This window comes from Pinus tabuliformis, chromosome 4_1 (genome assembly GCF_031772625.1).
Source record: "Pinus tabuliformis cultivar Carrire ecotype Pingquan chromosome 4_1, CPIR1, whole genome shotgun sequence".
NCBI lineage: Eukaryota > Viridiplantae > Streptophyta > Pinopsida > Pinales > Pinaceae > Pinus > Pinus tabuliformis.
In genome coordinates, this window is record NC_142303.1 from 305,857,171 (window position 1) to 305,929,259 (window position 72,089).

Genomic DNA, 72,089 nt, shown 5'->3' on the forward strand with positions numbered 1-72,089 from the left:
GGAATTGTGATGATGTATGATCCTCTTGCTTTGGAGTTTGAATTTTTCTCCTGCATTCCCTTACTTTATGTCCAAACTTGTTACATGCATAACATCTTACATGTTTCATATTCCTCCTATAGCAGTCAATGGCTTTGTGACCAAACATATTGCAAGCAAAACAATATCCCTTGAAGTACCTGGAGCGTGATGATCTTTCTATGTGATGGTCTTGACCCATTTTTCTTCTGCATCTAGCTGCAATATGTCCAAAGTTATGACATACATAACATTCAACATTATTCATTTGAGGAAATAACCGACTATCACTTCCATAGTTAGGAGGAAAAGATCTTCTTTGAAGAATTTCTTTCCTTGGTTGTTGCTGGGGTTGACCACTTATCTCTTCGTTGATCATTTCAGATTTTGCATTAGAATTCCTTTCCTCACCCTGTGAGCTAGATTCACCTTCGACAGTTTCATAAAAACCAAGACCAGTTTTGATAGCAGGGGATCTTTGACTACTAAGAATATCATCCAAAATCTTAGTACTGTCTTGAAATCGTAACAGTTTATCCTTTTCTTCTAATTTACCTTTTAAGATATTTACCTCAACCTGATGTTGTTCTTCCTTTTCCAGATATTGCTTCCTTATGTTTTCTTCAGCTTTTCTTCCTTCTTCCACTTGTTGCCTTAATTCAAACACTTCATGTTCTTGTTCTTCAAGAGCTTCTTTATTTTGCTTCTTTGATTCTTTAAGGCCTTCTTTTAGAGAGAGGATCTTATATTCAAGTCTCTGAATTGTTATGCTCCGATCTTTTACTACATCCTGCAGCTTCTCCCTTACTCTGGTTACTGTCTCCAGTTGTTCTTTTAATATGGTAACTTCTTTTGTTTCTACGTCCTTATTTTCATATGCCATGAGAAGTGTAATGTCTTCATCACTATTGGATGAGTCATTACTTTTATCATAAGTATAATAACTTCTATTACCTTCTTCAGACATTTTTCCTTTGTTATGAGGGCATCTAGCAACGTAGTGACCAACTCTACCACAAGAAAAGCATTTGAAAGGTACCTTACCTTTGAACCTTCCAGATCCCCGTTCAAGATTATTGACAAAATTTACCTCATATTCTTCTTCTGAAATGTATCTTGATTCACTGAATTTTTCTTTTCCATTTGCTGATACTTCGAATGTGGCTTCTCTCATATTTGATGGTCCTCCTTTTCTCATCTCAAAAGCTGTTAAGATTCCGTGAAGTTATGTCATAGTGATTTTCTGTAGATCCTCCTTTTATTCTATGGCAGACACTTTGGATTCAAAATTAGTAGACAAGGATCTCAAAACTTTCTCAACTAAGACAACTTCCTTAATTTCTTCACCCATATTCCTCATACCATTGACAATCTCAACTATACGCAGGAAGTAATTAGCTATGCTTTCATTACTATGCATCTTAAGAGTTTCATACCGTATTCTGAGAGTTTGAAGCTTAGCACGTTTTACCTGATCATCTCCTTCGTAGCTTAGAATGATTTTATCCCATATTTCTTTAGCTGATTTGAACTGCATGACCTTGACAAATTCTGATTGTGACAAACTTCCCAATAAGATAGTAACAGATTTGGCATTGAGTTCATATTTCTTTCTGCCTGCCGTATCTGTAGGAGTTGCTGATGGATATGTATAACATCCTTCCACGATTCCGCAAACATTTGTTCCAAGCGATTGTAGATATGTTGTGGTTCTTATCTTCTAGTAGACAAAATTGCTCCCATCGAAGATTGGTGGTCTGATGGATCCCTCTCTTCCTTGATTACTCATCCTGATGGATCTTCCTTCAAGCGATCAAGCTTCTTCTGAAGAACTTGGCTCCGATACCAATTGTTGGAAACAATACTAGGGGGGGGGGGTGAATCAGTATTAGAAAATCACTAACTTTTTCATTTTCATACTTAGATACATATACACTACTTCAATTATGGGAACCCGCATGTACACGCAACTGTGTCTAGAGAAACTAGCATATATCCACTAAACTTATGATTCAGTTAATCCATTAAATGTTGATCTTTAATCAGTGCATCAGAACTTCATTAACCATATGAACAGTAAACAAGTGCAGTAAAATAGAACAGATCATCACACATAAGAAGCACACATGAACACCATGATGTAAGGTGGAAACCCAATGTGGGTGAAAACCATCTACTACAATTTGTCTCTATCTTCATTTTAATAAGAAACTTCTTTTTACAATATTTCTATACTGCTGCAGTCTTATACCAGTATGCAGGCTTCTACCTGTAGAAGGCTACAACCTTCTCTCGTCCTCCAGCTTCTCCTGGAAGGGAAATACAACCCCCTTATCTCTTGTACTAGCTGATGTACTAGTACGTAGGTGCTGACCTAAATAAGGCTACAACCTTCTCTTTTCTTCCAGGGACCACGTTTCATAAATTTTCAGACTGGATCCATAACTACAAAAACAATCACCACTGTAATACAATCATTAACTTTGAATCACCCAACAACTGAATCGCTGAAACCCTGTCATCAAAACACAGTCACCAGAACACAGACCAGAGCCTAGAACTTTGCAACAACCACTAGAACCAACAACAACCTGAAATATCAAATCTCATAATGTATATGCTACTTGACTGTGTCGAACCAGCGTGTATACGCCCTTTCACCAGAGAGAACCCACATACAGATCTAAAAATAATTACTTATACCTTCGCTACAATTTCAACTTCAGATATACCCAGAACATAAGATATAAAGGATAAGACATGCGTCAGTATTCAGATCTATTCATGATCATACCATATAATGATAATGCATTTTAGTCTTCATGATCCCAGTCCATCAACCTTTGTCAACCGCATAGGTGCCTCCTTGGTTCAGATCGAGCAAAGCATCACAAACCCATAACCAGCATACTAGATCTCACACTTCATTAGATATTCATCACTTACCCACTTGCTTCCTTCTTGGCCTAATGATCTTCTCCTTATATAGGTTTAGGCCTCTCTCAATACCATGGTCCAAAACCACGTAGAAGTAATACCTTGGACCCAATACCTGGGGTCAACACTTCAGAACAAATACCATGGACCAATACCCAAATACCATGGACCAAATACCACGGACCAAAACTTAGATTCCCAATATGTACGCACCTTTCCTTCTGTAAACATGCGTGTGTACGTATACGCAACTTAGTATATGGTGTACCCACGTGTATACACTTCTTTGTCACAGCACACCTGTGTATACCTCTTTGATCATTAATTCTTTGTTATTTACTAACTGTACTATGATCTATCATCTGAGTGAGTTGCCATCAAGGACAACACCTATATCATACCTGTATCATAATGCCAACAACATTAGCATTTGAACTGGTTGGTTCCAATTCAAATAAACACATACAAATGAATCATTCCAGCATATTCTACTTATGAGCTACTTGTCAGAGCCAGTTGAACTGCATCAAATGCACTTCTTATTACAAATCGATATTAGAGTTGATATCACCAAGTGTGGTAATTCATGGATCAAGAATATGGTGCGCAAAAATTTCTCCAACCATAACTTGTCAAACGCTCACCGATGCAACCTGTACTAGAGAAGACATATCTCTAAAAAAAATGCACACTGAGATAACTAATATCGTTCCCTTTTATAGCTTCTCTCCTTGTCATTACCATAGGAAAAATCGATGGCATTCATTTGAATGTTTCAATCTCATCAAATGAACCTTGGGTGCATGATTGCCATGTTAATTTTAATTAATTTTCCAAATCATCTTTAAATAAAATAATATTTAACACCTTGTTTAAGGACCATAACCATATATGGTCATTAAATAATTCATTTAATATATTCTAGCAATAATAATTTATCAAAAATTGTTGGACCATACTTAAATGGTTATTCAACCAATGTATGCAATATTTTGTGACCAACACATTCCTTTATGGACCAACTTGTCTTCAAGCCTTCCCTAACACTCCACTTGGACCAGTACAAGTCCCAACAATCTCTATATCAAAGCATCATGAATGCCAATCACCATGATCTAGGTTGACATCAATGCCAACACATGATGCCATAATGCCAACAATATCCTCCTTTGGACTTAATGCCGACCTCGTGCAAAACACCAAGTCCTTCTCTCTTTGCCTTTAAAATCAAGAGAAAAGGTCAGAACCAAAAGAATTACTCCCCCTGTCATGCTCAACATTATAAGTCTAATCTGCTAAAGTGAGGTAAGAAGCTCAATTTCATGAAATGATCATGACATATCATACTAACCATGCTCGCCGTGAGCATATATTGGACCTTCTAGTGATGTACAAAGTACAAATATTTAAGATGAAAATACATAGGCACATTACATCAATCTCCCAAAGCAAGAGGGCTATATACATGACATGACCATTGGCCCACACATGATTAAATTTTTACAATTTTTACACCATGTATCTCTTCATGACTAGTGGAACACAAGATGATGATACATGTGCAGGATTAATAAATGGCATCCATCAACAAATAAAATTACAATATATGGCTATTCGCAATATTCAAGCATCAACATATGTGAAGCTCTCATCATAGAAAGAAATACCTTTTTCGGCATCTCAAGACATTATCAAGTCATTAGAAATCAACGAACATCAACAATCAAATCTTTGAATCAAGATCATGACATAGTGTCGACAACATATATATAGATGTAATCACAATGCATATCCTTGGAAGCATTTGAAATCTTCATAACCATGTAGTATAGCATCAACGTATCAACATACCAACCAACAAAAACTAAGATAGAAACAATCAAAATATCATGACATATTGATAGTAGCATATATATATATATATATATATATATATATATATATATATATATCTATATATATATATATATATATATATATATATATGTATGTATATATATATATAGATATATATATATCCTTCTTATCAAGGAAGGTACCAATTAATAGCAATAAATTCAAGGAGAATTATCAAAAACATATATATCAACCAACAACAACCATGACGTAGTAAAAAAAACATATATCTTCTAATATTAAGCAATGTATCAAAGAACCAGTGTAAGAAGATTGATTAAAGAAACAATAATCATAGATAATATAAGATAAATAGTGACCATGTTAATAATAAATCATAATGTCAACCATTGGAAACATAGGAGATTATCCCTTTGAACCTGTTCCAATCCTTCAAAACCAATCCTGATCACAATAGATGCATAGCTTATAAAGACATCATAGATCAACACACCCAAACATCAGATCAACGACCTACAATAAACCATTGTTAGAACCATAATGCCAACAATGACCTATTGGAAGCATATGAGAATCTCCCCTTGAACATGTTATATATTTTCTTGACCAAAATAACCTAAGTGGATGCAACATTAGTGGCATCAATTATCACCAAAAGAATAATTTATCATATGAATTCATCTTCAAGGTTGAATTGGTGAAATAACACATATGCATAGCTACCCCTGAGATCATGCCCCATTGATCCTATGGACCGAATTGTCATCAAGCTATTACCTTCTCCACATAAGAATTACATATAATATACTACAAACCTTTCCCTACTCTAGATCTAAAGAGGAGGATATTGGCCTCTTATTCCTACCTAGATTTTTGTTTAGAACATATAATCTCTTTTCATTTTTTAATCCTTTTACTATAAGTTTTCCAGTTTCTTCTTCTATAATTTTTCATCCGGATGATGTAAATATAATTACATTCTCTTTACCAACTACTTTTCCTACACTTAGAATTTTCTCCTTTATCCCCTCAACCAATAATACATTAGATTCTTTTTTATTCTTAATATCAAGATCAACACTACTTTTTTCTAGCACTTTGGAAGGTGAACTATCTCCAAGAATAACCTTACCACTTTGGTTTTTGAGAGAGATAAAATTTCTCTTATTTCCATACATGTGATGAGAGAATTTTCTATCTATGTACCATTGATCCTCTTCATCAAAAGAAAATAGAGTAAGGCCATGCCTCAATTTTTCCTCTTCCTTCATCTTAATATGAGGAGTGCTGGTGGATCCATATTTTTTAGGTCGTTTGATAACAATATTCTTGTCTGATTGCATACTTTGGAGGGAATCTACTTGTTTTTTGTATGAATTCATTCTCTTGTTCCTACATTCTTTTTCTACATGTCCAAACTTATTACATGTATAACACCTTACATGATCAGAGAAGGGGGAAATAGAATCATAATATTTATTCTTCATATTTCTCTTATTGTAATCAATAGATTTGTGATCAAATACACAACATGTAAAAAATATACCCCTTAAAAGAACTTGAGTACTTAGGAACAAATTCTCTTCCTATGGAGATACTATTTTCTTAACCTCTGAACAATCTAATTCTACAATCGGCTACAATGTGTCCAAAGTTATGACAAATAAAACATTTAATATCATTAACCAGAGGAGAGAACATATTATTGGGGACATATGATTTCCTTTGAAAATTCACATTTCTAGGTTGCTGGTTTGGCTAATTTCTTAATTCTTTACCATGATTTTTAGAGTTTGCTTTGTTAGCCTCAAAATTTCTTGCACAAGCTTGTGAGCTATATTCTCTCTTAACAGATTCATGAAATCCAATTCCCAATTTGATGGAGGGGGATCTTTGAATGCCAATAAGATTGTCCAATATATCGGTATTATCATTAAATTTCAAATGTTTGTCTTATTCTGCTAATATACTGTTTAGAATGATTACCTCAACCTCCAATCTTTGACACTGATCTTCCTTTTCCATATATCACTTCCTCATTCATTCTTCAATTTTTCTTCCTTCTTCCAGTTGTGTTCTTAACTTGATAATATCCTCTTTAAGCCCATTCTCTTGTTCTTCAAATACTTGGAGTATCTCCTCATTTCATTTTTTTTGACTTTTACATAACTGATCTTAGATAGATGATCTTGGCTTCAAGCCCTTCAAAATATTATTTCCTTTTGTTAACTTGTTCGGTTACTACTGCAATATTTACTAATTCATCATGGTACCTATTTTCATTTTCCAACAACTTATTCTCAAGATTGTTAATCCTTTTCAAAGTAGATAGAAATTTTCTTCTAAGTTTAAATACTTTCTCTAACTTGTCTTCTTCTGAATCAGTAACTTCATCTGATATAGTAAAGGTTGTTTCATGGTCACTCTCATCTTCTAATGGACTACAATTTCCTTTAGATTCATTTAATTATCTAGAAACAAGATTACTTACTAGTTTACCTAATGAACAAACATCCTTTGTTACCTTTTTTCCTTCTCCTTCATGGATGGCCTGCAGAGTCTCCCATACCTCCTTGTCGGTTTCATAATGCATAAATTTCTTTAATACCGAATCAGGTATGTTACAAAAGATTTCATTTATTTTCTGACTATTCTTCCAGTGTTCTTGTCTTGATGGTGGAGTTTTAGTATAACCATTATAGACTAAATGCCAAACATCAAATCTAAGGGATATTATCCTATACTTCATCTTTTCTTTCCAATCTTGATAGTTAACATTATCATGTATGAGCATACATTTATTATCCATACTTTCTAACTTGTCTTTTTCTACTACCTGATTGTCCTTGAACCAAGATTGTTGATATTTCCACGACATCAAATACATTGTTTTCATAGCCTTCTTAACTTGAAATATTCCTTTATGTTGCCTTCTTCGTATTCTTCTTTCCCATTTTCACTCATATACTCTCTATTTTTTAAGCTTTAATGGAGAAACCTAGCTATGATACCAATTGTTAGAAAAACTGGGGGGGGGGGGGGGGGTGTGAATTGGTATTTCATTCCCAATTCAAAGTTACTTAATATATGCTTTCATTTCCAAACTTATCTTGGATCATTACTTCATTATCAGAACATTGTGTTATAAATCATAGATTATTCAGTAAACCATGAGCAAAATTAAGTATAAAAGCATGTAAACCATAAGAATGCAAAACACATCAACACATCAACACATAGGGACATCTGATTTTTAGGTGGAAACCCAATGTGGGAGAAAACCACAATTTTTGTTGTCTTTGTATTCTTTTTTTATTATAAAGAAAATATCTTAGATCTTAGACTAATATATACTCTTACCAGTACGTAGGCTCCTACCTACAAGAGGATATAACCTCCAAAAATTATCAAGATATGACTAGGAGGAAACCGCTACTCTGTGATCAAGTTTACTGGATCCTACTGGAAGGAAGCTCCTACTCCCTCACTGACGGCTCCAACCCTTAGCACCTATGTGGACTATATTTCATAATATTTCACACTGGATCCACCTATCTCAACCAACCATCAAAACCTATGGGCCACCTTTTTTCTTATTTTCAAACTAGACCCACACCCAATAATATGCCCAATCCCCTTAAATGTTAATCCAAAACTTTGCATTATAAAAAAAATCTCATGCTCATCAAACCCTAATTGATTAATATTTTGAAATAGCAAGTGATATACTTAGTTCAAAAAGAAAACACATCATTAATCATTCATCACATTCATTGTACTGATGAAACCTATCATAAACCCTATTAGCATCATCCTCTCAATAACTTGAAGCCTTCTTTGCAAAAAATAATGTCTTTGAATGTGTAACAAGATCCAACTACCAACTCAATTTAAACATTCTTCAATACATCTCAATATTTTAGTAAGACATGTAGTATCACTATTGAGGCCTCCTTCAATAGCTGCATCATCAATAGTCATTCATGAAGACAAACAACACTTACAAGATAAGAAACAACATAAGTCTTTGTACTCTCTGTCTCGCATACAAAGTCACAGATCTCTACACATACTTTCAAAAAAAATTCATAGATATTTTAGGATCTTAACCATCTCTGAATACATACCAATATTTGCACATAACTATGGAACTAATCACAATACTATTCACATAGAAAGTTACACAAATCTGTCACAAGAATATCAATGTTGTCATAAGAATTATGCTACTATCACAGGAATTTCTATGTAGACTATCAAGCCATTCATAAACACAACACCATGATGTTGTAGCAGCTACAAACAACTTCCAAAATATTTCCTTAGCTTCATTTTGGAGTCTCCCTTCCAAACTTCACAACAACATGTCTTGCTTTATCAAGTACATAAGCTTTAGTGTTTTTCTTACACAAAGGCAGCTTGTTGATCACAGCTCAATTCATTCCCCTCATAGGCTGATCACCCAGACCTGGTCCAGCTGCAGGCTGAGCAACTACCCCAAGAAATTGCACAATTCTTAAGGGAAACCAGTTGGCGAGTCTGTCCAACCTTGGCCCAGACTCTGCCTCACCAAGACAACATTGCGCAATCCTAAGAGTGAAGGCTCTGCCTTCCTCTCCATAAATGTGAATTTCTGCCCAGCAGTTGTTCCCCAGGCCTTCTTTGCACAATCCTAAGGGACAGTGACTGCTAGCCCAAAAAATTGTGCAATTCAGTCACTGAGCCTGCAGTCATTGCTAACTGAAATTGTGCATTGCGCAATTCCAACAGTCAGCAGTCAGGATGGACTGTGCATTGTGTAGTTCTAGTAGCCAGTCAACCTCCTGACAACCCAGACTGTGCCTTGCGTAATCTTGGAAGTAAATCTCCCGACCTCTTGGCTGAAATTTCACAACCTTCATGATGAGTCACACAGGTATGTTACAAGTCAGTTATCAATTTCATTTTGGTTTTCGACCGACAAATTGCTTTCCAAGAATGTTATCATGTCTCCAAGTATCACAGGTGTTCATTTGCCTCTCAACAATACATGTATAATGGTTTTAAGAGAGCAAAGTCAGAGACACCATTCATAGCACACTTGGGGATGCAGTCGATCAAGTATCTATGAACTTGCCTACCCACGAAGACATCAAGTTGTTCGTAGATGAGAACATCAAGATATGACGACAAAAACATCACAGGGAGAAACATATGAACAATAGCAGAAGGTAGCATGCCAAATGCAACGAATGCAAGAGGAAGGTTGTTGATAACACAAAGGCGGAACAAAGTTGTGAGCTCAAGAAGATCCACTGACGATGAAAGAAACTTTGGAGACTCGGGATATGAGGTGACGGCACGACATAAAGATCGCACGAAGGCAAAGAATGGAACAAAGAAAGAGTTGCATGTGCTGAAGCAGCAACTCAAGGAAGAACGTGAAGTTCCACAGACAGATGAATGAGTTGCATCTGGAACAAGAATAGCAGTGGGCGAAACATGCAGTCACAGATGAAATTGTGCACGTACAAGTTAAAGATCCATCCCAGCAGTTGGCATGGAGCAGACATGGTGAGCAGTGTTGTTGATTACATGCAATAGATCTAGCAGCATGCATATCATTTTGCGCACACATGCGATCCAACCCATTCAGCACATTCACCAAGGCAAAGACAAGAAGAAAGTCCAACCAGATCTGAACATGTACTTCGGCAAGTTGATGCGCATGACCACCAACACACTCTTGAAGACCAGCACATACATTATGCATTAGTGTGTTGTCGGTTCAGCTGCACCCAAGAAGACCATGCGTATGTCAGCAGACAAGTTGGATGAAGGATCCAACCCAATCCACTGATTGCAAAGGAGGCAAGAGTTCGTTTTAGCAATATGTCACCATGGGGTGCATGCAAACCATCATGGACGATCAAGCTTGGCATCAAATCACCACCTTCGCAATCACAAGCATGTCAAAGAGTTGGTCTCATCACAATGGACTGAGTGTCAGTGATTTCTTGCATGGCTTGCTCAAGCCATGTTGTCTCACATTAGTACATGTGCATTGTAATGTAACGTCATGTCAAGGGTAAGTCAAGTGTCACTAGTCAGATGTAACAGTCATAGAGTAGGTGAAGAGTCATGAGGGTAGTTGAATTTTCACAAAGGGGAATGTCAAGGGTCACCCCACCCTTTGCTATAAATAGAACCTCATAACTCATTGTAAGGGCTTTTGGTCAGCCAAGCTTCCGCTAAGACTATCTTGGAGGGAGCTTGGACAGTATTGTAACGCGCCTTGGCTTCTCCACTGCATGGAGCTAGTACATCTCTTTGGAGGAGCAGGTAGATGTGGTTTTAATGTTCCACTATTGGAGCTAGTGGTTGGACATGGATGTATTGTATGACTAGAACTTACACTTCTTTATACAATAAGAGGCAACACATTTCATGCATATGTTGTAATGTATTCTAGCTATCTTGTTTACTCTAAATGGAATATGTATTTTCTTTCTTACACATGCATGTATGGATTGTTCTGTATGAGTATGTCTGAATCTTTATAGAATGTGTTGTTGGTTTAACCATCACTTTGAATTGCGAGCTAACTTGTTTTCCATCTTGTGATGCATCTTCGTTCATGTGTTCCCTTCCCATCAGAGTACTATTACAGGTTGCCAAGGGGTGCACTCATCTCAACCATGTGTTATAACCTCTCATGCACCTTCCTTCCTTGCTACCAACAAAGGCATATTACTTGCCTCTGTCCAAAATTGTAGCCAAGGCATTACCATACGACCCACTGCTGGGACTCCTACACCAAATGGTCTAAGATCTAATTTTGACTTCTTATTGGGGATATCCCCTTACATGTTGGCGGGGCCAACACAGTCAAGATTTTGGTGCTAGAAGGAGGGCCAGATGGCAAGATGAGTCCTCACATCTATTTTGAATCTCTACATATCTATCATGACTAACTATCGAGTTTCTCTTCCGGAGTGTTTGTCTTATGGAAACAATTTCATCATCTCGAAAAAGCTCTCGGATAACTTGTCTCATAAAAATTTTGATGGTGGAGGCTACATAGCCTTGGTTAGGCACATGGTCGACGTTGTAGGCTCATGTGAAAGACATGGATTCTTTGAAGAATACATGAGTTGCGTGTTGTTCGTCTACACGCTTCGAGGGCACCCAATGCACTGGTGTGCCATGCTGCCCAAAAAATCTATTCATTCTCTTGCTCACCTGGTCATAGAGATAGACTATACTTTCATTCACTGTAACTATCAAGCACTCAACAAAGAAATTATGAAATTATGAAAAGCACTCGATGAATCCATTGAATAGTTTTACACACACTTTTGTAATCTTGCATACCAATTCTCTGAAGATGATATTGATTGGGAATTTCTCGATGGGAGATTTGAGTATCTTCTTTACATATATGAAAATCCAGAATTCTTGAAATCACTCGAATCCCGCTCATACTCCAGTGATGGAACTGCGCAATCAAAATTAGGCACAATCGCTGTCACAAGTGACTATCCCCCTTCACCTCATCAAACAGCTCCACCACCGTGGCGTGATGTGGGAGATCATGAACATACCTCTGTTGAACTGTCACATCCTCCCATGCCACCTGCTCTTTAGATCTATGCAGATTTGGCTTGCAAGCCTATTGGTTGTCACGTGTATTCATTCCCTTGACCTCCGTCCTTGCGTTCTATTGATCCTCCGTATTGTATTGTCTTATTTTATTCCATTCCAAACTCCTCACCTGCTGTGAATGAGGATCAAGTTTTTGATGGAGTTGGTGTTATGCTACCAACCTACGCCAACATTCATGATGACTATGTGCGAGAATCTAAAGAAGAACTTGCAGTGAAGGATGACTCCCTTTCAGCCATGCCTCATCCACCTCATCCAGACATCCTTTGTGATTCTGTGATTGCTGATATTCCCTATGCAAAACCATTTCTAGATGTTTCTACTTCCAATCATTCACAGGACACGTCGGATGTCAGTCTATCATTACAGTGTGGAGAGGACACATGTTCCTTAGAAAATCCATCCAATCTGTCATCTATATTTCCTGAAAACACAGAGGGTGAACATATTTTCTTCCCATATACCCCTCTGCCCAATTCATCAAATCATGAGGATGCTGACGAACATCTCAAATTTTCTAATCTTGGTTGTCATGATCTATTCACTTCCTCATCTGATCACGATGTTGATTCAATCGTTGTTAATCTGTCCAAGACACTGGTCTACGATGATCTATCTATCAACGAAGTCAAAACCACCCATACTGTCGAGGAACTTCAGCCTGAGCTGATGTTTATGTCAAGCCCTTGCTCTCCTGAGGTTGGTTTCACTTCCAGTCAAGAAATTGTTGAAACAGTCAAGGCTTGTCATCACTCTCTACTTTGCATATAATATCAACCAAACATTCGGATTTCACTTCCTCCACTCGAACTACACGATCCCATATCTCATATATTGGAGGAATCCTACACAACAAGCACACATGCACAACACAAGTGGTCTACCTTTCACACGTTTTCTTGCACATCACAGTCAAGAAAATGCATACACTCAACATCTACATGCAATGTAGCACAATATCATGGAAGCTCCACAGAATGCATGTCATGCACTTTCACGCATCTTTGTTCTGTGGTCGCTTGTAAGCTCAGAGTGTGTTATCTTTACTGTTACATCTTTCTTGTTTGTTGGTTCACACAGCTGGCTTGTTCGCAAACCATGCCTTCACCAACTTGGGTCAACCAATGCATCAGTGGCTGCATTGGAAGTATCACTTCACGTGAGATGACCCATGCACCGTTAGCTTAGGAGTAGGAGTAGTGTTTGCTTGCATGCTTGTTTGCTTACTTGCTTTATTTGCTTGTTTTTTGGCTTCCTTGTTTTCCTACTCGCTTTTCTTTCACTTTTGCTTTTGCTTGTTTTTCTTTGTTGTTTGTTAGTTCACTTATTTCATTCATAGGATAGTTTTGCATGAAACCATGTATGACTCTTGAAACAAGTTGGGAAAAGTACAAGAGGCATTGTGCTACTATCACTACTTGGTTATCTGTCATCCTGCCTCTGTATGAATAACTTGTTACCTTTAGTCCATGATACACTGATGGAAAATATGTACTCTTTGAAGTGAAACTTGGTGAAAACACAACGCTTGCGCACTAACTAGTATCACCTACTCTAGTCAGTTGTTTTTGGGTTAGCCCTTGTCAACTCAGTCAAGTAGAGTAAGGTGAGGGGGAAAACCTTAGTAGGCACGCCAGGGGTATAATAAACTACTTCCCTCTAGGAACAACCTCTTCTGCTCTCAATAAGTGGGGATCCCTCTTCCACCTCTGAAATGAATGAGTGCTATGCACAGTTAAAAAATGAAAAAAGTAAAAAAAAACAAATTGAAAAATGAATAAGGCGAAAGAAGAGAAAGGCTTCCTGCATAGAGAAGTGATGCAATTAACTCCGCTTTGGTACTGACCAGGCTTGCTGGTAGCAGATCCATGCTTGTGTTCCTATGTGACTCTGTCGGGGTACTGTCAAGGCCTACTGGAAGTGGAGCAACACCAGAGATGAATCTAAGACTTTGACGACTATAATGTTTGTGCATCAATATACCCCTCCACCCCAATCGAAACAACTCTATTGCCTTGGCTTGGAATGCGTGTCAATCGACCAAGATATTGGCTGATGCTACATGTTACCATCAGGCTAGTGTGGAAACCAAGAGGAGCTGAGAACTGAACAACACTTCCTAAGATGTTAGACTTGCTTTTCACGAACAAATTCCATTCAAAGAGCTAGAGTTCTACCAGTGTGTCACCAACTGTTGTAGCGCCACAACCACCCTCCAAAATTTTTCCTTATCTTCGATTTGGATCCCCCCTTCCAAACTTCACAGCAACATGTCTTGCTTCGTCAAGTACACAAGCTTTAGTGTTTTTCTTGCACAAAGGCATCCTGTCGATCACAGCTCGATGCATTCCCCTCACAGGCTAATCACCCAGACTTGATCCAACTATAGGCTGAGCAGCTCCCCCAAGAAATTGTGCAATTCTGGAGGGCAACTAGCCTTCCCTCTAGAAATTGCACAATCCTGACTGGCAGCCTATTGGGCTCTAGAATTGCGTAATTTTGGCAGCCAACACTCACAGTGAAAATTGCACAGTTTTCCCCAGTAGGGCTGCTCAGCCTAGAATTTGCGCAAATCTAGGTAGTTGTCAGCTGCTCTGCCTAGAAATTGTGTAAATCTCCTGGGCAGCCAGCCTAGCTCCTAGCAAAAAATTTGCATTTTCTCCTAGTAATCGAGCAGTCTCTTGCATGTGTAGCTAAGTCGACTGGTTCCCTCTGGGACCGAGAAAAACTAACTTTCATGCATGGGCTACTTCTCCCAAGGCAGCATGCAGAGGAATCCCTTGTTTCAAGGATCTATTTTTAGAATTTGGAGGTTACAAGCAAGGATCATTTCAGAAACCCCCCACCAAGTGTCGCTTTCCCTAGATTTGTGCAATGTGCATCACAACCTTGATGTTATCAAAACTCATCAGCCAGACGCCACATAGCTCATTCCTCAAATCAACCTTACATCTCTGATATCCCACATCACATCTAGGGGTTGTCAGCACATTCAGCTCAACTGTTTTGGGGTAAGCCAGCTTTCCATGACTTGTGTTGCATTTCTAGTGATTTTTGTGTTTTGCTTCGTATGAATGTTGTTTTCTTGATTTCAGTGAGCGCTTGCTGTCATTTTGATACATACTAGCTTGTACCAGCGTGGTTTCAGTTTTTGTTTCTATCTCACTGTTGTCACATGCATGAAACTATTTTGTATGAACGGTCTTCACCCACATAAATGTTGATCTGTTTATTGAATCTTTCATTCAGTGTTTGCATGTATGATCAATCACTTCTATTTTCACTTAGTGTTACCATGCATTCTCTTCCATATTTTCTTTAAGTTGCCCGTCGGCGAGTCTGTCCAACCTTGGCTCGAACTCTGCCCCACCAAGAGCCTCACCAAGATAGCATTGCGCAATCCTGAGAGGGAAGGCTCTGCCTTCCTCTCCAGAAATATGCATTTCTACCCAACAGATATTCCTCAGGACTTGTTTGCACAATCCTGAAGGACGGTGATTGTTGGCCCAGAAAATTGTGCAATGCAATCATTGCCAGCTGAAATTGCACATAGCACAATTCCAGCAGTTAGTAGTCAGGCTGGACTATGCATTGCACAATTCTAGTAGCCAGTTAGCCTCTTGACAGCCCATACTATGCCTTGCATAGTCTTGGCAGTCAGTCTCCCGACCTCCTTGGCAAAATTGTGCAACCTTCATGATTAGTCACACAGGTATGTTGCAAGTCAATTCCCAAGTTCTTTTTGGTTTTTGACTGATTGATTGCTTTCCATGAAGGTTACCATGTCTCCAGGTATTGCAGGTGTTCATCTACCTCTTAACAGTACATGTATAATGGTTTTAAGAGAGCAGAGTCAAAGACACAATTCAGAGCACACTTGGGGATGCAGTCGATCAAGTGTCTATGAAGTTGCCTACCCACGAAGACATCAAGTTTTTCATAGATGAGGACATCAATATATGACGGCAACAACATCATAGGGAGCAGCATCATGAACAACAGCAGAAGGCAGCATGCCAAATGCAACAAATGCAAGAGGAAGGTTGTTGACAACACAGAGGCGGAACAAAGTTGCGAGCTCAAGCAGATCCACTGATGATGAAAAAAACTTTGGAGACTTGGGCTATGAGGTAACGGCACAACATGAATATCGCATGAAGACAGACAATGGAACAAAGAAGGAGTTTCATGTGCTGAAGCAAAAACTCAAGGAAGAACATTGTTATCGGGAAAACTAGTGTCTATTCAGAGCTGCTAGTCCCACTAAGACGGGTAGCTATCTTAGAAACAAACAAACTAAAGTCACTTGTGTTTTCCTTTACAGGAGATAGATGAGAAAGAAGCAAAGAGTACCATCTTCAGTCTTTCGCTTGGCTCCTTGCTTGTTTCCTTTCCCCTTTGACAGAATCTTGCCACTCCTTCCTTACTTTTCCTGCTTCAAAGAGCACCTATAGAGTCAAAGCGACATAATACCATCAAAGCATAGAGATATATCACCATAAAAAATATAGGATCAGATATATATTGACCATACAAATGCATATATCAACACAAAATTTAGAGATATACAAGAATATGGAGGAAAACTCAAATAGATTTATTGATAGAAGTAGTAGAAGAGAGGATTACAACCACTTGGTCTGACCCAGCGCCATCCTCCCAGCATGAAAGCCCTCTTCACCTCATATAAAGAAAGATCACCCAACAATGTCTTCAAAGAGAAACCAACAACACTTCCTTGCAAATTACAAAATTCCAGCCTTCGGATCTCTGGGATGAGGGATCCATATATAGATGTTTGTAGGGGGGTGATTCAGCTTCTGGGATTTTGATTAGTGTAATCTCTCTGATAGTTCTTGGTTCCACTTGGAGATTTCATGAGCAGCTTCTAGAAGATTCTCAAGGTCTTCACCTAGCATACTGCTTGTGCCATTTGTTTGCTCTCGCTCATGGCACCCTACAGAATGGATTTCCAGTATGCATCGCACTTTTTTCATGTGGTAGGTGAGATGCATCATACCCTTAGCACTGGGCAGTTTGTATGGTCCTGCTTTGACTAGTTCTGAGTAGTTTTTCATGGAGAACTTCTGGGAGATGATGTAATCAGCTGGCCTTGCTCCTTTAGGGTATCAAACAACATTTTTAGGGACTTAGAAGCCCTTGGTTTATGGACATATGTGATTATGGTTGTAGTGCCCAAATATGTCTATAACAATTGCCCCCTAAAGCATGAGGTCGTAAATCTTTTTGATGTCGGGTGAAATGCTTTATCATGAGGATCCGAGGTTTTTTGAACTAGAAGGTGACCTGTAATAAGATACAATACAATACATTATCTTCATAATATTTTCATGATCTAGCTGAGGCGGGAATTCCCATGCTCAGCTTTATAAATTCATTTTCATGTATATAGGATAGACAACCCTCTGTGTAGCAGACCGATGATTCTGGTAGAGCCATCATCCTTTGGTTTGGATGATTATCTATGTAGCAATGATGTACATTTGTTGTCTTTATTTTCCTGAATATATCACAGCTCGAATGGATGAAACTAGATCCGGGGTCTTCAAAACTCATTCAATCTTCGCTCGAAGTACAAGTCGGTCCATGTGAAAAGATGTTTTGATGTCGAACATGGAAAGACATTGCCTGATTACCAGCCAATGATGTAAGATGTTAACAGGCGCGAGAGGAATCACCGATGATGATGATGACCCTCAAGGTATTGCAGTACAATTCACGTGGTGTGAATACATGAGTCGATGTCGAACACCGCGAAAAATCTTTCGGTCACAGGCCATTAATGTAAACCTGTTGCCAAAAGTGAGAAACTTGCCATTGAGGCATGCAAGTTTCAGAGTACTGAAAGGGTTGTTCCTAGGTCGACTTCTTGGATAATGAGCTGATGTCGACAAGAAGTGACCCGTCGTAGGAGGGAATTAATGAATCCCACATCTACGACACGGAACGAAGCAAATGATTTTGTGGAGATGAAAATGATCTGATGATACAAGGTTCAGGGTGGTAGTCATGAAAGAATGAAGCGCGAAGGTATTGCAGCGGATGAGACACAAGTTGGGTAGGTGAATTCTCTAAGCGACTTCTCTTGAACACATCAGTGACACTGAAATGGATTGGTAGCATTAACCCCAAAAGTGGATGGTACGGTGGGCCAATGGTGATATGACCGGTGAATGGAATAACCCAACCTGACTCAATCATGGTGATGGAGTGAAAGTGTCATGTTCAACAGCGACCTGCTACCAATAAAGTTTCTTCAAGTTTTCTTCCCAATTTTCCCCAGTCATTTCTGACCAGTACCTCTTTATTTTTGTCAAGCTTGAGGAGGATAACATATGCTTGTTCTATAATTTTCCCTTCGGGCAAACCCCTCGCTATGTTTTAACGAGCCTAGCGACAGTAAGACTCGTTCTTGTCTGAATGGACAAGTTTGTCGCTATTGTTTTAACAAGTTTAACGACAAGGATAACTCAGTTCTTTTCAATTTTAGAGAGTCTTAAAATAGACGGAAAGGAAAATCCAATATTCATTTTTCGTAATATAATCCCTTAAGTCCGAAAAAACATAAAACAATGCAAAAGGGATGACTTCTCGATAGTTTTAACGAGCCGAACAAGACAAACGCTCGATATTTTTGTGTAATAATCCCTCAGGTCCAAAAAGATTAAAATCTAGAGGAGGGATGGCACATGCAATCACTTTAGTGAGCTGGAGAGGCCAATTACTCAACAATCTTTTCATATTTTACGAGTCAGATGAAAAGAGCTTAAAAGAGACTCGTTTTTTGAGGAACGAGTGATGTTTTTGGATAGCAGCTGGTTCTAGGTAATGTTTGCTACTTTTCAATCACGGCAGTATAAAGAAGGTGTCTAATAGGATCACTTGTCTCAGTTGTTCCTCAAAAGGGGTAAACAATCAAATGGAGGCGTATGATCGGCTAAAAAAGAGTGGAGGTGGTGGTAAGAACACGACCAAGGCTCAAAAGTCGATAATAATGCAATCGCAATGGTTATTTACCGAAGGTGGGTTCATTTTTTAATGAGCTTAAACTCTAGTGGAACATATGCTCATTGCTAGGTTTATTTTTTAACAAGCTTGAACTTCACGTAAAACTGCTCATGCCAGTCGTATAATAAGGATGTCTCATCAATAGGTTCATTTTTTAGGGAGCTTGCCCCATTCGAAATTTTGCTCTGACTCCTTTTATTATGTAAGATAGGAATGACCAATCCTACGAGTTTAAAGGGTTAAGAACCTACAAACTAAGAAAATAAATGATCGCTTTTCACTTTCATGCAAAAAGGTTTGCATGCCCCTAGGTATAGCAAAGTAGAGTTTCTAGGTTACCCTTCAATTTGCAGACAAAACATTTGTTTTGTCGAGAAAGGCATACCTTCTGATGGAGGTATCTTATTCCAGTCTAATTCCATTTTCCTAAACGGACGGGTGTGTCAGACTAGTCATATATCCTCCGCAGAAACCCACCCTATACCTGAAGTTTTCTTGCTAAAGCAAACCAGGGTACATTCCCCCTGGGTTTCAGTCACAACCACCAAATCACTCGCACTCATCAGGTGGACAGACTGGAGATTTATGAGACATTCCTTGCGCAAAACGACCTGTTAGGGATGGCATTTGAGCTATGTGTGAACTGGGGAATGAAAGTTGGTCTACGAGCTGGACCACTCTGCCTTCATGCAGAAAACACATCACTCGAAAGAGTGAGGAAAAAAAAGCTCCCATGCTATAAATGTAGTCGCGCCCAAGGAGTAGATTGTAATCTAAAGGTCCTTGGACTACCATTACCTTCAGATAAATGGTTTTCCTTCTCAAAGTTATAGGAAAATTTGGCAGGATCCCTAATGGTCGACTGGTTCCTTTATCGAAGCCTATTAGATTTCGCATCTTAGGCAAAAGCGATGCCGAACCAAGCGCTTTCCAAGCAGTTGAGGAAAGGATACTCATAGAAGCCCCTTCATCTATGATGGTACCAACCATGACCATTCTGTAAGTTTGCACTATGATTCGGAATGGTAAATTGGATGGTAGACGAGGTCTGCCTAGTAGATTCCAATCGAAGGAGACGACTAGGTTGCTTGGAGGTGGGACCGAATAAACAGTCGGAGACATCTCTAACAAACTTCCTTTCTGCGGTAAAGGAACGGATATATTGCCCCCATGTTCATCGGAGTCTGTGTTTACGAAAAGAATTTGAATGGTGTCGTTCTCATTCTCTTTGGTGACTGTATCATCTGAAGGTAAATCCTTTGAAGACAAGATGGGGTCGACTGCCATCTCGACCTGTTGACTTTGGTCCAATGTGGACTCAGAGGGTTTATCTTCAATGATAGGTGCTTCGACCGACAACAAAGGTGTGTCAGTCGGATTTTCAACTAGCAATGGACTCGGCAAGAGTTTCTTGTATCCAGGAGGAAGTCATTGCGGGGATGTATTTGGTTCCTATACCAATAGGTTTCATTTTTCATGATTGACCTGGGAAGTGCCAAATATGTTCATCTTTTCATGTTGCAAAGGTTCCATATTTTGTATACAGATAAGGAAAATTAAAAAATGTAAAGAGGGTATGCCCTAAAAGAATAATCAAAGGGCAAAAAGAGTAAATTGGTCAGAAAAAATGATGGAAATGAACCCCAAACCAAAAGACCAGGAAAGTGGCCAGTCAAAATGCCACTGCTGTCTTGTTTGCAAGTTTACAATGTGCAAATACTGTTGCTTATCACATTTGATGGATGGCCCAACAGTTCAAACTGGACCACTCCATATTTAAATTTGCTGTTGTAGAATAGAGAATGATTATCTGTCCAAACAGTTCAATCTTGGCAGATAAGTAGATAGGCAGAGAAATTAAGGAGCCCAACTGCTTAATCTGGGCCCTTGGAAGAGATAAGGATAGACTTAGATAGGAGGGCAGTCAAAAGAAAAGAGGACAATCAGGGTTTGCTAGTTCAAGTGCACCCAATCCAAAGGAAGAAAAAATGTTAGGTGTATTAGGCTGGGTAGGTAGTTTGAGGTTGCAGAAGCAAGGTTATGATCATTTATTGTCTTGTCAAAGAAGACTCATATCATCAGTGACATAAGCACTAAGGCAGTTGTTGGACTGAAAAACAATGGAAGCATGACTAATTCCCCTCCATTTCCCCATAAATCTTTGACTAACATCCCCTCAAGGAGCTTGGGATCTGCCCAAGGGTCCTGTTTCACTTCATTTCATGAGAAATACTAAGTTGAGCTCTTAGTTTACTTAGTAGAAAGAAGCCACATTTCTTGTGTAAAAATCATCATTCCACATTCCTCTCATTTTCTTATGCCTAAGTTTTCATTTTATAAACTTAGCATCTGTTCTTATAAGTTCCATTCCACAAAGTCATATTAACCTCTAATTCTATTATATAGCTCCCTCTTTTATTTCCCCATCCCTATCATACAAAAACTATATAAAAACCCCAAAAAGTGTTAATATTCCTACCCCTTAGCATTATAGCTATATAACCTAAAAGTTTGGGAAATATTAGGTTCATTTGGGACTTATATTAGCCCTTCCGCATCCAAACCACACTTGGGAGTAATTTAACATTTGGTCAAATTACTAACCACACCTAAAACCTCCACCTAAACCTTACCATATTACCCCCTCCGCATATATTTTTATTGGGTTTCGTTTGATATTTGGTTAAGCGAATAACCATTACCCCGGCGCCCAACATACAAAACCCATTTAACCTAAAGTTTATCCCCCGACATATTTTATAATGTTTAAATACACGGGCGGGTCCCCGTGCCGTATCGTACCCACAGCTTTGCATCCCGTCAACCCTCCGATCCGCCCTCCCAGATCCGACGGCCCTCGCCGATTTTGGAGCGACCCCGCTGTACGAGGGTTAGCTCCTGATAGACGACGGTTTTGCTGCCATACACGGGGACGCGTGGCCGGTTCTGATTGCATCGGGCCCGCGCTGACACATACCGCCCCTGTACCAAAGGCGGTCCGATGGCAAACCGCTTACCGCCTGTCCTCCCCGCCGCCCACGTCAGCTCTGCGTCAGCTCTTGCGTCACCACCCCCCGCTACTGTACAGTCCACCCTGGCCGCCCCGTCACCCGTCCACGTCAGGCGCCACGTCACCCACCATACCCTGCTACAGTGCCATGTGACGTCATGCTGACGTCAACACCAAAAAAGCGCCAAAAGGCCGCAAAAACACAAATTTGCGTTAAAACTCGCGAAAGCGATGTTTTTATTTGTTTTTTGCGTGACCAATGGTGAAAGTTCTTGCATGATTTTTTACGTTCACTCTGCTATTCACGTCCAAGTCTGCTGCCCAGGCGTGTACAACCTGCCACCCTCACCTCCTCGGCTCTACCTGCAACCCATTTCACCGCAAGGTCACAAGTAAACAGGTATTTATTTGACTGTCGCCCGTAACCCTGTTTTTCATAGTTTCTCTGCAAAAATCGCCAATACACCTAAAATTCAATTTGAATACATTTGCACCCGCGAGCTTCTCCTCTCGGCCCCACTGTATAACCTCATTTGCAACCAAAACCTGGCAACTCTGTGACCCTCTGCGAAATTGTCGTTAAAGCTCGAAATCTGGCCCCTGTTCGCCTGCAGAACCACTAAGAAACTCGTAAAATTCCCACTCTCTCCACTGTTTTCAAGCTTTCTTATTAACAGAACCCTGTGTACTCTCTGTTCCCATTGAGTTTTACTCAGCAGAACCATCTTTGCACAAAACTCAAAACTGTAAGTTCCTTGCTAAAAAACCACTGCCAAGACTCTGTTTTCCTGTTCAAAGTATACACCAAATTCAATTATAATCCCTGTAAAATCATGGAGGCCCCAGTTGCCCTCAATATTGCACCACTAAATGCACCCCATAGAGAGTTAGAATGGATACCTCTGGTAGACAGAGACTATCAAATTGCTGATATGGAGGGAGTCAAGCCTCACCTTCAGGCTTTCTGTGAGATAAGGAATAAATTCAGAAACAAAGATGACCTATTGGGAATATGGGAATCCAACATGCCAATGTACTACCTGCCCTCAGTAAATGTCTTCCCTGACCTCATCCATCAGTGTTGTGCTAACTATGAGCCTTCTCAAAGGGCAGTGATGGACCCTGCTGGAAATGTCCTCTTTTACATTACTCCTCAGTCAATAAATGAGATGCTGCAATACAAGCCAACTCAACCTTTGGTCCCCCTTTCCATGAAAAATCTGCTGGATCAAGCCTCAAAGTTATCCTCTGCAGAAATTGACCGGGTTGCCAAGCTGTTTATGCCACCAGAGTGTTACTCCAGATTCACAATTCCCTATCACCATGCTTGGTTTACTGAGGAGGGAAAACTGCTCATAGATATGATCTCCTACATCCTGGGATTCAGAACCAGTGAAATTGTAGATGAAACTGTCTTTGCCTTGATGTCTATCTTCACTCCAGGACAGCCCCCTGCTGTCAAGTATGACTATGCCACCTTCATAGCCAACAAGATTCATGAGCAGTTCATGAACTTAGAGAGGGAAAGGGTATTCAAATACACCTCATATATCTATCATTTGCTGCTATACTATCAGTCTGAAAGTTTCCCAGTTTTCCTTAAGAAATTGGATGCTAGGGGGGAGCGAAGGTCTGTGATATTCTGGTCATCAGTGTTCCATCATGTTAATCTCTCCCCCTACACATACTGTGAATTCATTGACCTCTTTGTCTACCCAGCCACTTGCCTTTTATCAGCAGATCCTCCTCCTAGGCTCACTGCTGAAATGCAGAGGATTCTGCACCTCTCAAAAGGATACAGCATTGGTGACTGGTATTACTACCAAAACCATACTGTAATAAGGATCTATGGCTGTGAATTAGCCCCATGCAGGCTACCAAAATATGTCCCCATGAGACTCTTTTCCTTGGAGTACTACCGGCAGTTCAACAGTGCAGACTTAAAACACTTCTATGGTGTTAGGAAAAAGGCACAGCTTAAAATTAGACATCAATTGGGCCCCTTTATCTTTAATAAAAGGGAAGAAGCATGGAAGGATGCTGATGAGATTCTGAGAGAGAAACTTAAGCTCAAACTAAGTTTCTATTGGTCACCATATGACCCTGAACACTTCATAAGCTTTAGAAGGGTCAAAAACAAGCTCACAGGGTATCCCCATCACAGAATCCCTGAAATTGAACAATATGCCAACCAACAAGAATGGGTAGAGGGCACACTTGTGGAAGAACTTACTGAAGAAGAAATAACAGAAAGAGCAATCAAGAATCTTGAAAAATCAGTTGACTTGGAATCTTTTGAACAGGTGTTTTTCACAGCTCCTCGGCACCTCGGAGAAGGCACCTCATCTGCCACGGCTTCCCAGCAACCTGCTCAAGTAAGTGCTCCACTAGCAGGAACATCTAAAGGTAAAGAGGTGCAGGATTCAGAACAGCAAGTGCACAATTTGGAACAGCAAGAGACAATGGCAGACCGGCTGGCCTCTACAGATGAACAAAGTCAAGGGCTAGACCCTTCTACTCAAGCAAAGGCAACTGAAATCCCAGTGTTACAGACTCCTCTTAATGAGGAAAGGGCTAAGAAAAGAGATAGACAGGAAGAGACCCCTCCAGGGACATCCACAGAGCAGCAAGGAGAAAAAAGACAGAGATTAAATCCTTTTTCAGAGGAAGAAATACCAGAAGGGCCAACTGAACAGCAAGTTCCCCCAAGCATGGAGACATCAGCCAGCTCCTTCCAGCCTGAGCAAGAAAGACAACAAGGGGTGGAGGTTACATCCACCAGGCAACAGAGTAGACAGGGCTCTGATATTAAAAAAGCATTCACTGATATTAAGGCTAGAAATGAGCCAGTGAGATACCAGCTTTACAACCAGTTGCTAAGGATGGCACCCACTAATCAACAAAGGCTAATGGCAGCCTATGACATCCAGGAAGGGAAAATGACTCTCAGTCATTTCAAACCTATAATGCAGCAACCTGTTATAGACATTTTTGCGCCTTGCATCACTGAGCATGAAATGTCAATAATTAAGGGGATCCAAAGTCCCTAACATGTTGTTCCTACCCCTAGAGGAACAAGGCCAGCAAACCACAGCAATTTATAAAAGTTCTCCACCTGAAAACACTCAAAAACAAGCAATTTCTGGATCATGTCAACTGCTCCACTGAGCATCTGCGCTGAATGTCAAGTGCTCCACTCTGTACCTGCGCTGAATGTCAACTACAAAGAAGGCCACCTGCGCTGAGCGTACTTGGACAAGTGGCAGACTCATTCCTCAAGGTGTCAATGCCCAGGAAGCTTCCAAAATGACACTTGGATCAGGGAATTCGACTGGTGATGAGTAAGAGGTTCCAAATCTCCAAGTGGAAGTAAGAATCTCCAAGTGGACTCAAGAACTGAAGTGGGAGAGGACACTAGTCAGCTTCATGCAAGCCTCAAGCTGACTCATCCTTTCTCCAAAACTCCTATATATAGAGCTCTCTCATGAGGTCTAGAGGAGGTTGGATTGTATTGTAAAGAATTGCTGTTGGATTGTGGTTGGATCATTGGGTGTTTATGCTTTTGAAAGGGGATGAAGAAGGAATTCCTTGCTGCTGGGAAGGAGATGCTGGGTTGGAACCCTATGGGTTGTATCTCTTCCTGAACCCTGTTTATCAATCAATAAAGCTTCTTGGTTCTTTCCTATATGCTGGTGTTTATTGTATGATTTGCATTAGTGTATTTGATTTACTTCTAATCTTGAATCATTTATGAATATGAATATTTGTCTTTGTATTGTGTCCTTCTCTTGTTGCATGTAGCTGTTCTCTTGTCACAGGTAGTTGTTCTCTTGTGATCTCGTGGGAGCAAAAGCGAGGAGGCAAGTAGTTGTGGACACACAAAGCGGAGAGGATCTAGATCGAGGGACAACCGAAAGATAACGGTAAGTCTACCAATCTCCTCTTTTTCATTTTCATAAAGGAAAGAAACCGAAGTAGCTGCATTCGTTTGTTGCTAAGACACTATCACGCCTTAGGTGGATAGGATCATCCTGCATAGGCATTTTTCCCCACAACAAATTGGCGACTCCGCTGGGGAAGAACTTTGTTTTAGTCATTTTGTTTGAGCTTGCATCATTGTTTACTTCATAGACTCAATGGCAACAATCGAACTGCTTTTCAAAGTAGAATGTTGCTGCTTTGATCCTTTACTGGGTTTTTGTCTATGATCTTAACAATGGACTCGTGAATGACTTGATGATCCTTTGTGATAGTCTTTAGTACCCTTTCAAAGTATCCCTCTATTTATACCTTGCTTGTGTTTCTGATTTGGCCTGAAACAGTTGATTTTTGAGCATTTTATGACTTGGAAACCAAGAGAGACGAGAGTTTCTCCTTTCAGCGCAGGCACTGTGAAGGCAGTCTGCATTTCAACGCAGGTCCCGTGAAGGCTACCTGCGCTGAATGTCAAACTGACAGTGTTGTACCTGCGCTGAACCAGTGTGGCCTTGTGCAGCTGGGGTTCCTTGCTGTCTTTTGCCTGTTTTGATCTCTGTTTTTGCTGCCTTTAACCAGCATAGGTACCACATCTGTAATCCCTTTTCTTTGCTTGTATTCAGCCTCATTTTTGTACAAAAAGACTGTAAGTGTTTTTATGTGTTTGTGGCGTCATTTACAGTTTTCCTTTGCATGAGCGAAATAGTCATCCTGTAGCCTTGATTCAGATCTGATTGAGTGATTGATTGTGATCTTAGGAGAGAGTTCATTGGCTGTTTGCAGTTTGATCTATCATTTGCTTTTGCTTATTGGTTTGAATTTGTCATTTTTAAGTGTCGAAACAAGTATTTCTTTCGAAAAATCGCAAAGTGATTGTAATCTCTTCTACCCTTGCTGATTTGGGAAAAAGTAAACTTGTTTATTTTGAGTCATTTAAAAGAAAATTCGAAGTTGTGCAAAAAGCTTTCTTTGTAGGCATTTATACTAAGAAAGTGAAAACAAACACCTGCATTGTGCATTTTGCATTTTGATAAGTTTGCATGTTGGATTTAGGAAGAGTGCATTAGAGTGTGCTGATTGCTCTTTGAGAAAAGATAGTCGCTCTCTTTTCCCTTAGTAGCTAGGATTTTCAAAGTTGAAAGATTATAAAGCTTGCTTATCATCTTAGACTGCATTTAGGAATTTGTACCAATACATCTCGTGGTGATCCTGAAAGACAAACTTTAAAAAAGATCAACTTAAAATATATTGAATGAACCTAACAACGCTTTGCAACATAACGCTCACAGTAGAGGTCTAGGTAGAGACGTGTTCCGGCGTCGTTAAACGTAGTGACTGTCGATCTCTAAGAAGGTGGGTGATTCCTCCTGAGGGACGATTGCACTAATACGGACTTGTGCTCCCACGTACCGTCGCGTATATATTGGGAGACCCCTATAGGCATATATCCTTTATCCTTAGGAAGCCGTGTCGGCCGCCCTACTGATTGCAATGCAGTGAACACAGCATTCACGAAGATCGACCACCCGTACCGTAAAACGTATTCTGTGGTTTTGCGAAAAGTTTGGCACACCCTCTGCCTAGATCTCCAGAGCAGTTTCTTTTGGCCTTTTTCAGACTCTATAACAGAAAAAGTCCAACCGAGCATTTGTCACTTCGGGCTCGTTAAAACATCGAAGGAGACTAGAGTCATCTTTAGCTTTTTCTCGACTCTTTAAAACTGAAAAAGCAAGTTGTGTCTAAAAGCGTCTAATAAAATTCATTCAATTCGGAAACATAATTCCCCCTTTTGTATTTTAGTTGATCGAGTAATCCGCAACCATGGAAGAAAGTCAATTGAAACCCCGTCATTCGCGGAGGCTTGCGAGTCAACCGTCTTTGTCTCCTGAATCTAAAACTGTAAGGACAAAGCGAACTCGCTTAACCGGTTCAAAATCTCCCATCAAAGTTAGAACAACTGTTCCAACAACATCTGAGATTCCGGTTACTCCAAGCATTTCTGGAAACCCTGCCTCTATTGAAGAAGTTCAACAGCCACAGAGGGACAGTAGCACTGATCCTGGTCTGAGAACAAGTACTTGTGTTACTGAACCAGTTCCATCTGTAACCGGTCCAGAGAGGCTTGTTGCTCAAACAACTGTCGCTGTCGAAACAACCCCTTCTTCGGCACCAGAAATCTTTTACGGACCTGACGGTCTTCCTCTTCCACCTGGTTTGATTGCAATTGAGGAAATTGTAGAGGACCCGCAAGCAAGTACTCCAACCCATTTTGGAGTAGGTGTCACTCTTTTTCCTTCTGCATCAGAAGTTTGTCCATCACCAGTGGAAGTTCCTGTAGAATCGCTAGGCAGTTTATTGGATAGACTTAAAATGTCTGAGCAACCGTCGACATCTAGGACTGTGTCGAACGACACAGCGACGGCAGAACTCCCTGTCGCCACTCCGACGATGTTTTCCGGCATACCATCTGTCCCAACTAGCTCTCAACAGCTAGAAGGAGTCCATCCAGGGACTATTTCGACAGTGTGGTCTGTTCCAGTTTGTTCTTCCGGGATAATATCCGGTAATTCTTATGTTGAAACTAGACAAATTGATCCCTATGGAGGTCAATTTGGGCCATCCAGTACCCAAGGGCCGACCATACCCTTGAGTTCCGGATTGCTACCGTATGGGGGGCAGTATGCCCTTTCATTACCCCCTCCGGGAGGATACCCATACGGCAGTTCTCAACCATATTCAGGAGTTACGACAAGTGGCTGGGTACCTATGTTACCCCAACAGCCAAGAGTTGTGTATTCTATGCAACAATGTGTACCTATGTCCAGCATCCCGACGACGCCAGCTATTGTAACCGTGTCGCAAGTTCAAACGATGCCTGTTGTGTGTCAACCTCAGGTTGTAATGCAACAGCCCCTTGACCCTGTGACACAACCACAATCGCCAACTGCCGGGACGACACAGGTCCAAACGGGTACAATTACCCCACATCTTGGTCCGTCGGTTAGTATAGCACAACAGAACATGGCTTCACAGCCGTGGATGGTGCAATACCAACAACCACAATTCCAGCAGGTGTACCAAGGATCTGAGCAACAGATCTTTGCGAATAGTGGACAACCCTATATTCAAAACGGGTTAAATCAACCGCTTTACAGTGGTCAAGTCCACCAGCCATATCAGTCATACCAACATCAATTGCATTATGCTGGTATGCAAAGGCCTACTGCTCAGGCGATTCCATCGTATCCTGGGTACGCCTCGCCGAACCTGAATCAACAGTTACCATTCGTGGCAACTTTAGAATTACCAGATTTACATCGATTGACGAATGATCCAATTGCTTATGCCCATTGGTGGCTAGCGATTCCTCACAAGCTTCCATCGAACATTCCTAAATTCAATGGAAATCCTGGCGAAGACCCATCGAATCATGTGATGACTTTTCATCTGTGGTGTTCGTCGAACACCTTGAACGATGATTCGATAAGGCTTCACCTTTTTCAGAGGACATTGACAGGTCTGACGGCTAAATGGTATATTGAATTACCTAGAGCCTCTTTCGACAATTTCAGTTCCCTAGCCACGACTTTCTTAACCCACTTTCAGTTACCAATAAGGTACGAAACTGGAACAGAGATCTTAACCAATTTCAAGCAGACAACAGCCACACATATTTCCGATCATATACATGAGTGGCGTCGTCGTCGCAGAATGGTAAAGACTTATGTTCCAGATCAGCTATTAGCTGAGTGGTTTATAAAGTCGCTTCTTCCTGCTATAACAGAAGATGTGGCCAAGGGAGGGGTCGTAACCGAGGAGCAGGTTATTGCTCGTGCCCAGTATTTAGACTTATTATATACTCAGTCTGGCACGCTCTATGACAAGATACCTGACGCCCCCAGACTGGAATTTTCAATTCCTCCTCCTCCTGGATCAAATAATGACTCTCACGCCGGTGACGGTGTGGTTGGCACTGCAAACACAAAGTCAACAAGGGATTCGAATAAGAAAGCCCGTAAGACTTCGAATCAAAAGGCAAATCAAGAAATTCTTGCTTCGGAAATAAATGCCATATCTGCGGATAAAGGCAAAAATTCCAATCAACCAGGAAGCAAGAATAAGCAAAACAAAGGGAAGAAGAAGAAACAGGGTGAGTCATCCCCTCAAAAAACTTCTTCAAACCCTCCTGGAAATAGGAAATTTCCTTGTCTGATATGCGATGAGGAGGATCATGGGACAAAGAATTGTCCATACAAAGCTGAACTTAAGAAGTTTTTCAAAAGTTCACACACCTCAGCTGTGTTGACTGATCCATTTCCTAATCCAGGTCAAAATATGGTTGATAGTGGAAATGCTTCCCCATCGCAAGTGCTAATGTTATCGATCTCTAAGCAACAAAATGATGCTTTGATTTCGACAAGGAGCAAAGATTATGGGAATCCACAGGTGTCGAATGACAAAGGTAAAGATCAACCTAGTGGTTCGACAACAACTTCGGCAGAAGTTGTACCCCCCATCACGCATGAGTTAACAATAAAACCGCCAAAGGGAGTAGTACACAAGTCGACATTTAATCCTTGCGCCAGGGCGGCGCAGCATTATAGCATAGTGGAAGATTTGGCCGAATCGCCATCCGCTATGTCGACTCTTGAGGTACTGCAAAATTGCCCATCCCAAAGGCAGGCATTGTTATCAGCTATTGGAGGAGTGGATCTTAGGGATTCCGATCTTGTATCCTTTGATCACAAAGGATATGATCCTCAGTTACCAGCTCAACTAGCTTTCCTTATTCAAGTGAAAGCACTCAACAAAACTGTTCACAGAACAATTATTGATGAGGGGGCATCGACATGTATCATGTCGATGAGTTGCTGGAAAACTCTCGGATCTCCAACCTTGTCGCGATCTTCGACGACACTAAAAGCATTCGACGGAAGGACGTACACACCGTACGGCATCCTAAATAACTTGAAGGTTGAACTAGGAGGAAAAACAGTGGAAATTGATGTTGAAGTCATTGATGGCAATCTTGACTATAACATCCTACTGGGAAGACCATGGATATATGCCATGGAAGCTGTAGTGTCAACTTATTTTAGGAAGATCACATTCCCGTTTGAAGGAGGGATTACGGTCGTCGACCAACAGAACTTCCTCCCTAATGGTTCACAAGTTACGGGAAGCATTCCCATGATCCATGGGAGCGACCATTCAATTCAAGATATCGGAGTAGGACTATTGAAAGACCCCACAATGATGGGAGCTTTCGCGCTACCACCTCCTATCTACGTAGCAAATATTCCGTTTGTAGCAACATGAAACATGATATCTTCCTTGAAGGTCGCAGAAGACAAAGTCGTCATGGATCATGCAAGGGTTTTGCCCCCAAGCCCTATAGAAATATTGTAGCAATCAATGTTTCAGGCATGGGTGGCGAACCCAAGTCAACGCTCGTCAAGCGTTTGGGTAGATAGGTCTAGAGAATATGGTACCCCATTAGATCCTTGGTCGAAAGTTCATGGGACTGACGAGGGAATCTTACAATCAATGTTGATTGAGGGGACACCATGGAATGATCACCACCATCGTTCCCTTCTTCCGGAGTGTGAAGAAGATACTCAACACGACCTTTACCACCCTTCAGTTTTTGAATTCCTAACAAATACTGTAAATACGGTGGATTCCGAGCGAAACTTATCCAATATTGAAGAAACTATAGCCATAAATATCTTGACTAAACCAGATGTTGTAGAGAATATTTATGTCGGCAAAAGTTGTTCCCCTTCAGAACTGGAAATATATAACGCTCTTTTTTGCGAGTTTAGAGATTTCTTTGCCTGGTCATATGATGAAATGCCGGGCATTGACTCAAGTATTGTTGAACATGAAATTAAAATGTATCCTGATGTCAAACCAGTAAGACAACGACTTCGACAGGTACACCCCAAGAAAGCCGATGCCATTAAGGCAGAAGTTGAGAAACTTCTCCATGCTGGTTTCATCTACCCGGTTCCTCTAATCGATTGGGTATCGAATATCGTCCCTGTTATGAAGAAACAAGGGACGATAAGAGTGTGTGTCGACTATAGGGATGTAAACCAAGCTTGTCCAAAGGACAACTACCCTACACCCTTCATCGACCAGATAATTGATGAATGCGCCGGATGTGAAATCTTTTCATTTATGGATGGATTTTCCAGGTATAATCAAATAAATATCCGCCCACAGGACCAGTCAAAGACTGCATTTATTTGTCCGTGGGGCACATTCCCTTATCGAAAATTACCCTTTGGTTTAAAGAACGCAGGGGCGACGTTTCAGAGGGCAATGAATTATGCCTTCCACGACATCAAGAACATCGTTCAACCATATCTCGACGACCTTCCGGCTCACTCGCGAAAGCGGACTGATCATCCGCAGCATTTAAGAGCGATATTTCTACGTTGCCGACACTACAAGATAAGACTCAACCCGCACAAATGTGTGTTTTGCGTCGGGTCTGGTCGTTTACTTGGCTTTGTAGTCTCTAAGGATGGGATTCGTCTCGACCCTTGCAAGGTTCAGGCAATCATCAATTTGCCTGCACCTTCAAATTTGCTTCAGATTCAGAAACTCCAAGGGAAAGCAAACTTTCTGAGGAGGTTCATTCCAAATTACGCAGAACTTGCTAAAGGTTACACTCGTCTTTTGAAAAAGGATGTACCTTTTGTCTGGGATCAGGTGGCGCAAGCTTCCTTTGATACTCTGAAAGATTCTCTAGTAAGAGCATCATTAATGTATGCCCCAGACTATCAAAGAGATTTTAACCTGTATCTGGCTGCAGCGGATACGACCATTGCGATGGTTTTAGTACAAGAAGTCGATGGAATTGAACATCCTATATATTATTTAAGTAAAAACTTAAATGATACAGAAAGTAAATATTCCTATGTTGAAAAACTAGCGCTTGCAACTGTTCAAGCGATTCAAAGGTTTCGACATTATGTCCTCTTTCGGAAAACTACCATTTTATCAGATTGCAACCCCATGACGTATATACTGTCGCGACAGTTGCTGGGGGGCAAATATTCAAAATGGATAGCGATCCTTCAAGAGTTTGATATGGAATTTGTAAAATCTAAATAAAAGAAAGCTCTAGTTTTCGCGGAATTATTGTGCGATCTCCCATCGTCGTCCAACGATGAAACATCGGAAGAGTCAATCGTGGATGAAAATTTGTTTCTGATATCTACAAGCGATGAGTGGTATGGAGATATCATAGTTTATCTCCAAACCCAAAAATTCAGGCCTAACACCTCTCACTCTGAACAGAAACGTATACGATACCAAGCTAAAGACTACATGATCGTCGGTGATACGCTTTACCGTCGTGGTATCGATACAGTTCTAAGGAGGTGCCTTACCCATGAGGAGGCCGAGAAAGCCCTGAATGAGTGTCATTCAGGTGTGTGTGGGGGGCATCAATCTGGATATGCAACAGCACAAAAAATCTTACGAGCAGGATACTTCTGGCCAACCATGTTCAAAGATTGCATAATCGCAGTCAGAAGTTGCCATGCATGTCAGATTTTTGATAGCAAAACCAGAAGACCACCCGCACCTTTACAACCAATAGTTGCTGTTGGGCCTTTCGCCAAATGGGGCATCGATTTCATGCAATGTAACCCCACCTCGACCGGGGGGCATGGGTATATTATAGTCGCCGTCGACTATTTTACCAAATGGGCCGAGGCGATGCCTACATTGGATAACACTGGTGAAACAACTGCCCTTTTCTTTTTCAATCATGTAGTCGCCAGGTTCGGCGTACCACAGGCTATAGTTACAGATCATGGATCGCATTTTCACAATCACATGATGGTTGAATTAGCGGCCAAGCTAGGGCTATCTCACGACAGCTCTACCCCGTATTACCCGCAAGCCAACGGACAAGTTGAAGCAATCAACAAGGTCCTGAAGCGTATGTTGCAAAGGATGATCGGGGTTCACAAAAGAAGATGGCACCTAATCCTGTACTCAGCCTTGTGGGCTTACCGAACATCGGTAAAAAATGCCACTGGGTTCACACCGTTTCAACTGGTGTATGGCCTGGAGGCAGTCTTACCAATCCAGTGTGAAATTTCGTCTCTTAAACTCGCAATTGACCTCCTCCCCGGAACTTCAGAAGAAGAGGCCTGTTTCTTGGAATTAATCTAGTTGGATGAAACCCGTCGTGATGCCGCTCTGGCTAACGAAGCCCATAAGAAACGAGTCAAGGCGCAGTTCGACAAAAATGTCAAACCCCGCGTCTTCTCTGAAGGTGACTTGGTCTTGCTTTACGACCAAGAATCTGACAAATTGGGAGTAGGAAAATTTAATTCTTTATGGATGGGTCCCTATATTGTTAAACGAGTGTTAGCAAAAGGAGCCTACGAGTTAATGGATTATGACGGAATACCACTGGCGCAACCCCGCAACGGGTTGTACCTCAAGCGTTACTATGCCTAAGTAGTAACCTGAGTGCTTTTGTTGTATTTTGTTTTCGCTAAAGTGTTTGTTTCGGTCGAGTAATCCACCTTTTTTCATTTGTTGCAGATGTCGAACTTTTCTGAGACATATGTGGGATATGCTGACGGAGCGAGTCGTAGTTCGCGGAATCTATCCTCCGCAGCCTGGGCCATTTTGATCCAAGCGGCGAGTTAGTGAGTTTCAGAGGTGTGTGTATTGGGCAATCAACGAATAACATCGCTGAGTATAGTGCGTTGATAGAACTCCTCTCTGATACCATCGCCCATGGTATACGCCGACTAATCGTCAGGCTAGACTCACAACTTGTGATACTACAGCTCAATGGTATATATTCTGTTCGCAATCCAGCTATTTATCGAATGTTTCTAAGGGTTAAGATTTTGGAAAGACAGTTTGATTCAATTCAATACCAGCATATTTCCAGGAACTTAAACACATTAACCGATTCATTAGCAAACTATGTATTAGATAGACATTTGCGACATTTATAAAAGAAATGCATCAGTGTTATGCAAGTGGATCACGTAAATCAACCAGAATAAACCTCGAAAATCAAAATATATATAAGCTGTTTATCGTTCATACATAATGTTCTGTAACCAAGACAAAATTGGTCATATGACCCAAAAACTCAAAAGTGCTAGGGGGCACCCTAGCCTAGTGGTGCTCATGATAGCACGTCACGGCCTGTGCAATCATACGCAAGAGGTGAGTCCATCGTCTAGGCACACCAGTTGTATGCCGCTACAGCTCTAAAGGTAACTCATCGATCCGTACATCCGGAATACCGAGAGTAAGGCTCTCAACCTGCTCCTGCACAGCTGTAAGGGTCTCAGTGTCGTCAAGGTCGCGAAGAATAACTCTCCTAGCAGGCTCCACTGCCGGGGCAGCAACGGGCGGTCTCGGACGAACTGCTGGACGAACAGGACCAACATCTGCACGCACCCAAGAGTTTGATTAAGAGTCTTGATAGAATAAAACACAGCAACATTATGAATAAAAACAGTAAACAGTGATATGGTCAAAGATTTTACCAATAGCACCCCACTGTTCGCCATTCGATAGCACCAAATCCGGATCACCTCGGAAATCCATACCCACATATGGATACTCGGAAAAGACCATCTCCTGGCGCTCGAACCACCTGAAGAAGGCATCAGTAAAAGTAATCCGGGGTTGACCAGCATGCCTAGACATGTGATCGACCCACCTCTACATGCGCGGCTCGGTCGGAGAAGTCAAGTCAAGTACGATATACTGAGGCTGCATCAGTGGGATTTTCTCCCAGGCAAAGGCAGTCAGAATAGAACCAAATCCAAAGTTCTTCAGCTTCCCGTCCTTTACCTTGGCTAATTGACTTTTCATCTAAACAAGTACTGCATCACACCAGTTGAATACTTTCGGTTGGAGACACTCCAAGGCGTGCTGCACATGAGACCTGTTGGCAACATGTAGAGATGCGCTACCGGCCATCCTGCCAATAGTATACAGAATGGACCTGAGAGACCTATCAGTGATCTCACGGATAACAACCTTGCCGTCTCTGCTCGGCTGGGAACCTTCCCTGCAGTACTGGCGAACATAGTCTCTCACGGAGTCATTCCCCCGGGCCGAACCTGACAAAGAAATGGGGGCACCCCGCCTTGACAACCCAGTCAAGAAGTAAATGTCTACAATGGTCAAGGGGATGGTTTTTCCCCTAATCTGGAATACTTGGTTAATAGGATCCCAAGCATCAAGCATGTACTGCAGCAAAGTAATCTATGCTCTCATGCTAGAGATACGGAAAAACTTCAGCAGGCCACAGTTCCGCAGCGCGTTCACCGTGACTGGGTCATGGAGAGCAATCATATATTCTTCTTCATGTTCTCATTCTCACCATGTAAGGGACATTTTCTCAAAGGTTCCTGCAAAACAAACAAGAGAATGAGTAAGATCCTGAATTTGATGAGAAACTGGCGAAATTTCATCAAAAAATGTGCTGGAAACTCAGTTTTTTGAGATCAACGCAAGCAGGCAGTGTCCTACCTGCGTTGAAGGTCAGGCTGCCTTAAGGCAGCTTGACATTCAACGCAGGTTTTGAATGGGCAACCTGCGCTGAAGTTAGGGCGCCCTGGCAAAACCCCTGAGGCTCAGAAAAGCTGGAAAACAGGCACAGAATAAGAAAAGGAAACCATGAAAAGAAAGAGCTAAGGTTTAGCTCCTACCTGGTCCAGACGGCGCCGAGAATCGTCCATAGAATCTCCCGAAATCAGCTGGTGAAAATCAAGGGGGAAGAGGCACCTCCAAAGCTCCAACAAACCAAATGTAAATGAAATGGTAAAACGAGAGGTAAAAACACTTTTTAATGGCTTTTTACGTAGTTCAAAGCAAAATATTAGGGTTTTTATCTCAAGATTATGTATTTCTAACTAAGTTTGATGCAGAAATTGAAAATGCAGTACTATCTTTGAAAAGAGAAAAGCTAGTAATGGTAAAAAATAAAAATTTGACCATATATTTGAGCAGTTTTAGCAGCATAGTTCATGCTCGTTAAAAAATAAACATAAGTTTTCGAGCAGTTTTAGCAGCATAGTTCATGCTCGTTAAAAAATAAACATAAGCTTTCGAGCAGTTTTAGTAGCATAGTTCATGCTCGTTAAAAAATAAACATAAGCTTTGAGCAAGTTTAAGCTCGTTAAAAAATGAACTTCCCGGTAAATAACCATTAAGAATGTAACCTGATCAACCATAAAAAGACCTTGGTCGTGTTTTGTGCACCTTCACCTCCACCGTTCATTTGGCCGATCGTTTATCTCCATATGATTGTTTACCCATTTTGAGGAACAGCTGCGAAGAGTGATTTCACCTAGCCATCCTTGTGACACTGCCGTGATTGGAAAATTCCAACCTGTACCTGGAATCAGCTGCTATCCCTGTTCATCACTCGTTCCTCAAAAGACGAGTCTTCTTTAAGCTCTTTTCAATTGACTCGTAAAATATGAAAAGATTGCCGAGTTTTGGCCTTCCAGCTCGTTAAAGGACAGGAAGAGCTATCCCTCCTCTAGATTTTAATTTTTTTGGACCTGAGGGATTATTACACAAAAAGATCGAGCGCTTGTTTTGTTCAGCTCGTTAAAAGTACCGAAAACTCATCCCTTCTTTATTGTTTTATACTTTTTCGGGCTTAAGGGATTAGATGACGAAAAAGGAATTTTGGAGTTGACTTTATGTACCTTTTCAGACTCTCTAAAAATGAAAAGGGCCAAGTTTTCCTTGTCGTTAGACTCGTTAAAATCATTAAATAGCGACAAACTTGTCTTTAGACGAGAACGAGTTTCCCTATCGCTAGGCTCGTTAAAACATAGCGATGGGCTTGCCCGAAGGGCAGGTTATAGAACAAGCATATGTTATCCTCCTCAAGCTTGACAAAAATAAAGAGGTACTGGTCAGCAATGACTGGGGAAAAATTGGGAAAAATCGAGAAATCTTTGATGGTAGCAGGTCGCTCTTGAACATGACACTTTTCTTCCGTATCACATCGGGTTGGGTTGTTTCATTCACTGGTCACATCACCATGGTCTTTGCCACACCATCCATATTTGGGGTAATGCTACCGATCCATCGCATCAGTGTCACCATATGTTCAAGAGAAGTCGTTCAAAAAGAGTCAACCAGGTCCCATCCACTGCCATACATTATCCTTCATCCATTCATGACCGCCACCCTGAATCATATATCACAGATTGTTTTCACCTCCACTAAAATCATTAGCTCCGTTCCGTGTCACTGATGTGGGATTCATTAAGGCCCTCCTTTGATGGATCGCTTCTTGTCGACATCAGCTCATTATCCAAGAAGTTGATCTAGGAACAACCCCTTCAGTACTTTGAAGCTTGCATGCCTCAATGGCAAGTTTCTCACTTCCGGCGACAGGTATACATCAATGACCTTCGACCAGAAGATTTTGCGTGGTGTTCGACGCCAAGTCCTTTATTCACACCACGTGAATTGTACTGCAGTACCTTGAGGGTCATTATCATTATCGGTGATTCCTCTCGCGCTTGTTAACGGTTTACATCATTGACCGGTAATCAAGCGATGTCTTTCCATGTTTGACTTCAGCGCAATTCTCACATGGATCGACTTGTACTTAGAGTGAAGATCGAACGAGTTTGAAGACCCCGGATCTAGTTTCATCCATCCGGGCTGCGATAATATATTCAAGAAAATAAAGACATTTGTTATGTACATCATTGCAGCAGATGATCATCCTCCTCAAAGGATGATAGTTTCGCCAGAACTATCAGTCTACCATCAGACAATCGTCTATTCTATGTACCAAAATGTATTTATAAAGCTGAGCATGGGAATGCCCGCCTCAGCTAGATCATGAAAGCAGAATGAATCATAATGTATTGTATTGTATCTTATTACAGGTCTCCTCCCAGCAAATGGATGAACTTCGGACTCCCCTGGATAAAGCATTTCACCCGATAAACGGCCTCATACTTTAGGGGGGCAACTGTTATAGACATTTTTGTGCCTTGCATCACTGAGCATGAAATGTCAATAATTAAGGGGATCCAAAGTCCCTAACATGTTGTTCCTACCCCTAGAGGAACAAGGCCAGCAAACCACAACAGTTTATAAAAGTTCTCCACCTGAAAACACTCAAAAACAAGCAATTTCTGGATCATGTCAACTGCTCCACTGAGCATCTGCGCTGAATGTCAAGTGCTCCACTCTGTACCTACGCTGAATGTCAACTGCAAAGAAGGCCACCTGTGCTGAGCGTACTTGGACAAGTGGCAGACTCATTCCTCAAGGTGTCAATGCCCAGGAAGCTTCCAAAATGACACTTGGATCAGGGAATTCGACTGGTGATGAGTAAGAGGTTCCAAATCTCCAAGTGGAAGTAAGAATCTCCAAGTGGACTCAAGAACTGAAGTGGGAGAGGACACTAGTCAGCTTCATGCAAGCCTCAAGCTGACTCATCCTTTCTCCAAAACTCCTATATATAGAGCTCTCTCATGAGGTCTAGAGGAGGTTGGATTGTATTGTAAAGAATTACTGTTGGATTGTGGTTGGATCATTGGGTGTTTATGCTTTTGAAAGGGGTTGAAGAAGGAATTCCTTGCTGCTGGGAAGGAGATGTTGGGTTGGAACCCTATGGGTTGTATCTTTTCCTGAACCCTGTTTATCAATCAATAAAGCTTCTTGGTTCTTTCCTATATGCTGGTGTTTATTGTATGATTTGCATTAGTGTATTTGATTTACTTCTAATCCTGAATCATTTATGAATATGAATATTTGTCTTTGTATTGTGTCCTTCTCTTGTTGCATGTAGCTGTTCTCTTGTCACAGGTAGTTGTTCTCTTGTGATCTCGTGGGAGCAAAAGCGAGGAGGCAAGTAGCTGTGGACACACAAAGCGGAGAGGATCTAGATCAAGGGACAACCGAAAGATAACGGTAAGTCTACCAATCTCCTCTTTTTCATTTTCATAAAGGAAAGAAACCAAAGTAGCTGCATTCGTTTGTTGCTAAGGCACTATCACGCCTTAGGTGGATAGGATCGTCCTGCATAGGCATTTTTCCCCACAACACAACCAAAATCAACTTCTGACTATATTAGAACCAATTTGGAAGTTCTCTCCAAAGATATACATCCGATGGACCAGATTGAATTGCACAAACAGACCGGGGAAATGGTATATTCTACATTGGTAGACAAAACATTGTTGGCCCATAGATTGCAAAACTCTCTGCACAATACCTCTGCCCAACTAGAATTGGAGAAAGCTTCATCACAGGCCAAGGACAATAGAATCAAGTCCTTGGAGGAAATTATTATAGAGTTGGGACATGATCCCCAGGATCCGAAAGGCATTCAGGCCTTGATCAAAAAGAAAGAGGAAGACATAGCAGCCCTCAAAAGACAACTCAAGCTGCCAGCTACACTACATCCTCAAGCCACAGAGATAGCACAACAAAAAGAAGAGCAGGATGTGGTAACTTTGCTTATGAGCTTGCACAAAAGATTGATAGAAACAGAGGGTGCCTTGGAGGCATCATTGCAGGGGAGACAGGGAGAGTTGGCCTCTCAGCCAATTCAAACAACTCACATTCTTACAGCTGCTCCCCCTACGGCCACCATAACAGTCCCTCCCACTGGTCCAACATCAGAAGCAGGTACCTCAAGTTCAGCACCAGTTTCAGCAGCAACTACAACAACAGCAGAGCAAGAGACCAGCTTGAGTATGGAGGGGATGATGAAAGAAATAAAGGCCCTGGAAGTGCAAATGGCAGAATTGAAAGAGGCCAAAGAAAAGCTGGCCAAAATTGAGGAAAGATATGACAAGTCAAAGCAGGATGTAGCTGAGAAGACAAGGGAAGTGAAAACCCTGGAAAAAAGAATAAAAGAACTGGAGAAAGAGCTTACTCTTGATAGGACCTTAGCTGAGGTCAAGAAAATTTTGTGGGCCAAGATTGGCCAATCCATTACAGACCAGTGGCAATCAATTGAGACCATACATGAGCAAATGGACTTGATAGGCTTAGCTCAATTTGAAAATCAAAAGGCTAGAGCATCATTAGGGAATATGCCTGAGCAAGCCAACAGGATGATTCAATTCCTAAACACTCATACCAGAGAGCAACTGGCAGCAATAGGTATCAGGAACAGGACTGATACCATCTTGCTAGTAAAAAGGGTGCTGACCCTAAGGAATTTTGTGCAAACTCTAGAAAGAAAATGCCAAGAAATGCAGGCAGAGGTGAATGAGTTCAGAATAAAGTTTGCAGCATTACAGAGCAGAGGGCTACCAAGTTTAGTAACTAGCACTGGAAGACTGCTATCACATGAGCATTATGCCAACAGGGTAAACAACTATGCCTCCAATCAAATCACAGCGTCCTCAAGCACATCAGAAGAAACAGGGCCTCCATCTGGATAGAGTCTCTATGACAAATTAGAAAACCTGTTTTACATTGAGCATGAGATAAACCATCTCTTTGAAGTCCAGCCAAACTTTTACAGATACACTGAAGCTGATGAAACATTGATAAAGATACAAAGACATCAGCTGCCTACAGAGGATTGGTGGAAAGGAATGATGGAGACATTGCTCAGGTAAATTTTATTTATTGATTCTTTTTGGTCAGCTACAGGTCAGCGAAAACAGAGACACGGTCCACCTGTCAAAGGGAAGAAAAAGCAACGCAAGGCAGAAATGGAATGGTCACTACAACTCATTGAATGCAAAGAAACCGAGCACTGATGATGAAGACCAAGACAGCAACAAACAGCGTACCAGCATCAGGACAGCAAACGCAGAATGAATGCGCAGCAGGCAACCGACTCACACAGCCCAGAAAAGTCAAAATATCTCTGACTAATTGGACAGCTTGCACATTCATATTTATTACAGCATTTATTCCCTCAGTTACTACTTCTTAAGAGTTGGTAAAGAAAGTTATGAGTTCAAAGACTTATCTTCATGATATTTTGTATCACCCTTTTGTATAAATACCTCCCCATAATATGTATTTGGGGTTGGTGATTTTCTCTCTTAGCTACGCTGTAATTTCTGAGACTCTCTAATACAAATGGCTGTTGGAGTTCATGGTTTCTGCGCTGTCTGAATGTGCAAATGATGTTCTGGGACCTGCTACTGAATTCCTGAGTCATTCGAAGGAACAATAAGTTATTCTAAACTTCGTTTTTATGTTTCTGTGTTTACAAATTTCACATATGTCTCATAATCTTGATAACAGAGAGAAAGAATAGCCCAGGATTTGTTTAATTACACCCTGTGCTCAATTTCTATTATTACTTATGTTTTCCTCAGAATTAGTCATAGATATGAATTCTTAACTGCTCATGTTTGCACTAATTCCTTCATGTTGAATACTGTTTAGGAATTCTTAACTGCTCCTGGACAATACTCATACACTTTCCCTCTGCCAGCTTAATGAAAGATTCTTGATTGCCTTTCATTCCCTGACTTCATTCCATCATTTCAGATTTGAAAATTGTTCCTAGACTGCCTACCTTGCTCTGTAGCATTACCACTTACCCCAAGAAACATTTTCAGCTATACACCACCCTTGACTCCATGGCCCAATGGAACAGACTGTCTTAGACTTTCTCCTCAGCTCTGCTTGGAATCACCATCCAACAAACTTCAAACAAAAAACCTGTGCATCATAACTAGCCTAAAATATTACAAAACAAAGCTAAATTACAAAGAGAGAGCCCTCTCTGGTTGCAGGTAGGCTAGGACCTGCAGCTAAAAGATTGGTTAGTGGTTACCTCAGCTGTATTCTCTCCAGGAGGTAGGGAACAACCTGAGTGATAATAGGATGCAGGACGGTTATCCAAGACTCTTTTAGCTTCGTCCAGGAAGGGACAACGGTGGAGGGCATGATCGCCTTCACATAGTTTGCAAGGAAATTTAGATCTTCCTTTTTGTCTGGTGACTTCATTTTCACTAGTTGACGATGTACTCTCAACATGATCGTCAGAGGTTGATGACACCGGATTGTGCAAGCGGGGAGACCAATCCCTTAAGATCCGTGGGATGCAAGGACAATCTCAATGATAGTGGTCCCCTTTGCAGATGACACATGGAGATTTAGGTTTGGATGGTGCAGTGTGTGGATTTTCGCTAGACGATGTATGGTTGCCCCTTTTTGCCGTTGGCTCCTTCTTCTTCTTCTCCTTCCCTTTCTTCTTCTTCTCAGTTACTTGGTTTTTAGTTTTACTAGCTTCACCAAGTGAAGAGGAAGAAGGAGAGGGAGAAACAAACGAAGTAGAAGGTTGGAGGGTAACTCTAGTATCATCTAGTTGCTGATTTGATTGCTCAAGAATCACGGTGCTTTGAACGACAGAGGTTGAGAAAAGCCATATTGGCAAGCCAATTGTCAATCCTGGAAGGGACAGTGTGGCCATATGAGGCGCACCAACATCTCCCCAAGAGGAGAAAGGACTAGGATTTCCCCCAAGGGGAAATCCTTGATTGGTGGACTCCATTTTCTCAACCTAAGATCAACGAGGGAACAATGATGTTATTCCGATTAAAATAAATTTTAGACGCTTTGACACAACTTGCTTTTTCAATTTTTAAGAGTCGAGAAAAAGCTAAAGATGACTCTAGTCGCCTTCGATTTTTAATGAGCCTGAAGTGACAAGTGCTCAGATGGACCTTTTCCTTTAAGGAGTCTGAAAAGGAACGAAAGAGACTACTCTAGAAATCTAGACAAAGGGATTACCAAACCAATCGCAAAACTGCAGAATACTTTTTACAGTACGACAGTCAATCTTCCCGAATGCTGTGTTCAGTGCATTGCGATCGATAGGGCAGCAGACACGGCTTCCTAAGGATAAAGGATATAGCCTATTGTGGTCTCCCAATATATACTCAACGGTATGTGGGAGCACAAGTCCGTACTAGCACTTGTCATCTCAAAGAGGTGGAATCACCCAACCTACGATGAAAGTGACAGGTACCAGGCTTTACGATGTTGGAATACGTCTCTAGCCTAGACTTCTAGATGTTGTGCATTAGGTTCTAAAGCGTTTTTATGTTCATTGAATTTATTTTACAGTTGATCTTTCTTAAGAAGTTTGCCTTTAAGGTTCATCGCGTGATGTAGATATACAACTCCTAAATATGCAATCTAAGATGATAAACAGTCGTTTACTCTTCTTTTTGCAATGAAAATCCTAGCTACTAAGGAAAGAGAAGCGAAATCCTTTAAACATAGAGCAGAGAGCACAAACTAGATGCACTATCCTAAATCAAAATCAACAAGAAGTCTAGATGCAAATGCACATGCATGTATTTTTTTCCGCTTTCTTAATGTGTGAATGACAAAAAGAATACTAAATACAAATATTAATTATCTCTTCTTTCAAAGTGACAGTACTAACGATCTTCTTTTCAAAAAACGAAAGGAAGACAAGACGAAAATTTGCGATTTTGAATTGAAAAATGCTTTCGACACTTGAAATACTATTAATTCGGATAAAATACAAGAGTAACAATGTAATTGACTATAAAAAAGAGTAGGATTATTTTCTTTGACTGAAAACAACACTTGTGACACTTTCAAATCAAAAGGCGACAGTTCGATTAAGCTACTATTTTGTAAAGGAGAACTGTAAATGGCGAAAAATAAATAAAAACATTCACAATTCTTTGTACAATAGAGGCTGAATAATGAAAATTAAGGGGGTTTCAACAGTGGTCTACTGATCACAGACAGCAAAACTCCTGAATAAAGCTAAAGACAGTGAAGAAAAAACCAAAATCTGGAGGCAGAAACAGTCTTACCTGATCATCGCACCTGTAACACAAGGAAACAGGGATGCATCCCACCTACTGCACACGGGAGGTGTGATGCATCCAGTCTGCCAAAAGGAGACAGTGCGATGGTCCAGGGACGAGACTTTAACTTGGTTTTTGGTCACATTTTGCAGCTTAGTTCACGGATTTAGGCTAAGCTAATGATAGTCAGTAAATACAAAGTATAGGGGCTGATATAATGAGGTTACTTGAGCTACCTCTAGGGCACTTAGGATGTTTGCAAGTCAGTTGTTCAGTTCATAAACAAACCTAGAGATTGACTGAAGCAGCGTTGATCTACTTTACACTTGCATAGCAAATGCAGTTTGAAGGCTAGTTGGCTTAACTTCAGGCTACATCTATAGTTTATGAAGCAAACAAATAGAGACAAGAAATCAAACTATTCGCTCCCCAGTGGAGTCGCCATTTTGTTATCGGGAAAACTAGTGTCTATTCAGAGCTGCTAGTCCCACTAAGACGGGCAGCTATCTTAGAAACAGACAAACTAAAGTCACTTGTGTTTTCCTTTACGGGAGATAGATGAGAAAGAAGCAGAGAGTACCAACCTCAGTCTTTTGCTTGGCTCCTTGATTGTTTCCTTTCCCCTTTGATAGAATCTCGCCACTCATTCCTTACTTGTCCCGCTTCAAAGAGCACCTGTAGAGTCAAAGCATCATAATACCATCAAAGCATAGATATCTATCACCATAAACAATATAGGATCAGATATATATTGACCATACAAATGCATATATCAACACAAAATTTAGAGATATACAAGAATATGGAGGAAAACTCAAATAGCTTTATTGATAGAAGTAGTAGAAGAGAGGATTACAACCACTTGGTCTGACCTAGTGCCATCCTCCCAGCATGAAAGCCCTCTTCAACTCATACAAAGCGAGATCACCCAACAATGTCTTCAAAGAGAATCCAACAACACTTCCTTGCAAATTACAAAATTCCAGCCTTTGGATCTCTGGGATGAGGGATCCATATATAGATGTTTGCAGGGGGGTGAGTCAGCTTCTGGGATTTTGATTAGTGTCATCTCTCTGATAGTTCTTGGTTCCACTTGGAGATTTCATGATCTCTTACTCATGCTTGGGCGAATTCAGAGAGGCAAGTGTCAAATGAGCAGCTTCTATAAGATTCTCAAGGTCTCCACATAGCAAACTACTTGTGCCATTTGTCTGCTCTCGCTCATATCACCCTATAGAAGGGATTTCCAGTATGCATTGCACTTTTTGCATGTGGCAGGTGAGATGCATCACACCCTTAGCATTGGGCAGTCTGTATGGTCCTGCTTTGACCAGTTCTGAGTAGTTTTTTATGGAGAACTTCTGGGAGATGATGTAATCAGCTGACCTTGCTCCTTTAGGTTATGAAACAACATTTTTAGGGACTTAGAAGCCCTTGTTTTATGGACATATGTGATTGGGGTTGCAGTGCCCAAATATGTCTATAACAAATGTGAAGCTGCATAGACAGATGAATGAGTTGCAGCAGGAACATGAACAACAGTGGGTGCAACATGCACTCACGAATGAAACTGTGCCTGTACAAGTTAAAGATCCATCCTAACAGTTGGCACGGAGCAGACATGGTGAGCAGTGTTGTTGATTACATGCAAGGGATTCAGCAGCATGCATGTCATTATGCGCATGCATGCGATCCAACCCATTCAGCACACTCACCAAGGTGAAGAAAAGAATCAAGTCCAACTGGAGTTAAACATTTTCTTTGGCAAGTTGATGCACATGACCACCAGCACACCCTTGAAGAATAGCATGAATTCTATGCATCCGTGTGTTTCTGGTTTAGAGGCACCCAAAGAAGACCATGTGCATGTCAGCAGACAAGTTGGATGAAGTAGCCGAAGGAATTCACTGGTTGCAACAGAGGCAAGAGTTCGCTTCAGCAAGATGTCACCATGCGGTGCATGCACACCATCACAGACGACCAAGCTTGGCATCAACTCACCACCTTCGCCATCACAAGCATGTCAATGATTTGGTCTCATCACAATAGACCAAGTGTCAGTGATGTCTTGCATGGCTTTCTCAAGCCATGTTGTCTCACATGAGTACATGTGCATTGTAATGTAGCATCATGTCAAGTGTAAGTCAAGTGTCAATAGTCGGATGTAACAATCATAGAGTAGGTGAAGAGTCATGAGGGTAGTTGAATTGTCACAAAGGCGAATGTCAAGGGTCACACAACCCTTTGCTATAAATAGTACCTCATAACTCATTGTAAGGGCTTTTGGTCATCCAAGCTTCCGATAAGACTATCTTGGAGAGACCTTGGATAGTATTGTAACGCGCCTTGGCTTCTCCACTACACAGAGCTAGTACATCTCTTTGAAGGAGCAAGTGGATGTCGCTGTAACATTCCACTATTGGAGCTAGTGGTTGGACATGGATGTATTGTATGACTGGAACTTACACTTCTTTATACAATAAGAGCCAACACATTTCATGCATATGTTGTATTGTATTCTAGCTATATTGTTTACTCTAAATGGAATATGTATTTGCTTTCTTATGCATGCATGTATGGATTGTTCTGTATGAGTATGTATGAATCTTTATAGAATGTGTTGTTGGTTTAACCATCACTTTGAATTGTGAGCTAACTTATTTTCAATCTTCTAATGCATCTTCGTTCGTGCGTTCCCTTCCCATCCAAGTAGTATTACAGGTTGCCAAGGGGTGCACTCATCTCAACCCCCATGTGTTAGAACCTCTCATGCACCTTCCTTGACTTATACAAATCCATCTTACTTGCCTCTGTATGAAATCGTGGTCAAGGCATTATCATATGACCCACTACTGGGACTCCTACACCAAATGGTTTGAGGTATAATTGGGACTTCTTATCAGGGAGATCCCCTTACGTGTTGGTGGGTCCAACAACATCAACACATGCAAGGAATCATATTTAATGTATGTACGTGATCTTGCTTCACCAGACCTGTGTATAATTTTCACACTTTTTCTTTATCATACCTCTGTCTCTGAACTTGACATTCCTTTGTCCATCTCACCTATCACATTCGTACCAACCTGTATAATTATCTTTTTACCATTATGTTGACATCTTTATCAAGTAGGTTTCCATCAAGGACAACACATTAGCCATAATACCAACAATCTCCCCCTTTGGACTTAATGGCAACCACTTTGGTGTTTGGTTACATTCACCTATAAATATATGCAAAAAAATATGTAAACAAGCCAAGCTAAGCACCAACATTCTCTTCGAAAACACCAAGCTTCTCTCCCCCTTAGAAATCAAGGGAAGAGGGCTAAACAATGTTGAATGAAGGCTTTGTTCTCCTTGTGTAGATATGAACACTTGTAGATCTAATATGTTGAATAGGAACATTGTATACTGACTATGCTCCCCCTCAGCATATGTTGAATCTTCTGGAAGCTTTTCAATGAAGTACATGACTCTATGACTCAACCAATTATGACCTTTCCTATGACCAATGACTCCATGATTACATCAATCACCCAACATAGTAGGAGTTACATGTTTGACCCATCATTACATCAAATGTCCAAAATATTACATAAGTGACTGGACCCCAATAGTCCATACATGACTAGATTTTACAATGATTTACAACATGGGTCTTTACATGACCTTTATGTCAAGAGATATATATGACATTTATGGCCAAAAATGGAGACCTCAATAGTGAGGTAGCAAGACTATGATTGTCATTAGAAACCATCATACACTATAAAGGAACAAGATCAGGCAACATCATCAACAATATCTTTAGCATATCTCTTCATCAATGTCAGCAAGCAATAAAAAATATCATCATTTAGAAAGTAGTGCTCAAGTAGCTATAATGCCAACAATGTGTTATTAGAAGCATAACAGATGGTCCCCCTGAACCTATACCAACTATTATCTTGTTAGGTCTAATGATATCCAGCTCATGAAGCAGTAAAGCCATTAAGAAGAACCAAATCAGTAATATCATATTGCAACAACTCGTGAATCATCGTAAATCAATATCATTTCTAAGTAAAATATAAGCATCATTAACAGACTGTAACCAATCACTGCCAGAACCAAAAATAATAATTGATTGAAGCATATCAGAGACTTTCCCTGAGTTTGTCCCACTCTTTCTTCATCTCATAGAAACATACGCGACTGTGTATATCAAAACTCACATATATACGCGACTTTCCTTCATGTATTCTGCATAAAAAAAAGTAGATTGTATTAATATACAATTTCAACTCCCCCTGAACATGAAATATATGTTAGAATAATTAACAGAGTGATGAAGAAAACATCGCTACTGGTTTCTGTCTGAGATATTCGAAAGCATCACATGGAAGTGGCTTTGTAAATATATTTGCAAATTATTCCTTTGAAGGAACATATTTCATTTTGACCTTTTATTCAAGCACATGCTCTCTCAAAAAGTGATATTTGATTGGAATATTCTTGGCTTTTGAGTGCATGATAGGATTTTTAGAAATACTTATGGCACTAGTATTGTCACAAAGAATAGGTACAGGTTAAGGAAAAGTGATTTGAATTTCTTGCAATGTTTGCATCATCCATAGAATTTGAGTACATCAAGATACAACAGCAACATATTTTGCCTCAGTAGTAGATAAAGTGATGGAGCTTTATTTTTTGTTGAACCATGATACCAAGAGAGTTCTCAAATAAAATGATCCTCCACTAGTACTATTTTGATCGTCAATATTACTAGCCCAATCTGCATATGTGTAAGCATGTAGTGCAAAGTATGCATTTTTGGGATCCAACAAACCAAAATCTTGAGTTCCTTGTAGATACTTGAATATTCTTTTAATCGCTTGGATATGAGTTTCTTTAGGATTTTCTTGAAATATTCTAACAATCCCAATTGCATGCATAATATCTAGTCTTGTGCATGTAAGGTAAAGTAATCTTTTGATCCCTGTATTCTAGTTGATTAACTGAAGGAGAATCATCATTTTGACTAAGATTTCATCCTGTTCCCATTGGTGTGCATACAAGCTTGCAATTTTCCATTCTGTATTTCTTCAAAATTTTCTTGAGGTTCTTGGTTTGTGAGAGAAAGACACCATTCTTTATTTTTTGAACTTGAAGACCAAGAAAGTATGTTAGTTCACCAAGTAGAGACATCTCAAATTTTTGCTGCATAACTGAAGCAAATCCTTGACTCATAGATTCTACATTAGTTCCAAATATGATTTCATCTACACAAACAACAACTATCAAAAGTTTGTCTTTATCAAATTTTATATATAGGTTGTTATCTACAGACCCTTTTGTGAAGCCTTGTTCTTGAAAATACCAATCAAGATGATAATACCATGCATGAGGAGCTTGCTTTAATCCATATAGAGTCTTCTTAAGATTGCAAACAATATTTTTATCATTTGCTAGGATGAACTCTTCATATGTTCAATATAAACTTATTCTTCTAGATTCCCATTTAGAAATGCATATTTAACATCCATTTAAAATACTTTGAAGTTATGAAAAATTGAAAATGCCAGAACCATTCTTATGGCCTAAAGTCTAGCTACCAGTGCAATTTTTTCTCTAAAGGCTATTACTTCCTGTTGAGCATAGCCTTGGCATGCGAGTCTTGCTTTGTTTCTAATTACTTCTTCATTTTCATTTAGTTTGTTTTTGAGCACCCATGTTGTCCCAATAACATTTTTATCATGAGGTCTTGGTAAAAATTCCCATGTATGGTTATTTTCTACTTGATCAAGTTATTTATCCATTTCCTTTATACAACATTCATATTTTCTTTCTTGATTTACATTTTGAGGTTCTATTGTGGATAGTAAGACTAGGTAACTAGAATTACCAAGAAGGGTTCTTCTAGTTTGTACTCCAGCTTCCTTTTCACCTAGAATTTGAGATTCTAGGTGATTTTTCTGAACATACCTTGAAGGAGTATTTTTTGATGTTTATGTGTTTTCATTTCCTTCTTCTGATGCTTCACTAATTCCTTTGCCTACAACCTATTATATTAAGGGAGCCTAACCTAGGTTTAGAGTTATTCACGCCAACAAACAAAACCCTAACTGTTGTCCCTTTCGGCAACAACCTGCATAGCGCAAATTGCAGTCTCACCCGAACCAGTATTGGGGGATGCTAGAACTAGGTTTATGCATCGAGAGGCCTATGTGATGGTCTTCCAGGGGATCTACTTCTTACATCTACCCTCACGCAGATCTATTGCTTTTGACTGTCAACTTGTGCACCTCTATTGAGACGACCTTCCGACCTTCGCGAAGGTATTCGATTGTTCTTAGCAGGCATAAAAGAGATAGGTTTACTATTTCTGCACAATAAAATAGGTATTCTACAGCCTTTATACCTTAGATCTGCCTTTGCGCAGATCTACCCTTTCCAAACAGTAAACTACAACAACTCTACCTTATGTATTTCCTATTTCCGCGAAGGAGGTTAATTATACTTATTATGCATAAACATTAGAGATCTATCCTTTTTGCACAGAAATAAAGCATTAAGTCATATAAATCAGATCATTGAGAAAAGATGCATAAACTTAACAGAAATAAAGAACAAGGCACATGTGCAATAAATTCGATCCAAACAGTCTCTATTAGATTTAGCATTCAGTTATAGACTCTTTCTGCCCTGCGAACCTAGCTGCATGGGCTCGCGCACTTAGCTGTGGACTTACCAAGGTCTCCACACACTTAGCTACAGGAGCCTTCCCCTTTTGCATAAGTAGAGGAAACAAAATTTCCCTGCCTTAGCACCTTGCCCTTATAAGGATTCTCTATCAAGTTCTATCTTTAAACTCACTATGACTCAACTATATATAGTTTTTTCGTTACAATACCATGGCTCATGGCCCATGGGTGAGTCTCAAAACTAACCTATCACCTACCCATACAAGGGATGAATGCCCCTTTGACTCTTACGTAGCTTCGCACTCCACTTCCTTATTTCACGGAGACTTTACATTCTTTTACAAAAACTATTACAAAACTGTAAAAAAATTACCCTATGGACCTTATCCCAACAAGCCCCCAACACAAATATGGTGATTCATGCTCGAGTCACTCAGCTGGTTTCTCTGCTTTTTGGCAGAGTTTGTTGAACTCCATCATCAAGACTTCAAGGTCCGCTATGCTTTGTACAGCAGCCTGTTGTGCTTCTTTGACCAAATTCTCTATAGTTAGCCCCTCCATCGCGAGGTGCATGGTCCTCTGCGTCTGCTGAAAATTTTTCAACTTCTCTTGGATAGCTAGAGTAACCTGGCTTGCTTCCTCTGTCCATGGCTGAAGCCAAGCCTTCAAAAGTTTCTCCTTGTTTTCTAGCTCCTAAACCTGTGCTTGAAGCACCTTCATTTCCTATAAGCGCGCGAAGCACTGGATTGGCACCAAAGTGTGCGTAATTGCCCTGATCTCCTCGACATTTTGCTATGCCTCTCTGACCTCTGTACCCAATATTTACAAATTTGAGTCCTCTTGCAAAGAGGTCCATAGCTCCATTGCATGTTCAAAGAGAGAATTGCAGTTTGTGACTACACTATCCAAGGTAGTGACATATTCCCTAATTGTTGCGTCGCGCTGCTCCGTGAACTCTGGTAGAGTAGTCGGCTACAATTTCAACTGTAATTCTAAGATTTTCATCTGGCAGTCAAAAGTAACTTGGCCTACCTCTTCTTTGGACTATCGCACTGCAGCAACCAATTTTAGAACCTTTGCGGATGCGGCCGCATGCTCTGGAATGTGTAGCTTTGATACTGATTTACACGCTTGTGTAATTGTTGCTTCTAGACTCTGGCTTTGCGCTTCGAGCTCTTATTTCTCCTTAAGAGCCTGAACCTTCTCAGAAAATATCTTCTCATTGTTCGTTTTCACTTTTCTTATCATCATTAGCACACATTTCTCTCTCATCTGAAGCTCATCCAAGACCCCTTGATGAAGCGTGTGGAGGGTCTGAAGTGGCAGTGTGAATAAATTCATAGCCACTCACTTGATCTTTCCAAGTTGGGCATTGTCTTCCTATGACTCCACATGTAATTTTCCTTCTAGTAAGGAAATGATTATAAGGTAAAGAGTCTGTTCTGGTTCTAAGGTGCTCACGCTTGCTTGAACCCCGCTCACTTGTCCAACACTTGCTTGAATTATTCCTATCTGAATCTGCAACTCGCACAGACCCTTTTGGACACTCGCTAGAATCTACATGTTTTGCTACTCGAATTGTTGCCACAGTTCCATTGTGGTATCTTAGGCCTTGTCCCCAATTTCATCAAGGTCCCCTTTTGTGAGGACCATTGGGTCAATGTGTGCTAGTTTGCCTGACTTGTGCTTTTTCTATGGTTCGGCAGTGGTCTCCTTTTGTCACTTCAATAGCTTGAAGGGAGTGCTTTGCACGTCACCCCCACCTCCTTCCTGCTTGAAATGTTATTGTTCTTTAGTATGCTGGGAATCCGATGCTTCGACTTACACTATGTCCTTTTTAGTGGCGTGCTCTTTCTTAACACGTTCTTTTTCAGTAGCTTCCTTAGCAGCAACATATTTCTTCTTTTGAGCGACCTTCTCACAAACTGCTTCTTACTCTGCTTATTTCTTATTCTTCTCAGTTGTTTCCTACAAAGAAGAGTTTTCTCTGCCCCTACTGGTACCTACACCAACATCGTGGGTTATTGCCACTCCGCTGGCCAACTCCCTACAATCTCCTGCACATCTGTCTCCGAAACTAAGTATGGCAACTTGTGGCAAATTTGCTTAGTGTCTCGCCTCACTCAGATAAAGACATTATGGAAGTCATACTTAAACTCTGCGAAGGCCCTCAATTTCTCAAACAAGGTTGGGGAAAACCTTGGTCTCTGACTTATCATTGTGCGAAGGTCCATCTCGACCAAAATAAAGAAAACTTTAAACTCCATGATCCTCTCTAGATCCTTCATTGCCCACGGTGAAGCGAACTTCGCTGCCTTTGGTAAATATTCTTCCTGCGGAGGGAACTGAATATACTCCAGTAGTCGGCATGTAACTAATACAATCAAACAACAAGAGCCATGAATAGTGAAATGCCTTGCTCTCCTCCTGCGCTTCGCGACAATTCTCTAAGGATACTGCAAAGGAATTTGGTGGTAAGAGCAATGAGAAAGGATCTCATGAATAAAATGAAATCTGAGTTTGGGCTAATCAAGAAGCCGTGCAGATATTCTATCTGCTCAATTCAAGACCAAGCGTTGTAGTTTTCCACTCAGATTTTATCTAAGAAGATCATGAGGAAATGTCATGCGAACGAGGTTCTGACGCCAGTAATTTCATTGGCTACACAATGCATGAAGGGGATGCAATACAACTAGGCTGAAGGGGGCCTGACCCATGTTCAAATTTATTCACGCCAACTAACAAAACCATAACTACTGGCCCTTTTGGCAATAACCTACATAGCGCAGGCTACAGTCTCACCCGAAGCAGTATTGGGGGATGCTAGAACTAGGATTCTACATCCAGAGGCATGTGTGATGGTCTTCCTGAGGATATACAACTTAGAGCTATCCTCGCACAGATCTATTCCTTCTAACTATCAACTTGTAAAGCTCTATTGAGACGACCCTCAGACCTTCGCGAAGGTATTTGATTGTACATAGTAGGCATAAAAGAGACAGGCTTACTACTTTCACGCAATAAACAAGGTATTATGTAGCCTTTATAACTTAGATCTGCCTTCGCACAAATCTATCCTTTTCGAGCATTAAACTACATCAACTCTATCTTATGTCTTTCCTATCTCTGTGAAGGAGGTTAATTATACTTATTATGCATAAACATTGCAGATCTATCCTTTCCTCGTAGAAATAAAGCATTAAAGCATATAAATGAGATCATTGAGCGAAGATGCATAAACTTAACATAAATAAAGAAGAAGGCACAAATGCAATAGATTAAATCAAAAACAATCTTTATTAGATTTAGCATTCAATTACAGACTCTTTCTGCCCTACACACCCAACTGCAGAGGCTCGCGCACTCAGCTACGGACTTACCAAGGTCTCCACACACTCAGTTGCAGTAGCCTTCCCCTTTCACCTAAGTACATGAAGCAGACTTTTACTGCCTTATCACCTTGCCCTTACAATGATTTTCTATCAAGTTCTATCTTTAGACTCGCTATGAATCAACTATATATAGCTTTTTCATTACAATACCATGGCCCACGGCCCATGGGTGAGTCTCAAAACCAACCTATCACCTACGCATACAAGGGACTAATACCCCTTTGACTCTTACTTAGCTTTGTTGGAAATAATACTAAGAGGATGGGGTGAACCAGTGTTTACAATTAAATAATTTTTAATTTCCCAAACAGATTTATATACGCTACTTCTATGAAGTGAACTTGCGTGTACACGCTATTGTGATTAGAGAAACCAACGTATACCCAGAGAACTTATGATTTAGTCAATTTATCATGTGTTAAACTTTAATCAATGCATGAGTAACTATTAAACAGTGCAGTAAAAACATAATAAACCATCACACATAATCAACACACATGAATGCCAATATTTGAGGTGGAAACCCAATTCAGGAGAAAAACCACCTACTGTTGTCCTCTCTGTCTTCTTTCAATATTAAGAAAATATGTTTACAATCTTGTACTGGTGCAGATTCATACTAGTATGCAGGCACCCACCTGCAAAAGGCTACAACCTTCTCTCTTTTTCCATCTTCTACTGGAAGGGAGCTACAATCCCCTAGCTCTTGTACTAGCCAATGTGTTTACTAGTACGCAGGCACTGGCCTTGTGGTGAAGTAAAATTATGAGTGCGGAGACAAACAATTCCTCTAGCCCGATAATGAGTCTAGTCACAATTGATACATTCTATGTAATATTTCCTTAGGTTAGAACCAATTAAGAGGGCTTACCTCTTAGTACGCTTATCCTGTTTGATGATGTCCTTGCTTGCTCGCTCCAACTATCTCTTGCTTCCTTCTTCAAACACCTAAAACAAGTAAACAACAACAAACAACAACCATGATAATAGACAAATTGTAATTCAACCTACTTAACAAGTCAAGAAACATTAAGCCATAAACATGTAAGATGACAAATCATGTAGGAAATCAATCGATAGTTGCATATATATTGAATCAAGAAGAGATTACAACCATTGTCTTGATGTTGCCATTCTCCTCTGACAAAACCAGGTTCCCACACACTTCTTCTAGCATTCCATGATGGCCTTAACAATAATAGTTTTAAGGCTCTTCCCTTTAGGTTTCACACTAAACCAAATTCACACTTCTCCCTCACACAACTAGAGAGCTACAACTATGAATAGTTTGTTGTTTACTCCACACTTAATTAGCACAAGCACACCAACATTAACATCAGATTATATACTTGTGTTTCTATATTATTTGATCATCAGGTGGGATGGTTGTTTTGTATTGCCGCATATCACATTCAATTTTGACCTCATAAATAGTCTACAATTATGGTTGCTAAATCAATAGTTTATTCTTGATCTAGTGTTACAACAAGGTTTATTGTCTTGCCAAATTTTGTTTTTTCCATTTTTCATTATACCATGTGAGTCTTCTTGAACATGTCGCTCTGTTAGGTCCCTATAATACTAGTGATTACCCCATTACTGTCGTAGTTGTATCCCTTATTAATATTGTTGTGCCCCTATTGTCCCCATATTGTTATTACTGTGCCCCATAGAATCCCTCTATTGTTATTTTTGTGCCTTTATATTATTATTGTTAGGTCGGCTTGGTTATATTGTGACCCCTTAGACTCCGATATATAGAAATGAGGTTTTGTCATTTGTATCATCCAAGAATTGTTCATTTGTGTAATGTAAAGGAGGTTGCTCCCTCGAAGAGGCTGAATTGTAAGGCGTTCATCTATCTTTTCTATCTTTTTGTGAGCTGGTTTCATAACATTTGGCATTAGAGCTTTGGATTCTAGGGTTTCGCTGCTCCAAACAGGCCATCGTGGCATTTGCGCTATAAATTTTTTTATGCGACGTTTCAGATGCTAAAAACAAAACCCATTTGGGTTGAAATCGTTCTGAACGTCGGGTCCTAAATTCAGAGCTTTTCAAGCTATATTTGCAGAGATATGATCTGAGGAAGTTGGCCTTTTTGCAAACTCCCGAATTACATTCCAAACAGGTGACCTGCGGAAAATAGTCATAACTTTTGTTTTGAGCATCAGATTGAAATTTCATAAGAAGTTATAGAAAGAGGATGGACTGTAGTTTCCTCTGTATATTTTTTAGATCCTAAGGTCAAACAAGTGACACGTGGAACTTCATACAAGTTCGCTCCTCTGAAAAGGTATATAATCAGGTCATCTTGGGAGATTGTGCATAACTCTTTCTTGGAGAATCTAAATTCGATCAGACTGGTGGCATTAGAAAGAGGACGTAGAGGGTTAATTTAGGTTGCAATTTTAGAATTGGACGATCCAAAATTACAGAGATATGTCAGATTCAATATCAAGCTCCTACAAAGTGAAAAAAGGTGTGTAGTTTTTTTAAATTTTTGCATAAGCTTGGTTTGAAAAATTAGTTTGAAGGAATTCAAAGGGCATAGTAAAGCATTATTATCAGTAACTGATGCCCCAAGGAAAGAAAATTCAAACACCTAGTAAGCAACCTAAAAGCTCTAGCATGACTTATGAAGAAGAGGAAGAAATGCAACATGATATATCAAAATTACGAGACCAAGTGCAACAAATGGCACTCGCACAAAAAGTAACAGAATCTAACATGGATGGTTTAAAGAAAGATGTAGAAGGTAAGATGTATGGTATGGAAGCTAAGATGAATGACATGGAAGCTAACATGGACGATTTGAAGATAGATTTGAAGACAGATTTGACAAAGTTTCTACAAGAAATGCTTACTAATGGTGAAAGGGTAGTAAATGAAACTCATGATGAGAACAAAATAAATGTTAATCATGATTTCATAGACTCTAACATTGGATCGAAGAACCACCATATTCCAAAAATCAATATGAGGAAGTTTGATGGCAAGGATCCCGCAACATGGATACTACAGATGGAGCAATTTTTCGATCTCCATAATGTGCAAAACACACAAAAGGTATGTATTGCAACTTTATATTTGGAACCAAATCAGTTTGTATGGTATCGATGGATTTGCTCTCGTAAACAAATTGCCACTTGGGAAATTTTTACGGAAGAAATCACAGCACATTATGAGGATACAAAAAAAAACACCTTTTTTAGCCAATTGATAAGTCTCAAACAAAAGGGTTCAATGATGGATCACATTGAGGACTTCCAAAAATTGAACATAAGGGTAAAAGATATTCCAGAGGAGCATAGGATTGATGTGTTCATAGGGAATTTAAAGGATAATATCCAACATGAGGTTCACCTTTGGGAACTTGATTCATTGGAGAAGGAATTCAGGTTAGTAAAAAAAATGGAAAGCAAAATTATGGCAACCAGGAAGCCTGCCATTCACAACTATAAAGATGTAAGTGTTGTTGCCCCTAGCCTTCCACAACCTATAAGGTTGACACCACAATAGTTGGAAGAAAACAGAGCAAAAGGGCTTTGTTACAGTTGTGATAGCAAATACACTAAAGGTCATAATCGTGTTGAGAAGAAATTATTCTACATAGATTATGAGGAAGAGGAAGAAAAGGAACAAGAAATGTTAAAAGAAGAGAATATACTCTAGGAACAAACCCTAGATAAAGAAGTAATGAATCCGACCATATCTTGTAATGCATTGGCTAGAATTAGCACTCCTCAAACTATCAAGATAGAAGGACATATCAAGAATAAAAAGGTAATGGTGTTGATTGATTCAGGAAGTACCCACAATTTTATTCATTGTAAGATAGCAAAAGAATTGAATTGCTTCCTATATCCAGCACCAGAGTGTCAAGTGATGGTTGCAAGTGGAGGAACCATAAATTGCTCTAGAAAGTGCCATAATATCAAACTATCCATGGGAGAATATGTATTGAATAGCCCAATGCTTTCCATTCCAATGGGAGGTGTTGATGTTGTACTAGGAGTCCAATGGCTACAATCCTTGGGTACAATAGCTTTTAATTTTCAAGAACTTTTCATGAAATTTTTTGCGGAAGGAAAGGAAGTTGAATTAAGAGGTATTGTAGGGAAAATGGGAAATATAATCAGCTCTAACAGTATGACAAAACTTCTAAAAAAGGAACAACAAGGTGTAATTGCATAATTATGTTCGCTAGATGTTTCCACATCGAAATCATCTATTTCTCCAGATCTCCAAAAAGTCTTGGACAATCATTCCAAGATATTTGAGACTCCCAAAGGTCTCCCACCTATTCGTGATCATGATCATGCTATTCATTTGATTCCAAGAAGTGTTCCTCCAAACATCAGACTGTACAGATATCCCTATGCCCAAAAGAGTGAAATTGAATCTATGGTTGCAGAAATGCTAGAGGCTGGTATAATTCAACCTAGTCAAAGTTATTTCTCTGCTCCAGTAGTATTGGTGCATAAGAAGGATGGATCATGGCACATGTGTCTAGATTATAGGGAGCTCAATAAGCTCACTATTAAAGATAAGTTTCCCATTCCTGTCATTGATGAATTATTGGATGAATTGCATGGATCAATTTACGTCACCAAGTTTGATCTTCATTCAGGATATCATCAAATCAGAATGAATACTAAAGAAATTCTGAAAACAAAATTCAGAACTCATGAGGGTCATTATGAATTTTTGGTCATGCCTTTTGGCCTTACCAATGCACCTTCTACATTTCAAGGTTTGATGAATTCCATTTTCAAACCCTTCCTTAGAAAATTTGTGTTAGTAATTTTTGATGATATACTAATCTACAGGGTGCTACAACTATTGGAGGAGAAACAATTATATGCAAAAAGATCCAAATGTTTCTTTGGAGTACAAGAGGTGGAATATCTGGGTCATATTGTATCTCATGAAGGAGTTAAGGTAGACCCTAGCAAAATTAAAGCCATTAAGGAATGGAAAATCCCCACATCCATAAAGCATCTGCGAGGATTTCTCGAGTTGACAGGGTATTATCACAAGTTTGTTAAGAATTATGGGAGAATAGCAGCACCTATAACAACATTATTGAAGAAAGATGCATTTTCATGGACTCCAGAAGCAACAAAGGTCTTCGAACATCTTAAAGAGGTAGTGTGCCAAGCACCGGTCTAGCTACACTGGACTTCACAAAAACCTTTATTATGGAATGTGATGCTTTAGGAAATGGAATTGGTGTTGTTTTAATGCAAGATGAAAGACCCATTGCTTTCGAAAGTCGTCCAATCAAGGGAAAGTTTTTACACAAAGCTATTTATGAGAAGGAAATGTTGGAAATACTACATGCACTTAAGAAATGGTGACCCTACCTAATGGGAAGACACTTCAAGGTAAAAATGGATCATGATAGCCTTAAATACTTTTTAGAGCAAAGATTGTCCTCTGAAGAGCAACAAAAATGGGTCACAAAGATGTTGGGTTATGACTTTGAAATCATCTACAAAAAAGGGAAGCAAAATGTTGTGGCAGATGCACTCTCAAGAAAGGATGAGGATGTGGAAGCATTGTTGTGCGCCATTTCTATTATCCAACTAGATTGGATAAACGAAGCAAGGGAGGAATGGAAAAATGACAAAGAAGTGTGGGCACTTATTCAAAAGTTACAACAAGATTCCAGTACATTTGATACATTTAGCTGGAAAGATGATTCATTATGGTACAAAGATCACTTATACCTCTTTAAGAATTCCCAACTCAAACAGAAGATTCTTATGGAATTGTACACTTCTCCTTAGGAGGGCACTCAGGATTTTTAAAAGCTTACCACGGGGTTAAGAAGGAATTTTTTTGGGATGGACTTAAATCAGATATTCAAAAGTTTGTGGCAGAATGTTTGGTTTGCCATCAAAATAAAGTTGAAACAATTAAGACCCCAGGTCTATTACAACCTTTATCCATTCCAAGCCAACGTTGGGAGGAGGTTTCAATGGATTTTATCACAGGTTTACCCAAGTCTGAGGGAAAGAGTGTTATCATGGTGGTAGTTGACAGACTTACCAAGTATGCACACTTTTGTGCATTATCACATCCATTTAAAGCCTGTACAGTTTCTACTACATTTATGGAAACAATTCAAAAGCTACATGGAAACCCAAAGATTATTGTAAGTGAAAGAGATCCCATTTTCACTGGAAATTTTTGGACAAAATTATTTTCTTGTCTTGGTACTCAGTTAGCTCATAGCTCATATTATCATCCTCAATCTGATGGGCAAACTGAGATAGTAAAAAAATGTTTGGAAGGATATCTTCGTTGCTTTGTATCTGATAAATAGACATAATGGGTCAAATGGTTGCCTCTGGCTGAATGGTGGTATAACACTTCCTTCCATACTGCAACAAAAATGACCCCATTTATGGCACTTTATGGATATCAGCCACCATCCATCACATCATATTTAAGAGAAAATTCTAAGGTTCAAGTAGTGCAACATCACATCGAGCATCAACAACAAGTTCTCCAACTCTTAAAGGATAACCTCGTGTTGGCGCAGAATAGAATAAAACAACAGGTAGATCAACATCGCAGCGAAAGAAGTTTTGATGTAGGTGACCAGGTATTCCTACGGCTACAACCATATAAACGAATGTCCCTCAAGCAAGCTAAGAAGGATAATAAATTATCACCAAAGTATTATGGTCCGTACAAGGTGTTGCAAAAGATTGGTACTATGGCATACAAATTGGAGCTTCCTGCAGCTTCTCGAGTGCACCTAGTTTTCTATGTTTCATGTTTAAAGAAGGTTATAGGCAACAATCTCCCAGTTCAAACAATATTGCCAGAACTTGAGAAGGAAGGAAAAATTGTATTGAAACCAGAAGAAGTCACAGAAACAAGAACTCGACAGCTATGAAATCGATCAATTTCGTAGTATCTCATCAAGTGGAAGAACTTATCCGCTGAAGATTCCACATGGGAGGATGAGAATTTTATACAGAAGCATCCAGAACTACTCAAGCGTTGAGGAAAACACTTTTTTTGAAGGAGAGGGGCATGTTAGGTCCCTATAATACTAGTGATTACCCCATTATTGTTGTAGTTGTATCCCTTATAAATATTGTTGTGCCCCTATTGTCCCCATATTGTTATCACTGTGCCCCATAGAATCCCTCTATTGTTATTTTTGTGCCTTTATATTATTATTGTTAGGTCAGCTTGGTTATATTGTGACCCCTTAGACTCCTATATATAGAAAGGAGGTTTTGTCATTTGAATCATCCAAGAATTTTTCATTTGTGTAATGTAAAGGAGGTTGCCCCCTCAAAGAGGCTAAATTGTAAGGCGTTCATCTATCTTTTCTATCTTTTTGTGAGCTGGTTTCATAACACGCTCTCTATGGCTAGTTCACTATTAAGGTTTTTCATTGAAACTTATCGTTCTCTTGAGAAAATGTTAAGAGGCGTAAATTATAGTATTCAGCCAGACAAATAGCCTTCAAGTGTTCTTAGAATGATAGTTGACTTGGTTAATTGTCGAGGGGAAGGGTCGTTTGATTGTTAAACTCTGGGTTTCAACAGTAGAGATAAATTATGCTTTAAAAGGACTCACGCCTAACTATTATTTCAATTTTCCTTCCTTATTTGGTTGGTCAGCATATAGATATATACTAATATTTCATAATTTCTTTTATAGGAGTTGCGAATTGTTTTTTTTCCTTGGTTGATTTGGAGGAGGTAGGTTGTATTTGCTAGCACTTCCACAACAAATTAGTAATAACTATATTCATATAAGTCTTATGGTTATTTACGCCACTTGATTTGAGTACGACAATACTCTAGTCTCATTTCTTGTATGGTTATTTATTGCTTGGAGGGTTCTCATATTTCTTGCTTTCTAGGGTTTTATGTTATCTTTTAATCCTTTCTGTAGCTACTATATAAGTTTTTTTTGTCTTTGTTGGGTTACATTTGTGGATATTCTCTAGCCTCAAGTAAATTATATACACTTGGGTTTCTTTCTGTTGGTATTCATAGGTTAGGTTGCTGAAATTTTTGTCACTAAACTCTATAGGGTTACATAGATGATTTACTACTCTGCCAAACCCTAGGGTTATAGTACTATTTAAAGTTATTGTTAATGTAGAACTTCATTCTTTAGAAGGACATTGTTACCCAAAAGATAATTTTGTTCCCTTTCTGTCTTTTAAAGTTTAGTAATTGTTTTCATTTCTATGTTTATGGCTTGGGTAATTTACTAATAAAAATATTTTTCTTTGATAACCTGGAAGATTGTTCGAGAGGGTTTTCTGAAAATTATTCGAGAGGGTTTCAATAATTTATTTAACAAACTTTTCCTTTTTATTCTAGACTGTTACTGAAACTAATAGATTATTACTGGTTATAATTTTAGTATTTACGCTTTTGTGATAGGAAAAATCCTAAGGCAAATCCAGGAGTATGTGAGGTATACCCTTTTTCCTTGTTTAAGGAGTAATTTCATCATATATATATATATATATATATATATATATATATATATATATATATATATATATATATATATATATATATATATATTGGTCCACTTTAAATCATAATAGCCCAAAAAACCTTTGTACTTATTTAAGATATTTCTCATTTTCACCTTTTTTGGACTTGGATAATGTTTGGTTACTTTGGACCTCACAGTTCTAAACTCGTAACTCAACTTTGTTTCTAGGTTGGATTACTACTCAGTGTTTCTTGAGTGTTCCTGGGCAAGGCAATTGTATTACAACAGATAAAATTTATATTGTCTTGATAATCTTCTTTTGGTTTTTTCATCATCATGTCAAGTATTAAGGAGAATGTAGTTTCCTTGGAAATGCTCCTTTGTAACCAGACTTGTATTTAAATTCAAATAAACTTTTATATGTCTTGTAGAAAATCTACAATAAGATACATTAGTATGTTAGACTTTTAAGTTTGTTTACTTAATACATGTATAAATTATATTCACATATTTTCATTTCAAGTATTTTTATTTCTATCAATTGTATGGTTTGTTTTCTACCTTGTTTAATACTATCCAAAATAAAAGAGTTTACTCTTATTGAAACTCTACCCTAGACTTTTATTATGTGTTATACGAATGTTCGACTACAATTGTTTTCTTTTTATTTGTATTAATGATAAAATTATATGCATTCCAGTGTTTCCATAGTCCTAACACTTCAATCTAATTAGAATGTATCACTATGTAAATAAGTGTATAAATTTATTTACAGTCTAATTTTGTTAACTATAGAGGGAAGCTCTGTGTACAATTGTAAACCAATTATGAAGTTATAGTTTCCCTATCTATCTATCTATCTATCTATATATATCTATATATATATATATATATATATATATATATATATATATATATAGATATATATATATATAGATATATATATATATATATTCTACCTATATTGGGATAAAAAAGTGTATCCTTAGATGATGCGGCTTTCTTTGTGTATCAATATTCTCTTAATAGGAATATTTACAATTATAAAATGTAATTGTTTTTGCTACTTCAATTACAACGTTTCACATTTGCGGAGTCAAGAAAGAAAGTCATTACCAAGGTTATCTGTGCATTCAAACTACTAGTATTTTAGAGATATCATTCGAATATAAAATCCTCTTTAGAATTAACATTCAGATACTAGAATTATAAATTGAAAAAACATCATCCACACACTCATTCAATGAATAAACATTTATTTTGATTTCACATTTTCACGGGAAGCATAAATTAACTTCTAAAACAGAGTAGAATATAAAGAATTCACCGGAATATTAAAATATAAAGTTGGAAACAAGGAATTGAAAATTTCTTCTAGAAACTTATAGAAGAGTGCTTGGCTCCTCCCTTCCTTGACATGACCTCTATTGCCCCCCCCCCTGAGAAACTAGGCATGAAATTCTACCTCTCTATATTTTTTTATGTTTTTTTCTTTTCTTCAGTCTCTCATTCCTCCTTTTTCTCAGAAAATTATGAGTCAAAAGCCAGAAACTTCAGACATTTCTATCTGTAAACCACTTTTGAGTGGTTATTAACTACCTCCACCTCATTGATAGGTGGTAGGTAGTTAGTTGCTCATTTATGAGCTCTTTATCCCCACTTTTAGAGACAAATTTATGTCTTCTAAGGAACATTAAATTGGCCAATATAATTAATTCAAAAATAAATCTAATCACTCAGATTAAATTCCTAGGAGTTCCAGATGGATAAAATAATTTCCTAAAATAAATTGAAACCTTTTTCCTCTTTCAACCATTTGAACATTAACTATTAGTTTTCCATTTTTTTCACATATTCATAAAATAAAACATAAATGCAACTTGACAAATAGTAGTTATACATCTGTTATTATGAATAAAATTATTGATAAATAAATATATGTTTTTCTCTTTAACGTAGCATGGAAAATAAAAAATTAAAATTATATACATGTAATCATAATAAATTTCTTAAGGTAAGGGATGTCACATTCCTCCCTCACGCTTATATTTCACATCATCCCAGTCTCTCAATGTTATAGCTCCAAACCTCACTCTTGATGTTTGTGATGCTGCATTCATGGCCTAGGGCAACCCCTCCTTCTAGACCTGGTCCAAAATTTAAAAAACTGTGTTTTATTCCCTATACGCGACATTGCCCTCAGCTAAACGCGTGAGTACGTGGGTCTGTGTATACCCAACCCGCGTATATGTCTTAAAACACTTAAAAAAATAAATCTCCTTAATTTCGGGCGGAGATCGCGGGTTTTACCCGCTGATTACCTAATAGTGCCCGTGGCCCCACTGTTCCCAACAAATTCCCAACTAAAAAACTACTTTGGGAGAAGTATAAAAAGGCTTCAATGGGAAGGTCTAAGGGGGGAGAGAAGAGAGCGAAAGGTTACTATGCTGAGATTTCCCTAACCAGGTCTGAAGATCCTAGTGCCTCCTGCACTTCCCCCATTTACAGGAAACCCTTGTTTCCTTGTATGATGATGTCTATCTACTACTTGAGATATCATGGAGTAAGTCATGGAAGGAGTTTGTTAAAATCTTGAGACTAGACGAATCCGAAGGATGGTTCCGCTTGGAGCCTGCGAAAGGACGAATCAGGTGAAATTATTCCTTTCTGTACTTTACTTGTCTATAATAAAAGAAACACTTGTCTTTGTTCCTTATATAAATCTTCTTCATGTTTATGATATCCATGTTATGATTCATATATGAATGGTTGTTTAATTGCATAACTAACTACCTTTCAATATACTATGAAGATGATTTATTTATGATGTTTAGTCCATATACTACTGTACTTTCTTGAATTGATTGTTTTGTAGGTTGAAGGAGCAAAAGGAACTCCAAGAGGGTTTGGACCCTGGCAGGATCTTCTCAAATGAAGGACCCCCAGGTACGCCCCTTATCATATAGTTTGCTTATATTAGCGTTATGGCTGTATGGAATGTGTGTTTCTCTGTATAGACAACCTCCGATCTGCTAGGGTGTCAACCCAAAGACCCTAGGGGAATTCGTCCCTTAACAGAATTGGCGACTCCATTGGGGAAAAGGGGGAGGAATTATTTCCATCCCCTCTGCATCTTTATTTGGGTCTTTTTCTAGCACATCTTTAGTTGGGTCTACCTCCATTCCTTCTACGAGTGGAAATTCCCAAGCCAATGCTTTTAGTACTGTATTCTTCCCATTTAGCACCCATTCACAGGGTATTCCATCAGTTTCATTTATTGCTTCCACATCCATGATGGGTGGATCGGCTTCATTTCAGGGTTTTCCTTTTGGAAGTGGTCATATACCACATTCCAACCGGATGATAGGATCTATGCCTTTTTCCACTACAGGACAAAGCCGTAATCCCTTTCAAGGTTGAACTAACCCTGTGGTTAGTGGCATGGGAACTGGGAATCCGTTTTTCAGCCAACAAGGGAATGGGTCGTACTCCACAGTTAGTTCGTTCCGTATAACTCCCTTAGCTTCTGCTTGGAATCCTTATCAGGGGTTATTGACTCCTTATAATTCTTTAGGAGGAAGCTTCGCCGGTTATGGAGGTTTCGCGGCCGGAGTTTGTCAAACTCCAAGTTTCGCTGGATCATAAGGCTTGCCTTTTGGTTCAGCTGGTTCTGCTGGATACTTCGGGCAACCCGGTGCCTTTCAAAATCTAGGCCAATCTTTTCAGAACTTTGGGAGCTCCGCCCAGTCTCGGTGGAATCCCTAAGGCTCTCCTAGGCTTCCTTTTATGGAAACTTTGAACTTGCCAGATCTCATGAAATTAACAAATGATCCAATGAAATACAACCTGGCCTAGCCTCCAGTCCCAACCAAACTCCCTTTGGACATTCCAAAATTCGAAGGGAAGGGCGGTGAAGACCTAGGCGACCATGTAACCACATTCCATTTGTGGTGCTCATCAAACTCCCTTATTGATGACTCGATTAGGTTGAGACTTTTTCAACGCACCTTGACTGGTAATGTGGCCAAGTGGTATATAGAGTTGCCAGGGGGCAGCTTTATATCTTTTGCTGACTTAGCTAATATTTTCTTAAATCATTTCCAGTTGCCTGTCCGTTATGATGCTGGAATTGAACTTTTGGCCAATTTCCGTCAGGACACGACAACTCACATTTCTGACCACATTTAGGAATGGAAACGAAGAAAGAGGCTTATTAAAATCAAGATTCCCCTAGAATATCATCTCGAATGGTTTTCGAAATCTTTACAACCTGAAATCTCTAAGGATGTTTCCCTGTCCGAAGTCTATTCTGAGGAGCAAGCTATTTTTAGAGCCCAGCAATTAGAGTTGATTTATTCTCAGTCTGGGATTCTACAAAAAATCTTGCCTGATGCTCCAGGGACTAAGGTTGATATAGCCAAGTCGAAGCCAGGTCCCCACGCGGATGGTATCATTGGATTGGTAGACACAAATGCAGTGAACCTGTTGAGTCAATTGTAGCAGTTATCTTTACAAACCGCTTCTAACAACCAAGTCACATCGTCTAACCCTTCATCTTCCTAACCCTCTTCAGTCAATGCCGTCCAATATACCAACCCCAAAGGAAATCAAAATTACAATGGGAAGAGGAAAGGATGAGGTAAGAAAAAGATTCAAGATGGGAAGACTGATGCAAATAATCCTGGCAATAATGCTGGTGGTGGTAGAAATGAGTCTAAAAAGAAAGTTAAGTTCCCATGCAATTGCAATGGAGACCATTTAACTCATCTCTGCCCCAAGATTCAAGACGCTCAGCACTTGTTAGGGCAGTAAGGGGCTTCTAGCTCTCAAGCTTTGTTAACAAACCCTTTTCCCCAAGGGCAGCAACTTTTTGCTGGCACGAGTTCAAACCCTGGTACCTTCGCAGGGGGTAACCAGGAAGGGGAGAAATCATCAAATGTTTTCATGATGGGTTCTAATGTCCATGTGGCCACTCCGTCACGTGATTACGGTGACGCTGAAACTTCCAAGGACAAAACTGCTCCCGGAAATACTTACCTTCATATTGAGTGACCCCCTGTCGAGACTATACCACGGATATCGAAACGTTCCGCTAAACGCGCGACTATTAATCCTAATGCTAGAGCCGCCCAGAATTACTCCATTTTTGAGGATCTGGCTCAGAGTCCATGCACCATGTCCACTTTAGAGGTTCTCGAGTCATTTCTAGCTCAACGAAGTGCTTTACTTTCGGCGATTGGGGCAGTTGATCCAACTAATTCTTTAGTGCTCACTTTCGACATGTTAAATGTCAAAAAGTGACTCCCTCATCATATGGCTTTCCAAATAAAGTCTACATACCGAAAAATTAACATTTTCCATACCGTTATTGATGAATGAGCTTCCACGTGCGTCATGTCGATGTCATGTTGGAAGGCTATTGGATCGCCTTCAGCTGTTCCTTCACCTACCCTCTTGACTGCATTTGATGGGCATTCTCATAAGCCACATGGGATTATCCCAGCCTTTCCCATATGTGTTGGGGGGAAGGTTGTCAATATTGAAGTAGAAGTCATTGATGCTAACCTCGACTACAATCTCCTCTTAGGAAGGAACTCGGTATACGAAATGGACACTGTTGTTTCGACTCTGTTTCATGTCATTTGCTTTCCTCATGAAGGGAAAATCATTAAGGTTGATCAATTGGATTATTGTCCAGTCGATCCTCAAGCAACTTCCGACTCTACTGTGCCTTTAGTGGATAACCCTCGTCTGCCTAGTGAGAATCTAGGAGTTGGGATGTATTCCTCATTGATGGGTACCTTCGATTTTCCCTGTCCTATCGCTAGAATCAATGTCATTTCATCATATAAGGAGTCTCCTCGAAAAGAATTCTTCCGAACTCATTATTTTTCAGACCCTTGGACCTTGCCTTCACCTACGACCACATTAGCTGAAGGAAAAATTAACAGAATGGCATTCCCTATGTCTGCAGCTGAGCTTAGATATCAATCTATCATTAACTCTGTAGACAACCACTCTACTCCTTTTTCTGAGGAGGAGTTAGATGGTGATGTGGCCCCGACATGGACCCTTGATTCTACCTCTGCCTTGGATTGATTAGATACGGTTTTACCTTTTGAAGAAGCAATCCTCGAAGTAATGATGGGTGTAGATTGACCTTGGGAAGACTTACATCATCTTTCATATTTTCTTCCTCCATTGCAAGAAGTAGAGTCTAGGTTCTCCGAGCTCTTTACTAGTGATGTTTGTACGATATCAAATCCTTTGGCTCCAGCACACTTTCATGCCAAAGGTAATATGTCGGTGATTTCAAAAACAATATCTATAAACATCTCTACGAACCCTAATGTCATCGAGAATCTCTTCATCGGAGTCGAATGTTCCCCTGAAGAAATTCAAGTTTACACTGACCTTTTCAAGGAATTTTGAGATGTATTCGCTTGGTCTTATGAAGAAATGCCTGGCATTGATCCATCTATAGTTCAACATGAGATCAAGACGTATGAAAATGCCAAACCAGTTCGTCAAAGGCTTCGGCCGGTTAATCCTAGGAAAGCAGCAGCCATTAAAGCTGAGGTAGAGAAGCTGCTCAAGGCGGGTTTTATATACCCTGTTCCTCTTATCGATTGGGTTTCTAATCCAGTCCCTATGGATAAAAAACAAGGAACAATCTGAGTCTGCATTGACTTTAGGGACCTAAATAAAGCTTGTCCCAAAGATAATTACCCCACACCATTTATTGATCAGATTATTGACGAGTGTGCAGGTAATGAGATTTTTTCCTTCATGGACAGTTTTTTCTGGTTATAATCAAATCTCTATCCATCCTGAAGATCAACATAAGACAACTTTTATATGTCCTTGGGGTACCTTTGCATACAGAAAGATGCCTTTTGGTCTTAAAAATGCTGGAGCTACTTTCCAGCGGGCCATGTCATATGCTTTCCATGACATTAAACATATCATCGAAGCATACTTGGACGATCTAGCTGCTCGTTCTCAAAAGAGAACTGATCATCCTAGTCACCTTCGATTGGTTTTTGAGCGATGTCGTTTTTATAAGATCCAGTTGAATCCCAATAAGTGCATTTTCGTGGTTACATCTGGTCGGTTATTAGGGTTCATCATGTCAAATGAAGGGATTCGAGTTGATCCCTTCAAGGTTGAGGCAATAATTCAGTTGCCTCCCCCGTCCTCAATTCGACAACTTCAAATTCTTCAAGGGAAAGCTAATTTCTTAAGAAGCTTTATAGCGAACTATGTTGAGATCACTAAAGGGTTTATGTTTTTGCTACGCAAAGGAGTTCCATTCGTATGGGACGACTTTGCACAGCAGTTGTTCGATGCTTTGAAAAAGGCATTAGTCTCTGCCTCGCTTTTGAGTCCACCAGATTATGGTAGGGACTTCCTTTTATATCTCGCTGCAGTAGAATCAACCATTGGGATGGTTCTCATTCAGGAAGACGATGCTCTCACGAAGCATGTGATTTATTATTTGAGCCAAGGCTTAATAGGTCTTGAACTTCGCTATTCTCCAGTTGAGAAGTTGGCTTTGGCAGCTATCCATGCTATCCAGCGGCTCCGTCATTATATCTTGCTATGTAAAACTTTTGTCTTAGTGGTGGTCAATCCATTTCAATTTGTCCTCAGTAGGCGAGTGATTGGGGGAAAATATAATCGATGGATAGTCATTTTACAAGAATTTGATCTCGAGTTCTTGTCCGCCAAGTCTAAGAAATCCATGGTTTTTTGTTGAGCTAATTTCCGAGCTGCCTTGTGGAGAAGATACTATTTATGAGGAAAGTTTTCCCGACGAAAATTTATTCCTCATCTCTTCACTCGACCCTTGGTATGGAGATATCATTGTCTATCTCCAGACTTTAAAGTTTCCCTCTACTTTCTCTAAGGATGAATGCCGAAAGTTACGTCACCTGGCTAAAAATTATGTTATCATTGGTGATACATTATATCGTCGAGGGGTTGATTCAATCCTTCGGCACTGTTTAACCTTAGAGGAAGCAGAGTCAGTGCTCAATGATTGCCACAGTGGAGCTTGTGGTGGTCATCTATCAGGGCTTGCTACAGCCCAACGTATCTTGCGTGCCAGCTATTTTTGGCCTTCACTCTTCAAAGATTGTGTTGAAGCGGTCAAACGTTGTCACCCCTGTCAAATTTATACTCGGAAGATGCGCGCACATCCAGCTCCTCTTTTTCCCGTTGTCACTGTTGGTCC